Raw genomic sequence first — 72089 nt, 5'->3', positions numbered from 1 at the left:
CTAAAATCAGTGCCAGCCTTGTAAGTGTAGGAAAAATGAAGAGGTTGTTGAATTCCAGTAAGGGTTGCATGCTTATGATTGTAAGGGGAAAAGATCCAGAATTATCCGATGCTTTCCAGGGTTGTGATCATGCGCATAAAATGGAATTATGTGAATTAATTTCTAACTATGATGAGATGTTTTAGGAACCAAATGGATTACCTCTGAAGAGGGAAATACAATATGAGATCCATTTGCAGCATGATGCTCCTTTACCAAATATTGGCATGTACAGGATGTCAACCATTGAGATGGAGGAGATCAAAAAACAGGTGCAGGAACTATTGAACCAAGGGGTCATCAGACTGAGCACTTCTCCATGCAGCTCACTAATTGTCTTAGTGCCGAAGAAATATGGCACATGGAGGATGTGCGTGGATTATCGAGCACTAAATAAAATCATGGTGAAAAATCGTTACCCTCTTCCCTGCATTGATGACTTATTATATCAGTTAAAGAATGCTATCTATTTCACCAAATTGGATTTGCATAGTGGTTATTCTAGTTCCGAATTGCAGAGAAGGATGTGTGGAAAACCACCTTCAAGACCAAACAGGGGTTGTTCGAATGGATGGTGACACCATTCAAACTTTGCAATGCTCCAGCCACTTTCATGAGGGTGAATGATCTCTTTAGACCTTTAATTGATGAATTTGTTCTTGTATATCTAGATGATATCATTGTCTTTAGTAAGAGTTGGAATGAACATATATGTCATGTGAAGAAAGTGTTTGATGTATTGAAAAATGAAAAACTCTATGTAAAATTGTCTCAGTGTGAGTTTGGAAAAACCTCTTTGGTTTACCTAGGTCATATTGTTGGTCATGGTTAGCTAAAAATTGATCCTTCTAAAGTTGAAGCAATTGTAAATTGGCATAAACCTGCTAGTGTAATCGAGGTTCGTAGCTTTTTGGGTGTAGTACAATATTGGAGGATTATTGCAGCACCTTTACATACATTGACAAGTGTAAATCAAGTCTTTCATTGGGGAGGAAAGCAACAAAAGTCCTTTGAAACATTGAAAGGAAAGATCAGCACAGCACCGGTCTTAGCCTTACTAGATCTCCAACAGCCATTCGAGATCGAGACAGATGCTAGTGGATACGCCATGGGAGCTATACTGATGCAGCAAAGGAAGCTGATATGTTACCATTCTGAGAAGTTCTCTCAGGCTGTGATAAACTATCCCACTTATGACAAGGAATTATATGCCTTCGTCCAGAGTGTGAAAATGTGGAAACACTACCTGATCAGCAAGGAGACCATCATCCATATGGATCATCAGCCCTTGCAGTATCTTCAGTCACAGACAAATTTGCAGCAATCTCGTCATTTCAGGTGGATGGGTTTTCTTCTATATTTTCATCTGGTAATAAAGTATAAGAAGGGCACTAGCAATAAAGTGGCCGATATGCTATCTCGCCCTCCTATTTCTGCTTCTATTATTTTTCATAATGCTTCGTTATCTTTTGAAACTTATGCTAAACAATATGCTAACGATGATGACTTTAAGGAGATTTATGCAAAACTAACTCATGGTTCATAGGTGGATGACTATTACTTGCAGGGGAAACTGTTGTATCACCTTGGCAAATTATGCATACCCACAGGCGAAAGGGTACATCTTGATCTGAAAATGGGGCTCTTAGGCTTCTTCTCTAACTTACAAGAACCTCTCCCACTTCCAAAGCTTTAAATATTCCCAAGTCTTCATGATTAACCAATGCAGAATTAAAAATGCTTGAAAATATAGGTGTATGCTGGTATTTGATTTAAACTGATTATATGCTTTCAAATATATTTTCTGTGCTATAAGTTGATGTGCTTAAACTGATATATAAATGCATATAGCAGTAAATAGTGCAGCAATAAACAATCACATAGAAACAACAATTTAATTAGGATTTCACCCACAACTCTTAGGCTACATCTCCATGAGCTCTAGTTAATTCAACTAGGCTCTCTGGGGTTATGGTATAAGTCTTTTTTAAAAACTCTTGGCTTAACTCCTATTGTTCTACACAGAAACAATCGGTTCATACACCATTTTATCCCCTAGCTCTTGAAGCTCTAGCTCTTGGCTCTTGGTTCTGGCTCTTTGGCTCTTCGGCTCTGGCTCTGGCTCTGGCTCTTCGGCTCTGGCTTCTTTGGCTCTCTGTCTATTCCAGCCCTCTTTGCTTTTCACTTGACTTCCAAGTGACTCCCTCGGCCACCTTTTTGCTTTTGCGCTGCCTCCTTCACCTTGGCTTCACTTTCAGCAACAAAACAACCTCAGCAACCCACAACAATCAACAACAATCCAAAAAGAAAACTCCATGTTTCTATTTTTCTGTGGATTTTTAAGCCAAATCGACGTTGTTGGTTTATTTTCCCTCTTTGGCTCTTTGTCTTCCAACAACAGTCCACTCAAATCCATTCTCTAAGCATTAGCAATCATTGCTAAATGCCCTCAGGGATGGATGCCACCTATTCTGTAACGGAAGGGGCAATCGGCACTTGAAATCCTCAAACTTTGGCATTCTCGGCTTACACAGGAAAAATGCACTAACACGGGAAAAATCCGTAGAGAACATTGCTCCCTGGACTTCAAATCTTCATAAATGCACTTTATAACACTATCGGGTATGCATGCAATCGCTATCGCAAGTCGCTCCGACCTTGTTCCAAGGTTTCCCTTTGTATTTTAGAAATCCATAAAAAATATTGAAAATACACACAAGACTGCAGTTGGGAGGATCTCGAAACATATGGAATACCGTTTATAATCTTATTGAGTCTGAAAAATCACATCGCATATATATATATATATATATATATATATATATATATATATATATATATATATATATATATATATATATATATATATATATATATATATAGATATAGATAGTCGCTCCTCTGTAATGTGCCGATGCGATATTGTGATATCGCAATCGCAAGTCGCCCGGTCTTCGGTCTCTGTAAGCCTTCCCTTTGGTGTTTGGCCGATGCGATATTGTGATGCAACTTGTCGCAATCGCACATCGCACATTCCCACCCATTTAATATGTGCTCCACTGTAACCACCGATTGCGATATCACGATCACACTAAACATATACCATGTGCTAATATCCACCGACTGCCACCGTCGATTGCGATTTTCTGATCAGATCTGGACCATTGATCTGCCAAATCTAATGGATCTTGTTTATTGTTGACTTAAGCCTCCGATAGGCCTTATTTCTTCAGATTTTTGCCTCTTTGCCAATGAAAAAGGGGAACTTATTTTTATGATAACTTCTTCATCTGAAGTTCGTTTTCGCCCATTTGAGTTGCATTGGATTTAAAATGAGGAGATCTCTGCAATGAGACTATTTCCAAGAGTAGGCTACTATTTTCATTTTCTTGTGATTTATAAAGGATTTGTGCCATTTGGCACCTTTTACCTCTTATATGAATTCTTTTAGACTTAGCGGTTTATCCAGGATCCATTTTTGGATCACGCCTTCTCACTAAAAGAACTTTTCGTCTCCAAAAGACTGATATGTTGATCTGAATAGTAAATGAGAGTGACTCACCCTCTTCTTTCAGCCTCCCTACACTTTCCTTGCATAGTGCCTCTAACCAAAAGTTTCTGACCACTTCCCTTCTTCGATGGGCTGGTCTTCCTGGGAAGAGTTGTCTTCCTCCTTGCCTTCCTGCAGAACTTCTGCTGAAATGGTCATAGAAGGTAGTTTGAACTTCTCTGCCTTGATCATTGATTCAAGGTGGCTCAAACAAATATGAAGCACACCTGCTCCACAAAGCTTTCATTTGTACCTGTTTGAAAAGCTGCCAACAACAACTGTTAACAACAACACGTATACAGACAACAACTGGATGGACTAAACTCCTCCTTCAACAAAAGAAACAGATTTCACATCTTGTGAACACCTCCCTGTCTTACATCTGCATACAAATGATGGACTAGACAACAAGCCCACAAAACATGCCTTTAAAACAAATGACCCTTCAAGTCAAGCATGTAGGAAAAGACCATTAGGACTCTTTTCAAAAGATGAAACACTTCATCATTATCTCCATTTGGAGACCAAGTTAAATTGTCCCAAGTCAACATGGCATCACATGCATGTCAAAACAATCAACCCTGCAAGTTAATTACACATACATGTTCAAAAACAAGGAAATCATCAACATCCCTGTGTTCATGCATCTCCTGCTCATGCGTGCATTTCATACTTCAACTTTCACTTAAGTACATTGTATTTCCGAAGATGAAATGAAATATAATGTAGATGCATCAATAGACATGCAATCTTAATTGAATAAGAACTCTACCTGTTTCTTACCAATCCCTTTTAAAGGTACTACCTTTGTCTGCACATCAACATCATCATGTGAATCATTCTGAGATGCATCATTCATGGAATCTTCACTTCCATTTCTACCATCTTCTCTTTCCACATTCTTCAGCTTTGGTGGAAGCATTGCTGGATTCAGAGTCCAACATTTTGCGGCAATATGTCCTTGCTTATGGCAGTAAGTGCACTGCATGTGCATCCTCTTGACAACATGATTTTCCTTTTCCAATGGACCTTTGGCTTCTTGCTTCTTTTCCTTCAAAAGTTTCCCGTATGTGGCCATTCTCTTCCAACATCTAGAAACATTATGGTTATCCAAACCACAAAAGGAACATGCAACTCTTTCCCCATACTTATGTGGAAATTTATCATGCTTTGCAAAATCAAAAGGAAGGTGTTTAGAACTAGATTTATGCCTTTCTCTTTCACCTTTATTGCCTTCAAGAGAAGGTGAAGCAAATGAAGAAGTGGCTCCCTTTGGAACACCATCAATCTCTTCAAGGCTGTTAGAGTCTCCCCAACTCTCTGGTTCAAGTGTGTGCTTCTAAACACCTACATCCTGCAAATGATGTTTCAAGCCATTGCATTCCTCTTGAATACAACCTTCACACTCTGCATTGCAACCCCTCCTTGGAGCTATTTCAATGGCCTTCATGGCATCTTTGGAACTCTCTCCATAAGACTGCCCATAGCTAAGACCCAAATACTTAGGCCTTTCCTCAACCATTATTGGTTCAACAATACCTTGTGCATGCTTTCCCAAGCCTTTTCCTTCATAGCCCATCTTGGACATTAGCTTGGAACCTATGCCTCTAGTATGTTTTTCAAAAGAACCAATATAAGCATTCTCAGAGGAATTTGAAGATAAATTGGAATCGTTTACCTCTTCTTCAAGCTGATACTTGACTAAGGCTTCTTGGGCAACAAAGAGCTATGTCTCCAACTCATGCATCCTTTTCAGGTTCATATTTTCAATATAAAGTTGCCTCTCCATTTCCTGCAATCTGTTAGAAAGCAACTGCTTCTCTTCCTCCATGGAATTCAACTGCTCTCTAAGCATGTTTCTCTTCCTTCCATCCTCATACATTTCTCTCACCATATCCATCATGGTGGACAATTCTTGCTTCATGTCTTCATCAAAGAATCTTCTGTAGAAGGAAAAATTTGAGGACCCACTTGTAGAAGTTGTCATTATGTCAATGAACAACAAAAAAACTTCAACAAGATAAATAAAGAGTTTTCTCAGCAACCTTATGCAACAAACCTCTTGTGCTCTAAAGATTGCCTTGAGGTGCTTTGGGATAAGAAGAGTGCCTTCAACTCTCTTTCCTTCTTGTCCTTCCTGGACTGAGCTATCAACAGCTTTCCCTTTACGTCTGCAAACTCAGAAAATAGTCAGTCTGCAACACAAGAATATAATCAACCTCTGACTGTTTAAACACCTTTCAAACAAGTAGTCTTCGCTTTGTCAATCAAGCATTCTGATAATAACTTCTTTGAAGGTGGGGTTAATAAAACATAAGTTCTGATATCACCTGATCTGAAAATGGGGCTCTTAGGCTTCTTCTCTAACTTACAAGAACCTCTCCCACTTCCAAAGTTTTAAATATTCCCAAGCCTTCATGATTAACCAATGCGGAATTAAAATGCTTGAAAATATAGGTTTATGTTGGTATTTGATTTAAACTGATTATATGCTTTAAAATCTATTGCCTGTGTTGTAAGTTAATGTGCTTAAACTGATATATAAATGCATATAACAATAAATAGTGCAGCAATAAACAATCACACAAAAACAACAATTTAATTGGGAGTTCGCCCACAACTCTTGGGCTAAATCTCCATGATCTCTAGTCAATTCAACTAGGATCCATGGGGTTTTGGTATAAGTCTTTTTTACAAGTTCTTGGCTTAACTCTTGTTGTTCTACACAGAAACAGTGGGTTCAGACACCATTTTATCCCTTGGCTCTTAAATCTCTGGCTCTTGTCTCTGGCTCTTAGCTCTTAGTTCTAGCTCTTTAGCTCTGACTCTGGTTCTTCGGCTCTAGCTTTGTGTCTAGCTCTTTGGCTCTCTATCTGTTACAACCCTCTTGGCTTTTCGCTTGACTTCCAAGTGACTCCCTCGGCTAGCTTTTTGCTTCTGTGCTACCTCTTTCGCCTTGGCTTTCTGCCTTGGCTTTACTTTCAGCAACAAAACAACCTCAGCAACCCACAACAATTAACAACAATCCAAAACAAAAACTCCCTGTTTCTGTTGTTCTGTGGCTTTTTAAGCCAAATCGGTGTTGTTGGTTTATTTTCCCTCTCCGGCTCTCTGTCTTCTAGCCACAGTCTGCTCAAAGCCCTTCTCTAAGTGTTAGCAATCATTGCTAAATGCCCTCAGGGATGGATGCCACCTATTCTATAATGGAAGGGGAAATTGGCGCTTGAAATCCCAAAACTTTGGCATTCTCGGCTTACACAGGAAAAATGCACTAACACGGGAAAAATCCACAGAGAACACTGTTCCTCGGACTTCAAATCTTCATAAATGCACTTTATAACACTATCGGGTCCAACTGCAATCGCTATCGCAAGTCACTTCGGCCTTGTTCCAAGGTTTCCCTTTGTATTTTAGAAATACATTAAAAATATTGAAAATACACACAAGACTGCAGTTGGGCAGATCTCAAAACATATGGAATACCGTTTATAATCTTATCGAGTCCAAAAAATCGCATCGCATATATATATATATATATATATATATATATATATTGCCGCTTTCTGTAATGCACCGATGCGATATTGTGATATCGCAATGGCACTAAACATATACCATGTGCCAATATTCGCCGACTGCCACCGGCGATTGCGATTTGCTGATCGGATCTGGACCGTTGATCGGCTAGATCCAACGGCTCCTATTTATTGTTGACTTAAGCCTCTGATAGGCATTATTTCTTCATATTTTTTCCTCTTTCCCAAAGAACAAAGGGGAACTTCGTTTTATGATAATTTCTTCATCTGAAGTCCATTTTCTCCCATTCGAGTTGCGTTGGATTCAGAATGAGGAGATCTCTGCAATGAGACTATTTCCGAGAGAAGCCTGAGATTTTCATTTTCCTCTGATTTACAAAGGATTTGTGCATTTGACACCTTTTACCTCTTATATGAAGTCTTTTATACTTAGAGGTTTATCTAGGATCCATTTTTGGATCACATGTAATCGGGGAGGCCCACACCTCCCTTGTGTCTGGTCATTTTGGTGTTGAAAAAACTTTGTGTCATGTACAAAGATTTTGTTTTTGGCCTCATATGAAGAACATTGTGACTCGCTATGTAAAGGGATGTGTGATGTGTTCTGTTTCAAATCCCTCTAATGGAAAACTTGGTCTCTACACACCACTCCCTATTCTGAGTCGTCCATGGGAAAGTGTGTTGATGGATTTTGTAGGAGGTTTGCCTTTGTCCAGAAAAAGTCACGACTATTTGTATGTCGTTGTTGACCGTTTTAGTAAGATGTGTATTTTAATGCCTTGTAAAAGCAGATCACTGCAGAGCACATTGCTTATCTTTTCTTTCAACATGTTTGGGTCCATTTTGGGTTGCCCACATTGATTGTGTCAGATCGAGACTCTCGCTTTCTCAGAGAGTTTTGGACCAGCTTTGGAAGATGATGGACACCAAGTTGAAAAGAAGCACAACATTTCATCCATAGACTGACGGACAAACAGAGGTTGTCAATCGCACCATGGTACATTTGTTGCAAGGCTATTGTGGAAAACATCCTAAGTTGTGGGATGAGAATCTTCCATATGTGAAACATTCCTACAATCTAGCAGTGCACTCATCTACACATTGTTCACCATTTGAGAAATTTTTTGACTACTTGTCAAAAGACCCTTTTGATATGGTGTTTGGAAGGGAAGATGACTCTAGTGGATGTGATGACAGGGAAAAAGCACAACAGTTCATTCAATGGATCCATTTGATTCACCAAGCAGTACAGGATCAGTTGGAGAAAAGTCAAGCCTGTTACAAGGCTTGACATGACAAATGCCGAGTCGATCATCAGTTTAAAGTGGGAAACAAAGTGTGGTTTCATATAAGTAAGGACAGGATGAAGGGAGAAGGGAAGAAGTTGTGATCAATTCGATATGGTCCATTCACCATTTTGGAGAAGATTGCAAATAATGTCTTTCGTCTTAATTTTCCGATATATATGCAGACGTACTCTGTAGTGAATGTGGAGAACTTACGGCTGTATGAGCCACCATTGATTATGGACATCGAGGAGGTGGGCACAATTCCCATAGTTGATGATTTTGCACTAGAGTATCTCGATGAGTTACCTGAAGACATCATCCTTGATAAAAGAACCAGGACTTCATGACGGGGAGATGTGGAATACCTTTGAGTTAGTTTCAAGGGGATGCACCCTAGCAAGGCAAAATGGTTGGAGAAAGAAAGAGTGAGGGAACAATTCCATCACTTTCTAATTGACTTATAAAGCTTTTGGCAGTCCAAAAGCTCCTCAATGGGGAGGATTGATATAGGTGGATCTTCAGACACAGTGGCATGGAAAAAGCTCAAAATTCAAAGTGGTGGAAAAGTGATTAGATTGACATTAGATCGAATTGCTCGTCACCCTAATTCCAACGGTGTGAATGACACTCCAATCCAAGTCCGGATGAAGGAGATAGAGGTAGTCAAAGTTGGGTTAACTTTTGATGACTGGGCAGGTTTAATGAGGAACAATTTGCACTTTTCCAGTAGACAGAATCCAGCCAACTCCAGCCAGATTCTGGGTGAAATCGTGGCCTAGTTAAAAAGACTCCTTTGGTGCAAAACCGAATTTCCAAAAAAATGCAATTTGTTTTATATATAATAAAAAAAGGTGGTGGTGGGCCACGAACCCTACCACCCCAACTCTACCACATGGTATAATTAGTGGAGGGGCGGGCCATGATATAAGAAGATTTGGGATGCAAAGTGTTGACAAAATGAAAGGAGTTCAAGTATTTGGGGGTCCCAATCAACCTAAAAAAATCCTCCTCAAGGGCGTGGAATGAAATCATTGACAACATCAAAAGTAGAATGGAAAACTGGGGAATAAAATGGCTAAATTTGGCAGGACATGTGATTCTCTCAAAAGTTGTTCTCACAACTATCCCACTATTTCATTTCTTTGTTTTATTGGCTCCTAAATATATACTGCAAAAAATGGGGGATCTCCTTTGCAAATTTCTTTGGGAAGGAGGGAAATCAGATACAAGGAAATATCACCTATTCAAATGGAACACTGTCTATGCTCCAAAGATGCATGGAAGGTTGGGAATCAGAGATTTGACCCTATTAAACAAAAAATTTGTAGAAAATTTGGCTTGGATTCTTAAGACTCATCCAAATATTTGGTGGGTTTAGATTCTAAAAGCCAAGTACCCCCATTCATCAGTTGTGAATTCTGGAAAGGGTTGGTCACCCATATGGAAATTAATTCATTCATTTTCTTACCTAATAGACTCTTATATCAACTGGATTCCCGGGAATGGATATTCTATTTGAATGTGATATGATAAGATTATAAACCATCCTCCCTTGTTCCAGCTTGAAGATTTGAGGCCTCTTAAGGATGATATATTGTAGCATGGCATCATAACTCTTGTGTGGGCCTCTCAATAGAATGAAGAAGGTGCATGGATCAGATGGAGATTTGGGGAGCTCCCAAATAACTTGAAACTGTTGGGAATCCTTTTAGAGAAAAAAATTGTGGTTGAGCCTCTATATGTAAATATCTCCCAGACAAGATAGGATCGAAGAGCTCCTCTTACTCCACCAAGACTAGTTATTCAGAAATGTTGTTTAGTTTTAATATTCCCCCGAAATCCTCAATTTGGGATAAGATATGGACTCCTAATGCCTTATGTAAAGTAAATGCATTTTGTTGGTTGCTAGCTCAAATGAAAATCCTATCTTCAAAGAATCTGAAGCATAGACGAATCCAAGGGCCATCAAGATGCCCCCTTTGCAAGTCCTAGGAAGAATCTATCCAACACTTGTTTATCAAATGTTCCTTTACAAAATATGTCTGGTCTCAGGTCCTGGGCCCCCTTTTTTTCAAAACTCTCTGGCTTGTGGATCTTCATGGCTTTTTTGGAACATGGAAAAGGTATTATTTGGGCTCCCTTCAATCCAAATTAGCATTCAAATCTATCTGTATGTCCATTTCGAAGTTCATGTGTTGGAATATTTGGCCATCTAGAAATGCAGAGTTATTTGAAGGTATTTCTAGCTCCGTTTTGTTGCCTTGAAGCTCTTCCTCTCTGTTTGGTTCTCTATTATGTTCCCCTAGTTTCCCTGCTTGACCCCCTTGAGAGAGAATGGGTTGTCTCTCTATCCCAGGGCCCCTCTTTTAAGTGTCCTTTGGATTCCTCTACTTTCCCTTGTCCTTGGAAGCTTCAAATGTCACCTCTAGAATTGGAAGAATGGAAGAGGTTACAAGGTAAATGGATTTTTCATTTTGACGAGACTTTCAAAAGGAACCCGCTGGTGGTAGGAAGGGAAGGGATTATTATTAATCTTGAGGGAATAATCGAAGTTAAATTCAATTAGGGGCTAGGTTCTTGTTCAAACAACCAAGCTGAAATTTACAAGCTTCTCCAAGGCTTACTTATTGCTAGGAACAAAAAAATGGATGATGTAGTTATCCTGGGTGACTCTCAAATTACGATTCAATTTATAATTAAAGGATAATTCATGAAAGACAATCTTCTAACTAGAATTCTAACTTGTATCCATGCCATCAGGGTTGGTTTCTAGGCTAGGGACTATTTCCATATCCTCAAGAGCAATAACTTGGAGGCTGAGAAAATGGCTAACTTTTCTTGCATCTTGGAAAAATTAGAATTTGTGGTTAATGATGACAATCTTAAATGTCTTATTCCTTAAGGAGTCATATATGTCTATTTTGAATAAAGTTTGGACCTTAATGGGTGCAGTTCAATTAAATGCGTTGGGTATTGTAACTAGGGTATTAAAGGGAGAATTGGAGGTGATGGTGTTTATGGGTGGCGAGATTTTGGTCTTGAATGTGGCATTGTACAAATTCATATGCCATGCATGATTGTTGACATCGTTCTCCCATGCATTAAACATTAAATTCTGAGGCTAACTCTTTATATCTCACTCGCTCATGATGGATTTTGGTAACAAATATATAGCTTTCCAATGGGCATTAATGAGTGGGGTTTTATATGCCCACCGTTGGATAATTAGCTTTCCAAAACCCAACTGTGAGCATTTTACAATCCCACTCACTTAATGCCCATTGGGAGGCTAGTTATTTTCAACGATGAATTTCTTGGTTTGTTCCTCTAGGAAATTTAATGCAGGTTGGATCACATTCATGTGGAAAAACTTAATTCATGAAGATATTTTGAGGGAGGATCGGCATATATTTGGCTATGTGATCTTCTCCTTCTCCAGGATGAGAGAATTTGGTATTCAGAGAATTCTGGTGTGTGGTAAGAAAGAGGGGTTTGTTTCGTTTTGTGTCTATTGGGATCTCAGGCATCATCAAGCAGGCAGTCAGGGCCTTCTCCGAGATGGGATGAGTAAGAAGGGGGGTGATAATTTCGAGGGATGTGCATGGTTTGCTAAATTTGACTCAGTCAGTTACAGTGGGTTGGGTAATTATTTTGAATCCCTACTTATGCCTTGGTGGGAAACTCATTGGGCATGTTCCACGGCCTATGGGATGAATTTGTTTTGGCGGGGGATCTGGCATATAGAATGCCAATGTGGGGGTTCTTATAGTCTATGTTGAGGGTAATTCAATTTTCTCTGGGGGTTAGACGAGCAGTCTTTGAGTCGTGTTTAATCTCCCCTTAGTCGAGCTGGTTCTGAGAAGGAGAGAATGCCCATTTGGTCAGATTGGAAATTACAAATTCGTTGTCTCGTTAGTTCAGTAGGCTTTGGGGAATGGTAAGGTTCACTGTCTCTTCCCAATCGGAAATTTTCCTTTCTTAGGGTTGGTGCAAAGATGGTATATTTGTCTCTTTTGTATCTTCTGGTGGTGGGCCTATCGGTTGGTAGAATAGAGAGCTTTACAATGTGAATGACATATTTGATGGCAGTTCTGAGCATGTTCCTGAAGGTAATTTTAGTGATTCCATGGATACTGATTCGGTTTTTAGTTCTTCCTTAGCAATCAATATCTTGTTGGAAATAATAATCCCAACCACTATCTTAAACACACTAACAAACACCATGCTTTCCCAGTCAACTACTGCAGAGTTGCGATTTTGTTTGTAGATGAAAGAACTGAAGTAAGAGAAGAAGTACATTGCTAACCATTCCACAACACATCAGAGAAGTTAAGCCATTTAATGAAGTTTTGTAAATAAGTATGGGCAAGCATTCACTCAGCAATTGTTGCCCACACTCCACAACACCTGCAAGTTCAGAGAACAAATTACTATGTAAAATCGCCCATGCTGCGTATTAATTATTTTCTTTGTCATGTATTAATGTCAAATTTGTATGTTGAGATAAATATGGATGTAAAAGTCATTTGTAATGTTGGGCAAGTTAGAGAGCGATAGTTTGTGAGGTAGTGAGGAGAAAATCATGGAGGAAATATTGGTGGGCACGTGGAAACCAATTTTATGGAGTTTTACAGAAGTTTACTCCGCAACCCGAGTGATGTGTAAATCACAGTAAGTTTGTTGTGCTTTTCACTTGGAGTTGCAGCCTCCATTTATCACATGAATGTATTTCCTTATGTTTTGACATATAATATAAAGCGTGGCTTATTGTGTTATGGTATTAATCTGTCACAAGTAGATTTACCACAACCTTTTATGTTTTACTCTGTTTTGTCGTGAATGAGTTATGTGTTTTAATTAAGCCCATGTGCGGTTGCAATATCCTCGCCGCAACCTATTTTTGAGCTAGTTGACTTTTCCGCAACCGATTTATGAGTTCCTTTGCCCATGTAAATTTTCTAACATGGTATCAGAGCAGATTAGATATTGCTAGTGTAAAAACAAGAGCTTTTACTAGCAATTAAAATTTGTTTTGAGGGTAGAGTTTTTGAATTATATTTACCATCAAGTAGAAAGATTTTTTTCTTTCACTCAAAAATGGAAACATTAAGCGCATGCTTGACTAATTCTCAGATACCTCAGTTTAATGGCAAAAATTAAGATTATTGGGCTATTACAATGAAGGCCCTATTTTCTTCTCAAGACATTTGGGATTTGGTGGAGAGTGGTTTTCCAGAACCAGCAAATGCAGCAGCATACAATGCCTTGTCTCAAGCAGAAAGGGGTTTTTAAGGGACAATAGGAAGAAGGATTCAAAAGCCCTGTTCTATATTTTCCAAGCGGTTCATGAAAGATTCTCCCAAGGGTTTCAGCAACAACGAAGTCCAAGCAAGCATGGGACACCCTCTAGACAGCCTACCAAGGCATGGCAAAAATTCAAGACAACAAAGCTATAAATGATAAGGAGAGATTTTGAAACACTTTGTATGAAAGAGTCTGAGAATGTAGATTCATTTTTTACACATGTAATTCGGTTGGTTACAAAAATCAAGTCTCATGGTGAGACACTTGAAGAAAGGAGAATAGTTGAGAAAGTTCTGAGAAGTTTGCCATCAAGGTTTGATGCCATTGTTATGGCCATAGAAGAGACAAAGGATCTCTCATAGTTCTCAGTGGATGAGCTTCATGCATCACTAATTTCTCATGAACATAGACTGAATAGAGCAACAAGATCCTCATTGCAGCATGCCTTCAAAACACAAGTTTCCTTTGGTCAAGGTCGAGGCAGAGCAAGATCATATGCTAGAGGAAGTGGAAGAAGCCCACACAGAGGTGGAATAAGCAGCCCTTCAAGCTCAAGTGGAAGGGGTAGAAATCAAAATCCAAGTCAAGGCCCAAGCCAGAATCAAGTACAAGGTCATAGGTATGATAAATCTCAAGTCCAATGTCATTACTGTAAGAAGTATGGTCATTATGCAAATGAATGTAGAAAGAAGAAATATGACATTAGTAACAAACCAAGTGTAAATTTCACAAAAGAAAATCAGAACCATGATAGCATGTTTTTAGCTTGTAATGTAGCACAAGAAAAACAAAGTGATATAAGGTATCTAGATTCAGGGTGAAGCAACCACATGTGGGAAAACATAGAAATGTTTTCCAATCTAGATGAAAGTGTGAAATCTGAAGTGGCATTAGGGACTGATAGAAACATCTCCATCATGGGAAAAGGAATTGTTAATATCCTAACAAAGAAGGGGGGGAAGAAGTACATCTCAGATGTTTACTTTGTCCTCGGTCTGAAATATAACCTCATAAGAATTGGACATTTCATGCAAAAGGGCTACAATGTCTTCTTCAAAAATGATGTGTGCACGATTTTGGATAGGTCTCCAAGCAGATAGTTGATTGCAAAGGTTCAAATGACAAAAAATAGAATGTTTCCCGTAAAGATAAGATCAAATTTGAAGGAAGAAGATGCACAAGCACAACTATCAATGAACTCACAAGAGGATGGAAGAAAAGAGGTATCCGTCACACAAGCGAACTATCAAGCAAAGGTCCAAGACGAAAGTTGGTTATGGAATTTCAGATTTGGACATCTCAACTTTGGAGGTTTGAATTTGCTATATAAGAAAGACATGGTGAAGGGTTTTCCACTGATAGAAAAACCGGATAGCCTATGTGAAGGATGTATCTTGGGCAAGCAACATAAAGAGACATTTCCAGCAGGAAAGTTAGTAAGAGGGAAAAGGCACCTTTGGAGATTGTCCGCTCGGATTTATGTGGACCAATGCAGACACCATCAATTGGTGGTAGCCACTATTTATTGACCTTCATAGATGAGTGGACAAGGAAGACAAGGGTCTATCTCCTAAAATAGAAAAGTGAAGTGTTTAAGCGCTTTCGCCAGTATAAGTCTCTTGTTGAGAAGCAAAGTGGAGACTACATCAATGTCCTCAGGACTAACAAAGGTGGAGAATACATCTCAAATGATTTCGTTCATTTTTGTAGGGAGCATGGAATTCACAAGAAATTTACAACAAGGTATACACCTCAGAAAAATGGTGTAGTGGAAAGGAAGAATAGGACCATTATGGAAATGACAAGGAGCATGTTGAAGGAAAATCATTTTCCAAATGACTATTGGGCTGAAGTTGTCGCATGTGCAGCATATATCTTGAATAGATGTCCAACCAAAAGCATCCAGAACGTAGTTCCTAAAGAGGCATGGAGTGGAAGAAAGCATAGTGTCACTCACATGAGAATCTTTGGTTCTGTAGCATATGCACATGTCCTGGATGAGTTGAGGAAGAAGTTGGACAGCAAGGGGGAGAAATGCATATTTGTTGGATATAGTGGAATCCAAGGCATACAAACTCTACAATCCATTAACCAAGAAGGTCATAATCAGCAGAGATGTGCAGTTCATAGAAGAAGAAGCATGGGATGGAAGTTTAGAGAAGACAATCAATTTCAAAGCATATATACCACATGAGGACAAAGAGGAATTGACAGCAACAAACAATTCCTCAACAGTGACTCTCTCTACTCATATTCAAGTGCAACAAAGCAAGCAACAAGTAACACCATCAACAAATAATAGGACAACATCGCGTAGTCAAGCAAGTGTTTCTCTAAGCATGCCGCAATGTGCAACACCAAGTGACATGTCAAGCCCATCTTCAGCGAGCACAAGAAGACCAAAATTCATAAATTTAAATGTGATTTATGAGCAAGATGAGGTTGATAGCAGCACTGGTCTAAAATCATTATTTGCATTATTTTGTCATGTAGATAACCTAATCCATTTTGAAGATGCAATAAAAGAAGAAAAATGAGTTTCGAAAATGGAGGAAGAAATAGAAGCAATAGAAAAGAATGACATATGGGAGTTTGTGAACCTTCCGCAAGGAAAAGAAGTCATTGGAGTGAAGTGGGTCTATAAGACCAAGAACAATGTCAACAGTAAGATTGAAAGGCACAAAGAAAGGCTAGTTGTCAAAGGATACAAGTAGCCAACATGGAAGAGATTATTCAGAGATGTTTGTGCCAATTGCGAGGATAGAGACAGTGTGTATAGTTGTGGTGATGTCATGCAACATAAATGGAAAGTGTATCAAATGAACGTAAAATTAGCATTCTTGAATGGAGTGCTAAAAGACGAAGTGTATGTTGCACAACTGCCTGGTTATGAGGTAGAAGGCCAAGAAGACAAAGTGTATCGGTTGAGGAAAGCTCTTTATGGGTTGAAGCAAGCACTACATGCACGGTACAACATGATAGATGCCTACTTGTTGGACAATGGTTTCAACAAATGTGATGAAGAGACTACCCTTTACATCAAAGAGAGCGATGGTAAGATTCTTATTATCGTCTTATATGTAGATGATCTTATTTTTATAGGTAGTGATGATTTCTTACACGCCGATTTCAAGCAAGTCATGAAGAATGAATTTGAAATGACTAACTTGGGGTTGTTAAGATATTTTTTGGGCATAGAAGTGAAGCAAATAGAAAATGGCATTTTTATCTCAAGCAAAGTATGTAGAAGACATTTTAGAGAGGTTTAAGATGCATAACATCGAGAACGCACCAACTCCAACTATCATACCTTGAATTTGAGCAAGAATATTGAAGCATCAATGTCAATTCGACATTACACAAAAGTATGATAGGCAACTTGATTTATTTTACCGCCACTAGGCTAGATATAATGTATGCAGTGAGTCTGGTGTTGACGTTCACGGAGACACCCAAGGAGACACACTGGCAAGCATTGAAAAGGATTCTAAGGTATGTCAATGGGACAAAAAAATATGGCATTTTGTACACCGAAACAAGTGATTACAGGCTGGTTGGTTACACTGAAAGTGATTGGGCAGGAAGTGTCAATGACAGAAAGAGCACGTCAGGATATGTTTTTCATTTGGGTTTTGGATCCATTTCAAGGGCCTCCAAGAAACAACCAATAGTATCACTGTCAACAAAAGAAGCTAAATATGTCGTTGCAACAACAACAATGTGTCAGGCAGTTTGGATGAGAAGGATGTTGAGGGATCTTCGCCACGACCAAGAGGGAACGACAACTATTTTATGTGAAAACACATCAGCAATTGCATTATCAAAGAATTATGTCTTTCATAAGAGGACCAAGCATATTTATGCTAAATATCATTTTATCAGGGAGTTGATTAACAATGATGAAATTGTGTTGCAGCACTGCAGGTCAAAGGAACAATTTGTTGATATTTTCACAAAGCCATTAGCACGTGAAAATTTTGTTTATCTCCGAGATTGTTTGGGAATTGTCAATGGCGTCAATTACTATTAAAGGGGGGTGTTGGAAATAATAATCCCAACCACCGCCTTAAACACACTAATAAACACCATGCTTGCCCAGTCAACTACTGCATGATTGCAATTTTGTTTGCAGGCGAAAGAACTGAAGTCAGAGTAGAAGTACATCGTTGACCATTCCATAACACATCAGAGAAGTTAAGGCATTTAATGAAGTTTAGTAAATAAGAATGGGCAATAATTTGCTCTGTAACTGTTGCCCACTCTCCACAACACCTGCTAGTTCAGAAAACCAATTACTATGTAAAATTGCCCATGCTGCGTATTAATTATTTTCTTTGTCATGCATTAATGTCAAATTTGAATGTTGAGATAAATATGGATGTAAAAGTCATTAGTAATGTTGGACAAGTTAGAGAGCGAGAATCTGTGAGGTAGTGAGAAGAAAATCGTGGAGGAATATTGGTGGGCGCGTGAAAACCAGTTTTACAGAAGTCTATTCCGCAACCCCAGTGATGCATAGATCACAATAAGTTTTTTGTGCTTTTCACTTGAAGCTGCAGCCTCCATTTATCACGTGAATGTATTTCCTTATGTTTTGACATATAATATAAAGTGTGGCTTGTTGTGTTATGGTATTAATCGTTTACAAGTAGATTTACTGCAACCTTTTAAGTTTTACTCTGTTTTTCCATGAATGAGTTCTGTGTTTTATTAAGCCTCTGTGTAGTTGTGATTTCCTTGTCACAACCGAAGTTGACTTCGCCGCAACCGAATTTTGAGCTAGACTCGTTGACTTCCCGGCAACTGAATTTTGAGCTAGACTCCTCTCCTCTGCCCCGTAATTTTTTTTTTTTAACATATCTATATTTACTGCAAGGAGTCCTATGAAGCTCTGTAGAAAACAGACTACCATTTGCAGGTGCAAGTTCTTCATATGTCTCACACCCAAATTGATCTATTAGGTCTATCCGATCTTGTTAATATTTGCTTCATGGTAATTAGAATGGAGTCTGTGCTTCATATGTTTTTGTAATTTTGGTCTGCAGATGGGTACATCATTTTAATTTGTAGTCCATTTGAAGGCAAAGTTGTATGCTTTTTATTTTATCAGTCCTAGATGCTATATAGTTTCTTAGAAGTTTATACATCGTATAATGTATTTCAGAAGCTGGGTCAGTTAGTTTGGTATGATTTTGGATCAAGTAATCTGGCTCATTGAGCACTTGTAGCTCTAAACTTAGAAGATGTACTTTTCGTGTATTGGATAGAAATTACTCGTTTTTGTTTAAAAAATAAATACCCATATTAGGTTAGAAATGTGTAAGGTAATATAATATAAAGTATAACATAACTTAATGCGATGAACCTATGGAGTTTGGAAAAGTACTTTTATTTTTATTTTTATTTTTTTTATTTTTTATTTTTTTTTATGGATATATTCATGCTGGGCATTTGAGTAGATATGATAGGAGGTGGGGGAATATTAAGAAAAATATATTTATTACATTTTATCTAATATTTCTGCCTACCTCCATCCACTTTTTACTATGTTATATTGGTAAAATATAATACTATAATATTACATTTTACCCAATATTTGCCCTCAATAGGTCCACTTCTTATTGTAATTTTTCTTTATATTTGAAGTTTAAAAATAAACAAACTCAATTATAAAATTAGTAGGGGTGAAGGGGAATATTGAGTAAAATGTAATGTTTAGGGTGTGGACAGAAATATGAAGTAAAATATAATAATATTACATTTTCATTATCATTTCCCCCCACCCCTTGCTGCTTTTTATTGGGTGGGGATGACAATAAATATTGGGTAACATATAATATTGTAATATTATATTTTATCTAAGATTTCTCCTCACCCTATTCACTTTTTCTAAAAAAAATTCTTTATATTTGAGGTTCATAAGTAAACTTAACTGGTATTTAAACATTTGATAGAGTTGTAATCTTTAACATTTTGATTAGATAAAAATAAAATAAAAATAGAAATTATAAAATAAAATAAAATGACATGAAATTAATAATTATAATTATAAATAATAATTAAATCAGTCTAGATCCATAACTCCCAATCTACCAAGCCCTTAGAGGGATCAAATTTCTTGAGATGCAAAGCTTTTTTTAAGTGATATATATATATATATATATATATTTTAAAGAAAATCCAAAATAATTAAAAATGTAAAAGATAAATAATCAAATAAATCAAACCACTTTTTCAACAAATATCTAACTGCTCAGTTTTGAGGGGATCAAATTTCTTGAGATGAAAAGCTCTTTTAAAGTGAAAAAAATATATTTTAAAGAAAATCCAAAATAATTAAAAATGTAATAGATAAATAATCAAATAATCAAACTACCCTTTCAACAAATATCTAACTTTTCAACAAATATCTAACTTCTGAGTTTTGGCTACGTGTTTTTATTGCTTAGCATTTGTTGCACACAATTTGATTTGAATTATGTTGAATTGAGCCGAGGAGGAGGGGGATAATAAGGTGAGTATATCATTTTTCGCTTTAAATTCATAATTTCAGTGAATTGGTGCTTTATTTGTATAATATTTTAAAGAATAATAATTTAATTTTAAGGTGATAATCAAGATAAACATTAAATTAGTGTATGAGATCTATTTGTTTGTAGGAATAGAGACCTACTTCCACACAATAATTTTATTACCAAAGTTTATGAAGGTGTACATACTATACCCTAATTTAGATTTAAATTTATGACCTCATAGAAAAAAACTCATGCTCTTAACCATAATTTACTAGCTCACAACCACGTACACAAACCATTAGGGAAAGACTCCATAAAGAGAAACCTATAATAGGTACTAGAAAGATATCATTGTAGACTATAATTATATTACCACTAGTAATCCTTCATAGTTCAAGTCATATAACTTCTATTCCACATGCAAGGAATCTACCATATGCAATTATTAAGCAAGCACAGAAATCAAACATCAAACTTTGGGTTTTTACAGATGTTTTCCCCCTTATTCAAAACTAGGATGAGAGTCTTATTAATGAAAGTATCAATAGAGGGATACTAGGGAAACTTGTGATGAGGGATTCTAATAATGAAATCAACTAAAGTGGTTAGAAAGCACAAATTCGTAAGGTAGTATGCTAAGGAATTTTACTTGGTGAAAATGGATGGACCAATTTGAATAGCAGCTTACTAGCTAGCCAAAGAAACATGTTTTCCTACTCCCCTACCATAACAACCTTATAGCCCTATAGATATTATAGTTGACAAGCTTGTACTCATTTTGCCAAGACTTGCTCTGTAGCTCAACTCAAAATAGGGGATATGTAGCCATGGATAACATTAAATAATATATGTATATATAGATAGATAGATAGATATAACTAAAAAAAATACAAGTTAACTTTAGAGCAAAAAAATAAAAAGTCATCTTCAAATAATTTAAATTTATGTTTTTGAATTAGTACTAAAAATATAATATATTGTTACTTTTAGCATATGATGACGACAACAACAACCATAATAATAACAAAGATTCACTTTTAATTATGAGTTGGTCATGGAAATTAAAAAAAATGTTGACTTAGTTTGTAATAAGAAAAGTAATGAATATTTGTTTGTGTTCATGAATTATTAATGAAATTAGAAAATGGTTATATTTTATTAGTTGATAAAGAAAAAAAAATGATTAAATTAATGATTACATCTTGTGGTGCTCTATGGCTCAGTATGGGGGAGATGTTGTTAGATAACATTGTGTGACCAAAAACCATGTATTTACATATCTACATGATAAGAAATATTAAACAAAAAGTAAATAATTATCTATGTACATATGTATAAGACAACATCTCAAAAAACAAACCAGCATATATTCATCTTAAACCTATTTCTACCAAGAAATTACATGGATCAAAATTTTTTAAAGTGTAATTCTTGTATCATTTAATACAAAGGAATTAACACATAACATGGAATCAAATGATATAAAAATTTACACCTCAAGAAATTTGATCCATCACGGTGCTTGATAGATCTAGGTTTAAGATGGATCTACATTGGTTATGATTCAATGCGCAATTGAATATGCATTTTGAGGTGTTATATTCTTTGCAGAGTAAACTCAATTGTCTAGACTGTAGTCAATCCACTGTCTAGTCGAGATGGATTTATTGGGAAGAATCGCAATGGTTTAGTTGACAAAATAGACTAGGTGAAGGATTGATAAGATGGTTAAGCTGAGTCGACGGGTGATGGTAAATTTATAATCAAGTTGATGATCAAGTCAAAGACATGAATCAAATTTAAAGTTAATGGAGTAGTTGAAAGAAAACATATTCAGGGGTGCATGTGGTCTACTATGAGTGGTGGAATCAATCTATCTTTAGACCTTAGAATGAAACACTAATGGCAATACCCACAAGACTACCACCACACTTCAACCATTTGATGAAGCCCCTTCATGACAATAATCGGGTCTATATAAAGTAAGATGCTCCTTCCTTTATTGTGGAGCTTTTCTTTGAGGAAAAATTTCATTACCTCCTTTAGTTTCAAACAAGTGAAATAGTCTCTCCTTTTAATGCACCTAGGAAGTAGAGTTATTTGGCATGGTCTGACGCACAAAAAAAATACGAAATCTTGCTCGAGGGAGTGAGGAGCACAACAAAAAGAGGAAATCTCGCTACAAAATGTTGTAGGGAATCATGTATAAGTATGTAAAGGCCTCCTTTTTAGTAGCGACTGATAATTGTCTTTTGAAGCAGACTAGGACTCTTTTCTACTATTACCTTACTCCCTTTCCCTTTTTTGGGTTCATATATGTATCTTAATTCATCATTGGTGCTTGTGGCATCTTTTGATAGATAGAGGATAAACTTTGCAAGAAAATATAAGTAAAAACATATGAAAAGAATCTAGTATACTACCAATTTTATTTTTCAAATTTAGATCTATGAGAAATAAGAAGATCATTAGAGAAATTTTGAGGTCTAAAATGGGGCTCCTAAGGAATACTATAAAATAATAGTGGAAATAATAAAATTATATTAGATTACACCATCAAATTTTAGAGGTAAAAAAGAAAAAAAACTATTTTTTCAACTTATCTCTCCATGATTTTACTCAAATTTGTAGTAGGAGCACTCGTTGGATGTAGAATTAATTCCTCATCCAATGAATACCCATGTTGCATAATTTTGTTGGACATTGCGACATGAAAAATGAGAAATACATGAAAAACATGATTACAATCACACTTTTCATGTATTTCTCATTTTTGATGTGGCAGAGTCCATCGAAATTATGTAACATGGGTACTCATTGGATGAGGAATTAAATTAGGCATCTAAGGAGTGCTCTCACTCAAAATTTGATTAAAATCGTAAGGAGATAAGTTGAAAAAGTAGCTTTTATTCTTTAATATTTGTACTTTTTTACTCCAAAAATAGTGAATCATCCCCCATGTTTGATGTCATCATCTTGAATCCTATTTTTTTACCTCAAAATCTATCTAATAAAGGTTACAACAGATTAAGAAAGTTCGACTTTTTTCCAGACAGAGACTACAGCGGCAAGTCCTATTGGAAACTAAACAACTACTAAGAGGATGGGGTGGGTCAATTAGTAGTGAAGGCACTTATAAAATCTTTCTCCAATTAATTATTCTTTAACCATGCATAAACTAAAACACATAATCAAATATTAGAGAATCAATCATAAACCAGAAACCATGAAAGCCATCAACACAATGGACAAAAATATTTCTGGTAGAAAATCCTCTCCAAGGAAAAAAACCACCTGTTGTTGCTGCATTGGTAAAATTTTATTATTTCAAGAAAATTATTTACATAGAGATTTAGCTAGCTACTATCAAATGGAGATTGTTTCTCAAGCAGATCTATGAACTACCATCTGCTAAAAGCCACACAATCAACGATCCTCACCCAATTACTGATGAACTATCAATTGAATCTACAAACTCCTATCTGATGGAAGCCACTATGACCAACTAGTCTCACTTTGCTTCTATTGAATTATCCAACCACCATTTGATTGAGAAAGATCCTCACTTATATTGATTTTTTCAGAGTCCTCCAACTCCTCTCCTCTCTATGGTTCTCGTTTCAAAATATTTCATACAGGAACCAAGAATTGTTCAACATGAGCACTACAGTAATATGTCATCAAAGCACAATCAAAAATCAAATATGCAACACAAACTGCAATAAAATTCTCTAAATACTCCTCCAATCAAACTCTAATCATCTTCCCACAAGTTATACAAAATACTTGTTGAAACATAGTCTACAATCTGTTACAACACTTGTAAACTCCTTTACAAATTCTGCAAAACAACTCACACAGCTTGTACACTCTTCTCCAAGCTCACACTCACTCTATACACTAACAGAATCAACCATACTATCATTGAGCTTCCTCCAATATATAAATGGATTGAGGTGGTCAACTCAATAATTACCAAGAACTACTGAGCTCCACAGTCTATGTTCATATGCTTGATTTGATCTAGATTCAATACATTAAATTGATCAAGCCCCTAACTCCACTTGCATTTTGATATTTTCAGTATTTTCAGTGTTAATCACTTTCTAGAATCACGCTAACCTTTTCTGACCTTTACATAAAAAGTATTGAATAAGACAAGCTGAAAAAACCATTAATTAACCTAAGCAACATGAGGAATGCGGGGAAAAATCACTTCCAGATGCATACATACTCTTGTGAAAGAAACCTACATATGTATGATGTTCCTATGAAGGAAACTAGCGTATACCCACTAAAATCCCAATTTCCAAGTTGTTTAAGCCACCACTTGGAGTTGATCTCTAGGAGTAAGCTAGGGACATTATGTGATACCTCCAAGCCTCTGTATCAAGTATACAATTGATGATGTGGGCCAAGAACATCTGCAACATGTCAATGACATGCAATTCCTAGTCTACCAAACTCCTCATTAAGACCAACACCTCCAACTCCTCAAGCAGTAACAACAACCTGTCCAAACACCTCTAACACATGTAGCAACATCTCCAACACCTACAACAGTAGCATCAAGTCATACAACTACCTCCAACACTTGTAGGGGCACCTCCAACACATGTAGTAACAACTCCAATGGTTCCATCACATGTATAAAGATATGAAACACGTGGAGCGACACTCCAACCACTTGTAGCAACAACAACTACAACATATGTCGCAAGTCAATCATCAACTTATGACAACTCATTATATCATACATTGCAACCATCTCTACTCAACCTCCCATTCCTACACTAGGTCATGTCATAAGCATGTTGACATCAATGCTAACTAACAAGACCATCAAGATGAAGATTGAAACAACCAAAAGCTCATCACACATCATGAGGTAGACATAGGAATATGATGTAAAACACCAAGACCCTGTTGACATCAACACCAACACTACAATGTCAGCAAACTCGCGCTTTGGCATTGATGTCAACCTTAATCTAACATCTGAGCCTGATCTCCATACACACTCCAACTTTGAGGCTGTAACTCTGAAATTCATCTCTATCCATCCAAATTCTCTCCCCCTTTGACATCAATGGAAAAGGGTCATACCAACACTGGAGGCAATGCCAATAATGTGTCAGATGAGAGAAGTACTCCCCCTGTCATACTCAACACCATATCAATGCACACCAAAGAAACCATCTGCCCAACAAGTCTCAAGCCAATGGCATGCAATCTGTGAAATTGAACATGCTCCCCCTAAGCATGTGATGAAGTTGCAAACACACTTTTTTTTGCTGAAGGAACACATATTCCTGTTGCAATAAGCCTCCTTTCCAAGTGCAAGAGTCTATTACTCATGAACCATGACTCCAACTGACTTTGAACAAGACATACAATGAAGTACAACACATAAAATGCTTCATGGAGAAAATAAATGACTATGAAAAGCACATAGGACTAACATAATACTCCTCTATAAACACACCTATCACCAACCATGACTCTATGGACCCAAGTTTCCAATGTCCACCCAATGTAAAGGGGATACATCAATGATATACAAAATAAGACATGACACCTATTAGCTCGTACATAACTAAATGACATAATGGGGCTCTCCATGACTAGTACACCTAACAAGATAGAACACTGAAGATACATGCCTTTTACATTTTCACATAAATTTTCTCTCATCTATGCGTCCCAATATAATAATATAGCATGAGTACATGGCATCAATGCAAAGATGTATGCTCCATATAGCAGCACCAATAAAAATGCAATATATGGCATATGCAACAAATACAAGTTCTCCATGAGTGATGATATAATCTCTCAATGTGTAGCAGCAACAATAGAAGAACTAAAAACATCATATGCCAGTGCATGGGCACTCAACATCTTGGCCATCACTATCCCAACAATGAATATCCTGCAACAAAATCATGATAACCATTAGCAACCACCACCATGCTCCACATGTGCATCAATTGCAAAATCAACTGATAGTAGCAACATAGAAATATTTCATAGAGTAACAACAAATATATCCATATCATCATGAGGTTCATCAACTGGAAATATACTAATCATTAACTCAAGCCATGAGCAATACATCAATAGGTAGCAACAACAATAGCATAAGATTTTGGCACTATAGCACTATTTGCAACACTAAACTCATTATCTCTTCATCATAGGTGAGAAACATATTATTAATAAGGCACAAGAAACAAATCATTGAGCAACAAAACATCAATATACATCAACAAAAACATAATATCCAACAATAAAGTATTGTGAGCAGGACATAATTTCATCCTCTCCATAAATGCACAATATCTCATCCATTAGCATGCATCAAAATATCATGAGAAACAACAATCCTCCTCCTCATGTCCCATCCATCCAAAAACACATGAGAAACAACATAATACATCTAGAATAGAAAACATGAGCACTACCATTGTACCAACTATGTCATGCAAGCACACCATCCTGCAATATGTGGTAGCAGCAACAAAAGTCTTCCCTGCATCAAATCAATGTCAAATAAATGCACAAAAATTTCCTCCATAATGAACCAAATGTCAACACTCTGCAAGTCCATTTGGAAGCAAAAATGTTGCCCCTAAATGTGTGATCCTCCATCACACCTAGAGAATGCTCATAAGAATAACTATATAGCTTCCACATGATCAAAAATATCAATAGGAAAATGATACACAACTACTCCAACACTAACTACAACATATATGTGGCTGATCTAAATGATGACAAGTTGAAAGTAAGAGTAGATGAGAAATGAAAATCAATACTTCAAACCTCTTGAACTCCCCCCTAAACAAATTCATCTCTAAAAATGCATATTTGTCTTCATTAACTCATAAATAAATGGTTGCATAAACAAGAATATACATGAAACTCATGATGAAACCATATGCTCCCCCTGAGACAAAGTGGGCCTCAGTTTTTTGTGGAAGTTCCTTGTTGCTCTTTTTTTCCTCCAAAAATTCATATGTTGATCCTTCTTCTTCTTGTGCAGTTGGTATTGCATATTCTTCTCTCTCTCTATTGTTCGATCTCTTGTAACACATGGGTAGTTTTCAATCCTTGGCCTTATGGCCAATATTGCCACACAAAAAACATCTAATGTGACCAAGGAACTGAGGAATAGTTTGATATCTTTTGTTGATCTGATTTTTATTCCTTTTATGTGCCTTCCAGTCAATAGCCCTATGGCCAGATTCATTACATGAGAAAGAATAACGATAAAGTGGACTATTATACCTGACAAATGGAGATATTCTTTGCATGTTGGCTTGATGTAGCTTCTCTTTTGGCTACTCCTTTTGATGAGAGAGTTTGATCTATCCATTACTACAAATTGTTATTATATGTCCATGAACTCCACAATTATAACATCTTCCAATTCTATTCTTCTTCTTTGGCCTTCTTTGCTTGTTCTTCTGCTTCTTGCATGGCTCTTGATTATTATTTTTCTCACTGCTGCTAACTGCTCCAATAATTTCTGATTTGCTTGTAGATGCTTGTGAATTAGTTTTGAACCTCTCTAATTCCACTCTTGCATATTTTGCTTCAACTTTCAATTTTTTATACTCATCCTCCAACTCATTGTATTACTTCCTCATTTTGTTATCAATATTCTTTCCTTCTTCCACTTGAATTTTCAAATCTGAAATTTCTTCTTTGTAAGCACACTCCTTTTCATTAAACATTTGCAGTAACATTTGTTGATCTTTATTTTCAACCATGAGCCCTTGAATCTCTACTTCTAGTGCCATTATCTTAGATTGTTTATCATCCTTGCTACTGATCTCTTCTTGTTGCTCCTTAATATTGATGCTTAATCTATCACTGCTATCACTAGTGCCTTCATCTTCTTCTCATGAGGAGGTTTGATTTATTACTGCAATAAGAGTAGAATCCTTTGCATTTTTCTCCATCTTTGAAATATGCAATTTTCCTCCAAGATACAAACTTTCAAACATGTCGAACATCTCTTTTGTAGTCTTACAGTGTTTCACATACATGCTATCATATTTTGAAATACTATGCAAAATAATTTTTTTAGAAAAATCATTAAATTCATCTCTAACTCCATATTCTACTGACAACAAAATATTTTCATCAAAAGATAAAACAATATGACTCTGATTTCATCTTCCAAGTTGCAAATTTACCTACATGAAGCATTGGAATTATTTTTTGATCCATTTCAGAAAATTTGCAAAAAAATGCTGCCAAAAACTCCAAGATCTACTCTCAAGTGATCAAGCTGCAACTGAGAGCCCCACTATGATACCCATTGTTGGAAAGTGGGGGGGGGGGGGGGGGGGGTGTGGTGAATCAATAATAAAAGCACTTATAAATTTTTTATCCAATTAATTATTCTTTAACCAGGCGTGTACTGAAACACTAATCATAGATTAGACCATCAAACATAAAATAGAAACCATGAAAGCAATCAACACAATGGACACATATACTTTTGGTGGAAAACCCTCTCTAGGGAAAAAATCCTAGCCTTTGCTGCTGCACTGCTCAAATTCTATTATGTCAAGCAAATTATTTACATAGAGATTTAGCTGGCTACTATGAAATGGAGACTGTGTTCTCATGATGATCTACAGACTACCATCCGCTGAAGGTCACCATGATCAACGATCCTCGCCCAGTTACTCGTGAACTATCAATTGACTCTATAGACTCCGATCTGTTGGAAGTCACCATGAACAACGAGCCTCACCTAGTTTCTACCGAAATATCCAAACACCATTGGATTGAGAAAGATGCTCACTTATATTGATTTCGCCGGAGTCCTCCAACTCCTCTCCTCTATGTGGTTCTCATTTCAAAATGTTTCAAACTGGAACCAAGAACTACTCAACATGAGCACTACAACAACATATCATCAAATCACAATCACAATTCAAATTTTCACCACAAACTACAATCAAACTCTCCAAATACTCCTCTAATCAAACTCTAATAATCTCCTCACAAGCTATACAAAATACTCGCTTAAACATACTTTACAATCTGTTGCAACACTTGCAAATTGCTTTAGTAATTCTGCAATACAACTCACACAACTTGCACACTCTTTTCCAAGCTTGCACTCACTCCCCACATTAAGAGAATCAATCATACTATCATTGAGCTTCCTCCAATATATAGATGAACTGAGGTGCTCAACTCAATAATTACCAAGAACTATTGAGCTCCACAATCTCTATTCATATGCTTGATTTGATCTAGATTCAGCTCATTGACTTGATCAAGCCACTAACTCCACTTTCCTTTTGATATTTTTAATGTTAATCACTTTCTAGAAGCTCCTTAGCCTTTTTCGACCTTTACATAAAAAGTTTCGAACAAGGAAAGCCAGAAAAACCATTAATTAACTTGAGCAACACGAGGAATGCGGGAAAAAATCACTTCCAGAATGCACACGCTACTCATGTGAAGGAAACCTGCATATGTACACTATCCCTATGAAGAAAACTAGTGTATACCCTCTAAAATCCTAATTTCCAATTTATTTAAGCCACCATTTGGAGCTGATCTCTAGGAGTAAGCTAGGGACATCATGGCACACCTCCAAGCCTTTGTAACAAGTCTAGAATTGATGATATAGGCCAAGAACATCTGCAACAAGTCAATGACATGCAGTCCCTAGTCTGCCAAACTCCTCATCAAGACCAACACCTCCAACTCCTCAAGCAACAACAACAACCTGTCCAAACACCTCCAACACCTGTAGAAACATCTCTAACACTTGTAACAACAACATCAAGTCATACAACTACCTCCAACACCTGTAGAGGAACCTCCAACACATGTAGCAACATCTCAACACATGTAGTAGCAACTCCAATGCTTCCATCACATGTAGAAGCATATGCAACACCTGTAGCAACACTCTAAACACCTACCACAACAACATCTCCAACATATGTGGCAAGTCAATCATCAACTTATGACAAGTCAACATCTCATACATTACAACCATCTCTACTCAACCTTCCATTCCTGCACTAGGTCATGTCATAAACATGTTGACATTAATGTTGACTAAAAAGACCATCAAGCTGAACACTACAACAACCAAACACTCATCACACATCATGAGGTAGACATAAGCATATGACGAACAACACCAAGACCCTGTTGACATCAATGCCAACAAGTTATTTGATTTTTTACCATATTTTATTCACACACCCTATCAAACTAGTTTTTCTCTTTTACGATGATATAATAATTTTTAACTAGAAGTATGACATGAAGTATTGGCTATTTATTTTTCATATTTACATGCAGTAAATTGATAACAAATCACAAACTTGATATGAAGGAGATTGTCTAGAAATCAATGTTTTGCAAAAGAATTGGTTAGGGAGTCGCCATAAAAAAAATTACCCCAAGTAATTTTTTCCCTACATTCTTTGTTCAAAATATAGACAATAAATTCAACAAAATTCACCACCAAAGAAAGCTAATTTGAACTTGCCTGTGAAAAATGTCTTTAGTAGTTCTTCTCTGGTTACACTCTTAAGTTTAGATACTTCATGTTGACTGTATGCTTAACACCCATCAAGTTGTAATTCCAAGGACCATTTTCTAGTACCTGCACAAACACTATAGAAAAAAGAATGACTAATTCAACAAAGATGTTATAGGCTATGATTCAAACCTAGTCATTTAAACTCAAAATGGCTTCCACTGTCTTTGTTGAGCTGCCTTCACTCATAACCTAATGGAGTAAGCTAATATGAAGTTAAGGAGCAGGAGCTAGGAGTGAAACTGCATGTAAGAATGATGCACACATCACAAGCATATTTTGGATCAAAACATAAAGAGAAATATCCTTGCTCTCTAAGAATAAAGCCTGATATTTGAGTGCTTGCTCTCTCAGTAACAAACCCTGATACCTGAGCTCGTGCACACTCTTGCGAGAGGATTGAAAGAAATGCAGGATTGAAAGAAACATCCAGACACTCGAAGAAAATATAATACAAGTGAATACCTCTTTTTGCATGGCAGTGTAGGAGACACCAACATGTGCATGGCGGCGTATATGGCAGTTGTAAGAAAATGTGTTGTGGTATATGGTTAATTTTACAATGCTAACCAATTAATGCTAAATTAATCTAGCATTATTTCATTATCAACAAAATTGTTCAACAAATATTTTTTTAAAGAGGCCAAACAAGACCTCAAAATTATTCATTGGGTAAGAAAAACCATTGTCAATATTCAATAAGCTAGGAAAAAGTACACTTAAAACATCTCTCTTAAAATTTTAATTTAATGTTTTTTTTTTTTTTTCAAAGGCTAATAAAACAGAGGCGACAAAGTACACTAAAAAAGAGAGAAAACCTTGGCATTGTATTTTTTACTAAATTTCTAATAAATTTCCAACTATTATATATTCCTCTTCCGAACCTCCTACATTAAGTGTCATAGATTGTAAATCTTTCTCTCAATTTCTTTCCCCTCTTGAAAAGAAAAATCTTTCTAATATCAATTCATCAACCTTATTTATTTATTTTTCCCACAAAAAAATAATTAAACTTTCCATTAAAACAATAAAAAATTACATTAATTCATAACCTTATTGTGATGTCTTCCATTCTAATTTACCTTAAAGATGTTAAGAGTTGCTTTCTCTTCCATTCCAGTATACCTTTAAAGCAAAGGATGTTGAGAGTTGCATTTCTTTACCTAATGTATTGTCTAAAATACAATACATCGAAAATATCAACCTCACAGGCCTTTACATCATTATTGCATCAACATATATCTACGCATCAAAATTCCATGCATTGACATTGACCTTCACGTTATCTTCAGCATAAGCAAGCACCATGTAAATGAAAATGGTTTCAAGCACTTGGTGTATAAATGAAAATAATTTTTTTATAAATAAGAATAATTTAATTATGTTTTTTTTGAAATATTAATCAATAATAAATTAACGAAATACATATTTAAAATATTATTTTATTGTTTATGAAGTTTTGGATAAACAATGATAGTGTATTTTGTTAAGACACTCTTTCATGTCATTGTTGTTATATGGAGTATTTTATTAAAACACTCTTTCATATCAATATTGTTATATCAAGTATTTTGTTAAAACACTCCATCATACCATTATTGTTATATACAATTTTATATAACCTAGTTCAATATCATCTTTTGTTATACATCACCTAGTTCAACATTATCTTCCATCAAGAAATCAATTACATGTGATAAGCATTCTCATATCCGCAACGTCCATGGTCACTCTGTAGCCGCTACGTCTAGGGTTCAACACTAAGATGGATCTCATCCAAAAGGGATCACACCCCTCCACCTATTTATTTACCTGAACCCCAAGAACTTTCTGGAATTGACCATGTGACCCCCTCATTGGTGAGCACTGATTTGACCTATTGAAGTAACTCTTGAAGCTAGTAACAAATGCTATATTGTTACGAAATGTAATCAATTATTGATATTAGTTATTAAATAATAATAATCAAAGTTCAATTTTATTATACGAATCGGTTCCTACGAACCGAGGCAAAGTGTGGGAAGAGATGTGAATCTTTCTATATACATATAGACACATAGCCACTGAGGTCCTCAGCGATATCTTGATGAGGCAAAGTGTGGGAAGAGATGTGAATCTTCCTATATACATATAGACACATAGCCACTGAGGTCCTCAGCGATATTTCATCAATAAATCCACATAGCTACGGAGATCCTCAGTGACATTTGATCTAGAAATCCAGTTTGACATCGACGATGGATTTCAGTGATGTCATGTACCTAGCCAGTACGAGCTCTCCCTCTGATCCAAGGCTCACAGTATGCAGAGATTGGCTGGAGGGCAACTGCCCGGACAGTGACCTTACATGCAACAAGGGCATTCATCAATATGACCTTTCCCGAATGCCCATGTGCCCTTCCTTTCAGAAGAACGAAATGTGCCCCACAGGGGCTCGCTATTGCATATACAGACACCATTGCCCAATAGAGTGCCCCATGTAAGTAAATAATACTTTTGTTTCATGGCATCTGGTTCAATTATGGTTGAGTTTAATTTGATTGTGGAATGGGGAAATATTTTGAATTCCATCTGAATCCAAATATGCAGTTAAAAAACCATTTTAACTGCAATAAATGATTTAACCTCAATTTCTTCCACCGGATTCTGTCACAGGAATCTCCAAAAAATCGCATTATAGACAACTCCGAAAATAAACTTGTTTACCTATTTTAAAATATTCCAGAAATCCACACTCCACTAGCATATACTTTTTTATCCTTACAAAATAGATAATCAAAATAAAAGATATTGATGACTTAACTGTAAATCAAATTTTTAACCATGAAAGATCTGATCACAATTCAATTGAAATCCCAACGTCGTGTGCAGGTACAAGATGGGCTTTTGTCCCAACGGACCCAATTGTTTATTCACCCACGTCAGGCGAACTGGTTCTCCACCTTCAATAGGGGAAATGATCGATTACCGCAACAAAGCTCCCCACCGAGTAATAGCACCAAACTCTGAGCCTGCACCACAAGTAGAAGCACCTGTAACATTCTCCTACCCCCGCCCACGTTCTCAACCTGCACAACAAGTACAAGAACCTGCAACATTCCCGCCCGTCCGCCCACATCTCCCAGACGCACCATTCCCGCCTTTGCGGCCACATTTTCAGAATGCCCCACCAGGACAACATAATGCACAATTCCCGCCGTTCGGGCCACACTTTCAGAATGAACCAGTCCACCCATTTTATGAACATCCATGGCCTGTTGATTATTTTGACAGCTTAAATCATCTGCAGTCACCTGAATTGCTTCAAAGGCTTCTAAAATTGTTTTTCTCACGGGCTGGTCGATTTAGGTATGTTATACTTCTTCATTTTTAAATTTATATTTGGAAATTGAGTGTAGAGTTGCAGGTAGGTTAAATTTTTTTCGGAAAATGAGTATAGATTTCAGGAATATTTTTAAACTAAATTAAACTATCACTCTTGAAAAAACTATAATAAATTTATGATAAACTATAGGAATATTTCTAATTTTATAATAAATTATAAGAATATTTCTAAATCTGAAAAACAAAAATAATATTAAATAAACTCTAACTCTTCTGGAGACCTAATGGATTAGAGGTTCTTATTTTTAGTCACACAGATAAAATTTTATATAGATGGGGTTCTTATTTTTATTCACAAAGATAAAATTTTATACTAAACCTTGAAGAAGATATAATAAATAAAAATTTATATTAAACCTTCACGAGGGTAAATAGATAAAATTTTATAAATAATAATAATAATATCTAATTTTTAACCTCACAGCCCAGCCAAACACTAAATTGGTGTATGAGATCCTCTTGTTTGTGGGATATGGGACCCATTTCAGCGTAGCAATTTGACTGTTAGATCTACCAAAGCATACATATTCTATCCCTCTGGTTTTGAACCTATGAGCTCTTAATAGAAAACACATGCTCTTATACTAAACCCTCAAAAAAATATAATAGATTTGAGATTAATTTTTACTAACTGTGATATTAGATTTGAGATTAATCTAGGCTAACTGTGATGTTATTCATTGTGAACTCATGTCGTTGCAATATTCAGATATTTTGTGATAAAGAACTACTGCCCGGATACTTTACGATATGCTGCAAAATCAGGGTTGTGGAGTCCTCACCATGACATGAAAGACAAACTGAACGATGCTTTCAGAACCTGTGATCATGTCTTTCTCTTTTTCAGCAATGACAAAACTCAGAGATTTGAGGTATTGAGACCAGGCCATGACATTTTAGGGTTTTGATAATGATCCCTGATAGTTCATCAGCAAACATTTTTATTGAAACATTTTGTTCATGTTGTTGTTGATTACAGGGTTGTGCAAAAATGATGTCCAAAGTAGGAGATCCTGTTCCAGGATTATGGGATGACAAAACATGGGAAGCAAAGTATATTGGGGAGGTTTTTCAACTCAGATGGTTCAAGGTAATTATAAGTGATTTCAGTTTTCAAATGAGTATGTAATTTGTGGTAATTTTTATGGGAATATATATATAAAGTGGTTTAAATCACAAAATTTAAATTATTTTAAAATATATTTATGTAAATTGCAGAAGGAGGAAAATCCGTTGGCTTTATAGACCGTGAGGGTTCAGATCCCTCTATCCCCACCAAACTTAATAATTTAAAAATTAAAAAATTAATGAGGAAGATCACATTTTTTTTACTGATAAGCAATTAAACACAATTCACATATTGATACCATTCTTTCTTGTAACATTTCTGCTATTAAAAAAATCTGAACTAAAACTTTTGCAGGTTTTGACCTAGAGAAACATAGAATTTGCAAATTAATTCATAAGACATAATTTTTTATCCACTAAATACATATTAAGAAATTTTGGAATACTTCGCTGTTTTTGTAGCTGTGTGAAATTCCTACGAACATGATAGCAGAACTGAGGAGTAGATTGAGTGAAAATGAGCCTGTAGAGGTATGATTTAACAGTTAGCCTTTCTATATATATATAAAAATTTGGTATATATATATATATAAATTTTTGGTATATATATATATATATATATATATATATATATATATATGGGGTTGATACTCTAAATTTTTGGTATATATATATATATATGGTTGATATTGTATGTATAATTAATATGTGTTTATTTAAGTTTTGGTCAGATAATATTTGATATTGTGAAACTAATATGTGAGATTAGATATATAGACAAAATAGTTATCAGTATGTTAATTGGAGATTTTAAGAATATTTTGAAATTTTATAAATAGCAACAAAATTAATTGCTTGATTTTGTTGTTATCTGAATTTTGATATATTTTCAAAATTTACCATCAAAATAAGTTCAGCAAAACTGAACTGCCTCCTAAACCTTTATAAATACATGTCAAACTTGGTATATGTCATAAAACGGAATTTATATCTCTGGCAGTAAAGAGATGCAATTGAATGTCAATTGCTGACATTGTTTTACAGATTAGTAGAGATGGACAGGAATTAGACAAACATGTTGGATATCAAATATTTACTATGTTCAGCATGCTACAAGGAAGTGAGCTCATGGTATATACTAATTTGATAAATATTTTTATTGTTATTGAATTTAAGCTTTTGTAATCCATATCAAATTTATTAAAATAATTTTAAGTAATCACATTAAAAAACTCATATTAATTGCCATTTCCATCTTTATTTGATTGATCACTCAGAATATTGCAGCCTCTTATGGTACAAATGTTCACCTACAAAGAGACGGCCGGTTTGTATTACCCAAGAATGCGCCCAGAAACATACAAAATATGTTTCTGTAATTTACACACATGGGATTCATAATCTGCAGCCTACAATATAAGAATTGATTAAAATCTTTGGTAAAAAAATATTTTGAAGATGACTTATTCTCCACGAGACCTATGCATGACTAATACTTTTATTGGAAAAAAATGGTGTGATATAAGTTTTTTTTTTACAAGGAAATTTGTTTGGTTATATATGTAATGTTATTTTAATAATTATTAAATTTATTAAAATAATTATTAATTAAAATGGAAGGTAATTTTAATGATTATAAAATTTTAAATTAATTGGATATAAAATATAAGTACTAATTTTTTAATTAAATTATTATTCAATATTTAGATTGAGGTTAGTTAAAATTTATGACGTTTGGGATTATTTATCTCTGTTTGAATTATGGGAATTATTCTTTAATATTGTTTTTATGTTTTAATTTTATTTGAATTAAGAAAAACTATGGATAAGAGAGATTTTTTTCATAAGTAAAAACAAAGTTGCTTTGAAAAACATAAGAGATTTATGGAATAAATTATGAGGTTTTTAGTGAATAAATCATGAGAGTTTTAGGGAATAAATCAGGGACTGATTTATGGATTTAATAAAATCTAATTTTCTTGTAACTTTATATTTAATCATTATAAGCCTCACGGAAAAGCTAATGGCTAAATGAATGAGAAATCATGCCATAAAGAGAACGAATGCATTTAAGCATATGTATGTACAAAATTAATTTCACGAATAGGAGTTCATGCATAAATGTGAAGCTAAGAATTCTATGTGAAGTGTGATTTGATTATTTGATTTAAAAGAAAAACAAGGAAACTTGTTTTATGATTGACATATCAATAAAATACAATAAACTTTGGATCACTGAATTAACACAAAATTGTGGATTATTAGTTTGTGGCTGCTAGAAAAGATATCATTGTTTGTTATTCTTAAGATTGCAAGTTTGTGGAAGTGAACATAGCAGGAAAACTCAATTTTCTTGCATTAAGTGGTATGAGAGCTAGTTAGCTCTTCCGAGAAGAGCGTCAGAGAAGAGAGTTTCATAGCAGAAGGAGATTGGAGACTTGCAACATTGCAATAGATAGAGTGGTATTTATATTTTTGAATTGATTTGTGTAGAGGAATTGATGTTTGCAGGTAGTAGTTGAAAGAGAGTGATGATGAATCATAGCTTGGAAGTTATGATAGAGAGAACAAGTAAAGAAATAATTTTGGCATAAGAACCTTGTAGTAGAGGAAGAAGGAGAAAGTAGAATTTTTCAAAAGAAGTAAACCCAATAAGTGCAACAACTAAAGGAGAATAGGAGTGCTCAAGAAGGTTCTAAGGAGAGAACCAGAGAAAATACGAAAAGGTCAAGCTAGTGAAGAAAGCTTGATGAGGTATTGAGTAGCAAGAAGAGGAGACTTGCTACAGAGAGACTTGGTTTTTGTTCATTGTTGGGCATGGAGAAGCTCACAAAGATAGAGAGAAGGATGACTACATAGGGTCATAACAAAGGTTCAAGTGGAAGCCACAACATAAGGAAAGAAAATTTCAAGGAAAAAGACATCAAGAATAAAACGAGTGATGAAGAGTTTAATAGGGAAGTCCCTGAAATGAAAGCATAATTGAATATGCTTATGGTGTTGCTACAACAAGATGTTGAAGACCAAAGATGTAGATGGGTGATACGGAAAAATGTGAAGTGGCACAAGTTATAGGTAAATCTTAAACATAGGTTGAGTATTCAATAGAGGAGTGAAGAACTCAAGGAAGCCAAGATGAATGTGTGCTTTTATGAACCAAAGTAGGGGCCATTACTTGGTGAGGATAGTGATGAGGATGATGAGAAGAGATCTACAGTAGGTCTTTTGAACTATAAATCAGTGAGTGGAATTTATCACTGGGTCATCGAATGAGACCATAAATTCTTATGAATTTAAAACTAATGATTTGTGTATGGTTGTAGGTGTTGATGAAGTTGGACAGTCACTCATAATTGGCGTACAAGATAAATAAAGTGGAGGTATGTTTTTTGAAAGCACAAGAGAAGAAAAAATCATATTATTGTTATGGAGGAAGATGAAACATCATTGCTTCATAAGGAAGATCATAATGGAAATCATATATAGTGGGTGAATATAGTTGATGGTGCACAATTGCAAGAACCTATTTGTGAAGAAAACATGGGAAAATTAATTCATGGGGATAGTCAAAGCAAGGACAAATTACCTATTACTTCTAAGTAAACAAAGGTGAATTTTAGTTTGCAAACTAATTATATGCTTGCAGGTAAAAAAAATGATGAAGATCAATCTATAATAAAGGAGATAGAATCTATGCTATTTCCTAGAGATGAAGACAAAGGACATCAATGGAAATTATAAGATGATGAAATGAGAGAAGATGAGGCAAGTTTGTCTCATGAAAATAAAATTTATTTTATTTTCAAAAGGAAGATACAAACTAGGAAATTGTTTGAGATAAAGGTGGAGCTAAAGAGATACTTTAGGAGGGAGTGAGAGATTGTTGGATTTGAAATAAATTGGTTTATGAATCCATTCTTGTATAAATTGTAATATTTTGAATAATTCGAGGGGTTAGACAGGTTAGTTAGAGGTTAATATGAGGTTATCCAAAGGCTAGTTCGAGCGAGAGAATGAGAAGATATTAAGAGTAGGAGTGAGGAGTTAGGAGGAGTGGTAGATGGATTTTATGGAGAAGAACTGAATCAGTCGAATGTGACTCGTTTCCTTGTAAATATTTTAATATCAAATGAGTGTGGATTTGTGGATACCATGTGTGGAAATTTGTATTTGTATGTGCTTTAAAAGCCCTATAATTCATTGATTGTGAACCTGTGAAATACTGTGGAATTCTGCGTGAATAACATGAATGACTGATGGAAATTCTTTCATGGGATTAGTATTTAAATTGCTTGGTTAAGCCTGTGTGTAAGCATGTAGAATCAAGATTCCTTTTTGAATGGACAGAGGGAACAAAGGAAGCAAGAATAGTTGGGTTTCACAATAGACAGTGGAGGATTGTGAATTATTTATTATAATGGAGATTGCAGACTTTTCCCAAAATGCCTGAAGGATTGTAAGGAAACGAGTGAAGGCAAATGGATGGTGAGGATTAGATCGCATTCATTGAAACTAGAGGATGGACAGCTCAAAATTAAGCGCAGATCAAGCCATGAGCGGTATTCCAATTTTGGACCTAATGGGGATATGAACCGAGATTTAGTTGAGTTGAAATTTAGGGATGATCAGATCGTTCGTTGGTTCATACGATGTTGCGAAAACCGTCAGATCAAGAACCGGATCGACAACGGAGATTTAATCGTAAATCGCATTCGATAAAAGAGTTTGGGTCTGCGATAAACCCATATTTGCAACATTGCGATGAGCCGAGATTTGCGATGTTGCGATGGACTATGGACCGTCAGATCAAAGGGTTGATCAAACGGTGGAGGTTAACTCTCGCATTTCGTAGGCATCAAGTGCTGGTGGATTGTGAAAATTGCGATGTGCAATGAGCCGAGACTACGATGAAGCGTCAACCGTTGGATCGTGAAGTTGATCAACAACAGAGATTGAAGAAAAACGGAAAGGCTTGGGAAAGAGTAGACCCGAGAAGTTTATGAATGTGGGTTTCTTCTATTTGAGACCCGGCCTTAGGTGTTCATGGTCGGGTTTCCATGTATTTCTGTGTATTTGCGCTGACTGTTGTTATCCCGGTTTTTGAGGCAGCAGCACCAATTAACGCTTCCCATATAAGTGTGGGCCTAACTCACTGGCCGCATGAGGAAATTGGAAAAGTTGCAGTTTTCTGCATCATTTTTGGTATCAGAGCTAGACTAATGCTCTGTGGAGATTGGTTGAGGGATTGAATTTTATTCCGAGCATATATATAATTAGCATTGAAATGTTACAGGCAATGAAGACTTAAGTCAGTTTATTCAATATAGATTGTGGAAAAGGGATTTGAGGAAGATAGGATCAGAAAGGATCTTGTAAGTTTTAAAGCTTTAATGGTATGTGTAGGTGAATGCAAGTAGTAGGTAATGAAATTCCAGCAAGTAGTTGTGAACAAGGAGTTAGTGAAGAAATTGCAGTAGAGATATTGTAAATAAAGGAAGTGAATATGGATGTACTCAGCAAGAACAGAAATTCGGTTGAAAGAAGAATTGAAGTGCAGACAGTGAAAAGTAAAGCAGCATGTGTATTGCCCAACTAGTGAAAGATGAAAGAGATAGATCATCAGGTATGATTTGTATTTTAATGATTTGTTCATTTGAATTGTTTTGGGAAGAGAGTGATAGCAGCAACACACAGTAGCAGACTGTGTAAAGAAAGAGATGAGTTGTGTTAGTGGCAGTAAGCCTAAATATTCCAACTGAAATCTAGATAGGGAGGATAGTTAAAGTGTTCTCAAGAGAGGGTGAGTTGAGGATACAAGCCTAGAGAGAGCAGAAGGGAATTCTCAAAGAGGTTCCAGAGATAGAGAACCAGTGCTTGCCAAAAATGTCTAGAGAAGGGATTGGTGAGGTAAGTGACAGCAGGGAGGACTTGTTGATACAGAGGCTTAGTGTAGCTCATAGTGAGTGATAAGCTCATAGAGATAACGAGGAAATGACTACTGATAGACATAGTAGGGATTCAGAGAGAAACCACAACATAAGAAGGGAAGATGCCAAGGAAAAAGGAAATGGAGAGAAGATGAGTGAAGAGATATTTGACAGAGAAATTACAGAACTGAAGGCAAGTATGGATGCCATAATAGTGCTTCTAGAAAAATGTGAAGAGGACCAAAGGTATGGTTGGACTATGAAAAGAAAGAAGATAAAGTGGAAGCTGTTGTAGAAACTGATAAAGAGGAGAAATTATATCAAATTAAGAGAAGAACTCATAGTAGTTGAGTTAGAGATGTAAGATAACTATTGTAGACATAAGCAAGAGGTTTACCTTGCTGAGGAAGGAATCATTGATGATTTCCTGAACTGTTGGACAAGTTGGAATCAACAAAGAGATGTGATGATTGAAACATCAAAGAAAAAGGAGCCTAGTATTTTTGAAACTAATGATTTTTACATGTATGCAAGTGATGAACAACCTTTAGAAGATATGTCTATGTAGGTTGTTGAAGAAATGAAACTATTAGAAGAGATGGTTGTAATAGAACAATTATTTATTAAACATGTGTTCAAGGACACTGGATATGGATAAATGTTGAAGACTACTAAGGAGGATGAAGATGATGAATCCAGTAAGACTTGGCAAAAAGATGGCAGACAATCTGAAGACAGAAGGGGAAGTAGAAAAGAGGTACGAAGACGAACTTATGAAAGGAGCAAACAAGAGTGTAGATGCAGTACAAACACTTGAGGTAATGGGAAGATGCCAAGGAAAAAGGAAATGGAGAGAAGATGAGTGAAGAGATATTTGACAGAGAAATTACAGAACTGAAGGCAAGTATGGATGCCATAATAGTGCTTCTAGAAAAATGTGAAGAGGACCAAAGGTATGGTTGGACTATGAAAAGAAAGAAGATAAAGTGGAAGCTGTTGTAGAAACTAATAAAGAGGAGAAATTATATCAAATTAAGAGAAGAACTCATAGTAGTTGAGTTAGAGATGTAAGATAACTATTGTAGACATAAGCAAGAGGTTTACCTTGCTGAGGAAGGAATCATTGATGATTTCCTGAACTGTTGGACAAGTTGGAATCAACAAAGAGATGTGATGATTGAAACATCAAAGAAAAAGGAGCCTAGTATTTTTGAAACTAATGATTTTTACATGTATGCAAGTGATGAACAACCTTTAGAAGATATGTCTATGCAAGTTGCTGAAGAAATGAAACTATTAGAAGAGATGGTTGTAATAGAACAATTATTTATTAAACATGTGTTCAAGGACACTGGATATGGATAAATTTTGAAGACTACTAAGGAGGATGAAGATGATGAATCCAGTAAGACTTGGCAAAAAGATGGCAGACAATCTGAAGACAGAAGGGGAAGTAGAAAAGAGGTACGAAGACGAACTTATGAAAGGAGCAAACAAGAGTGTAGATGCAGTACAAACACTTGAGGTAATGGAATTATCTCTTCAATTTTTATTAAAAAATTATGAACTTGTATTGATAGTTAATGGACAAGAAACTATCTTGGAAGGACATAATGGATCATTAATGGAAAGGACTCTTACTAAAGAGTGTACTATGGAAGATGGTAGAACCTAGGTTTATAAACAGAATTCTACCCAAGGAGGTATAGTTAATCCATTCAAGGTTATGAAGAAGAAAGGAAAAGAGGACAAATAGGAACTTGAAGAGAGGTTGGTAGAGACTGATGCACTGCTGGAAATTGAAGACAATGTTATTTGTGCAAATTGCAAAAAGAGTAAAGGTGAATATAAAAAACAAACTAAAAATAGACAGGCAATCTCAGAGGATGAAGGTAAGGATGCTTTTGTGAACTATGCATATGCAGTGAGCAACCAAGGGGAGCAATGGAAGGTGATATTCATGGTGTTGACAGTAATTTTCACTGTTGTAAAAGGGACTCTACAGTGGAATGGAAAATCTATGGTATATGGTGATTTTGTTTCTTGTATAGAAACAAATAGAACTTTAGGTTCTAAACTTAGAGATTGGCAGATTTTGATTGAAACAAAGGAGGAATGGAAAAGACAACTTAGTGGCTTACAGATTTGTAAGGAAGGAACAAGAAGAATGAAAAGGAGTGTGAAAGGAAGGAAGGCCAAGGAGAAGAGCAAAGAACAAAATTCAGAACTTAGACAACATTCAGAACAAAGTGAAGACAAAGAAGACTTTTTTAAGACAAGACAACATGACCAGTTTGATATGTCATATATACATCAAGAGGATGAAAAATCAGAAAAATTATGGAGCAAAGTTAATGGAGATGGAAAATGTAATATATTTTCTGATTTTGAGTTATTGATTGTTGAATGTGGTTTTCAGGATGAAGGACAAACTACTCTTGGAGATATGTTTGCACAAGTAAACATGAAGGAATGTGTACATTTTGGAATTGTAGAAAGTTAGTTTTCCTTATGGAAACAAGAAGATGAGAGTAAGCAATTAGTTGACTCAGAAGCTTGGAATAGAGGAAGGAGAGTTGACATAGCTCTTAAACAAGACATTGCAGAAGAGGAAGAAGATTGCACGGATGTGGAAGTACCGTCCATATGAAGATTTTTTTCTTAATACAAAGGAGGCTTAAATGTCAAGAGACTATCGTAAGGTTGCAATTGGAAAACTGGGTGAACAATTTAGTTAAATTTGATAGGAAAATGGATGAAATTGAACAATGTTCAATAACTAAAATATTTGTAGTCGGGGAACAATGCATAGTTGGAAGGTTATATGTTCTTGTATTAAACAAGAACCAATCTTATTTTAAGATTGGGAGGACTCTACTTAAGCTATTGGATAGGTGGATGATGAAAACTAAAAGGTGATCGGCATGAGGAATTGTCAAATTCAACGACTCAAGGAAAGATGGAAGGATATACAGGACATCATAAAGAAAATGGTTTATAGACAGAAGGAGATGCTGGTGATCGAGTCAGAAATAAGAAGAAACAGTCAGGATATCAACACCAAAACATTATGTAAAGGAGATGTTTACGAAAATAGAGAAAAAGGACATCCACAACATAGAGTTTGACACCCAAGAGAAATAGAGGAGACATTAAATGCACCTGCAGTTGAAAGAGGTCAGACAACTAGTTAGAAGATAAAATCTGATGAAGTTTGCACTAGAGGAAGTGGAACGACTCATGAATAGGATTCCATGAATTATTTCAACCTGGGAGTCTTATGCAGGAGCATTCTTCAAAGCTTATAAGACCCATGAGTGTTATTTCACATTTACAAAAGGGAGTGGGTTCCCTTAATCATTTCATTTATTTTCCTAAGTTTAGTTGAGTTGAGGGGATTTTTAATTGTAAACTTGATTAATGAAGAATATATTGTGAATGTAGAGATTTGAGAGGTAGTTGAGTAATCTTAGGAAGAGTGAGGCTTTGAGGGATTCAAAAGCTTCATTTAGAATTTGTTTGAGATAAAGGTGGAGCTGAAGAGATACTTTATGAGGAAGTGAGAGATTGTTGGATTTGAACTAAATTGGTGCATGAATCAGTCGAATGTGATTGGTTTCCTTGTAAATATTTTAAGATCAAAACAATATGGATTTGTGGATACCATGTGTGGGAATTTTATTTTTATGTTCTTTAATAGCCCTATAATGGATTAATTGTGAACCTGTGAAATACTATGGAATTTTGCGTGAATAACACGAATGACTAATGGAAATTCTTTCACGGGATTAGTATTTAAATTGCTTGATTATGCCTGTGTGTAAGCATGTATAATCAGGATTCCTTTTTGAATGGATAGAGGGAAAAACGAAAGCGAGAATAGTTGGGTTTCACAATAGACAGTGGAGGATTGTGAATTATTTATTATAATGGAGATCGCAGACTTTTCCCAAAATGGCTGAAGGATTGTAAGGAAATGGGTGAAGGCAAATGGATGGTGAGGATTAGATCGCATTGATTGAAACCAGAGGATGGATGGCTTAGACTTAAGCGCAGATCAAGCCATGAGTGGTATTCCAATTCCGGACCCGATGGAGATATGAACCGAGATTTAATTGATTTGATATCCCGGTATGATCAGACCTTCGTTGGTTCGTGCGATATTGTGACAATCGTTGGATCAAGAACCAGATCGGCGGCGGAGATTTAATCATAAATTGCATTCAGTAAAGGAGTTTGGGTCTGCGATAAACCCATATTTGCGACATTGTGATGAGACGAGATTTGTGATGTTGCGATGGACTATGGATCGTCAGATCAAAGGGTTGATCAAACAGCGGAGGTTAACTCTCGCATTTCGCAGGAATCAAGTGTTGGCGGATTGCGAAAACTGTGATGTGTGATGAGCTGAGATTGCGATGAAGTGTCGACCGTTGGATCGTGAAGCTAATCAATGACGAAGATTGAAGAACAATGGAAAGGATTTTGAAAGAGCGGACCCGAGAAGTTTATGGATGGGGGTTTATTCTATTTGAGATCCGGCCTTAGGCGTTCATGGTTGGGTTTCCATGTATTTCTTTGTATTTGCGTTGACTGTTTTTCTCCTGGTTTTTAAGGCAACAACACCAATTAACGCTTCCCATATAAGTGTGGGCCCACTGGCCGCATGAGGAAATTGGAAAAGTTGCAGTTTTCTGCATCACCAAGAGGTCATGAATTCTTTCTACCTTGGGAGTTTGATGCAGGAGAATTAGATTTTCCAATCCATCAAGCTTTTTGAATAAAATCTCCAAAAGAGATTTAAATATTGTAAAGGAATGCTAATTCCTTAACTATAAATATTCTTAAATTATTTTAATTATTGAATAGTTTTAGAAAATCTATGGATAAGAGGTATTTTGTTCATAAGTTAAAAGAAAAGTTACTTTGAAAATCATGAAAAATTTATGGAATAAATCGTGAAAGCTTTAGTGAAAAAATCATGAGAGCTTTAGGGAATAAATCACGAAGTTATTTATGGATTTAGTGAAATATACTTTTCTTGTAACTTTGAATTTAATCATTGTAAGCCTGAGGAGGAAAGTAATGGCTAAATGAATGGAAAATCAGGCCATAGAAAGAATGAATGCCTTTGAGCATATGTATTTGCAAAGCTAGTTTAATGAATGACGGTTCATGCATAATTGTGAATCTAAGAATTCTATGGGAAGTGTGATTTGATTATTTTATTTCAAAGAAAGAACCAGAAACCTGTTTTGTGATTGACATATCAATCCAATACAATAAATTTTGGATCATTGAATTAACACAAAATTGTGGATTATTAGTTTGTGACTACTAGAAAAGATATCATTGTTTGTTATTCTTAAGATTGCAGGTTCATGGAAGTGAACATAGCAGGAAAAGTCAATTTTCCGGCATCAAATCCCTAAGTTGGAACTTAATTTTCTTAGGCTTTACACCCTAATTTCATGCTTGAAACAATGTGCATGCGGTTGGAAGGCTCCAACCGCACTCATGAGCTTCCTTGCATGTGGTTATAACCGAAATCTAATGCAGGAGCATCTAGCTAAGGCACCATGACTGGGTGTTGGTCTCTGCCAAGTTGGAGAGTTGAGTTAACATCTTATTTGTCTTATATGTTTAGTTTGTCAGAGTAGGACGTAGGATTTCGTTTTTGTCTTAATTTCTGTATTAGTCAAAGGTAGTTGGTCGGTTAGGGTTATTACTTGTCTGAATTTAATAAACAACAGATTAATAATTGTCCTATCATCTTAAAAGGAAAAGACAAATGTGTCTAAATGTAAATCTTGTCATGTAAACAGAACCGAATACTTAGTAGTTATGTAACTATACTGCCTACAACCAAAAGTAACTACAGTTTCATTAACTGTAAACAAAAACGTATAAATGTAACAATGAAAAACATGTAAAAGGTTCAGCATTTCCAGATACAAGTAATAAAAGAGACATAACGAAAATTTTTCTATCATCCATCTGTATCATTGCCTATGTGCTATGCAATTGTGTTTTATCTATTGACTAATTGAACTCAAAAACAACAAGCAGAGTGCAGGCCTACAACTGTAGGTTGTTTTTCTTTTCCTCTCTTAACAGGAAGCCGAATACTGTAAAACGCATGTAATTTCCACAACCAGAATGGACGGGTACGTGAAAAAAACTCATGACCAAGAGAAAGTCATACATTGAACAATCGTATGGAGAATACAAAATCAAGGCACCGGTGAAACAAACTGCAACAGAGGTAATTCTGAATGAACCGTCACACATTTTCTTTAACAAACAGAGATAGATAATATATATATATATATATATATATATATATATATATATATATATATATATATATAGATATATTGTTATCTTTCAATACAAATTAAGTATTACATTGTCCAAAACAAATAGAGTATACAACGTCCGCTAGAACGAACAAACCCTAGTCCAGGGTTTGATGTCAAGAAAACCCTCGAGCCCCAACTAGAAAGGCAGACCAGAACAGTAAATAAACTGGAATTGGAAACCAGACACAGGCCTAGGTCGTGAGAATGACCCAAATCATACACAAAAACTGAACGGCAAGGAGTAATCACCATAGAACCACAAAACCCTAACTACAAGTTGACAAACTGTGGAAGACAGAGCCTACCAGCAAAGAGTTGTAGGGTTTGGAGACCGAATCGTGATAATCCTTCGTGCCCAAGGTCGAACCCTCGACCTATCCAGACAGAATGAGCCAAGGTTAGCATACATTACACAGTGATTCCTGAACATAGATACAACATAAGAAAGGGGAGAGCATAATTTACCTAGGAGCACGGCAAGACCAAGAATCTCACGAAATAGAGTTGCAGAAAACCAAAAGAAGCTTGAGGCAAGAGGAGTAGGCGTTGGTTAGCTTCTAAACCAGAAGGGAGTGGAGATAAAACATGGAGGGATAAATTACCTGAAGCTATAGCCGAGCGAGTCATTGTGACGAAACCTATGCACACATGAACCAGAATTTAAAACGACTTTAGCACTATAACAGTAGCTAAGAACATTGTCGACAACGGGAAAGAATAATCAGTGTCCCAAGAGACTAGGCATCGAGTCCAAGCAACAACAAAACAAAACAATAACTTAGTATGTAAAAGTATATGAGTGGACCAACCTCCAGAGCTGAGACAATTTCATGCAAAAAGGAAAAATTCGTTTCCAATAGCACAAGAAAGTCAGGGAAGACCAATATTTGATCGCAGTCACACCCGAAAACATAGTTTGCCATAGGAACCGGGACAAGGTAGAACACTTTGACAAAAACCCTCGCAGAGCTCCCATAGCAGAGAAAACAACCAAACAATGGCTCGAAAACAAAAAGGTTTTGTGTAAAAGACCAAGCAAGAAAACAAAGACCGAGGTTGGGTACAGGGTAGGTTCGCATTTACGAGCCACAATTAATGATTGCCAATTCCAATAAAAACATCCAACACTCATATCTGTAATCAACCACCAAATCAACAACCGAATCCGCCAACATAATTAACACCGGACAGCTTGACATCAAAGGTTACGTTGGAGCATGGGCTAGGTCCCATCATAGTGGTATCAGAGTAGTTTTTTTTAAGGTCAGTTAGAGAAATGGAGGTAGGAAGGTAAGGTCGTGGCAGAGGTGCACAAAGGATAGCAGAGGAAGGACTAAGAAAGGAGATCAGAATTCTTACTGCCCGTTTGGAGGTAGTAGAGGCAGGGAGAAGAAGAGACCTGGAGGTAGGTGATGACAGCGAAGAGGACGCTGAAGTAGCAACAGATGGATCGGATGGTGAGACCCCAGAAGTGAGACTGTTGAGGTCTGTTCTAGTGGCAAGCAGTAAACCCAAACCAGAACTCCCAACCTATGATGGCAGCCTGTCCATAGAGGTTCTATTGGATTGGATCAGTGAGCTGGATAAGTATTTTGAGTGTGAGGAAGTCAGTGAGGATCGCAGAGTGAGGTTCGTTATGACTAAGTTGAAGGGACACAACCCTGTGGTGGGATAGTGTCCAAACGGAGAGAAGGAGATTGAACAAGTTGCCGATCAAAACTTGGTCAAGGATGGTGGCCAAGTTGAAGGGCAGATTTCTGTCGAAAGACTATCAGATTGCACTACACAGGCAAGTGCAGAATCTGAAACAGAAAGGAATGATGGTGAGGGAGTACACTGAGGAGTTTTATCGAGTGAACCTAAGGGCCAGTTATACAGAGGATACCACAGAAAAGATAGCCAGGTACGTAAATGGTTTAAGACTAGAAATTTTAGATGAAATTAGTATTTTGTCTCCAAAGAACATTGAAGAAGCATATCAGAGTGCAATGAAAGCTGAAGAGAAAATTACTAGAAGGCAGAATGCCCGGAGAGGACGCGAAACAAGCAGGGAAAAAGGATAGTCATATGGCAGAGGGCGGACTGCTACTAGTAATGAGGAAGGCAGCAGTTCTAGAGCTTCTGGATCAGCGGACAAAGGTGATAATGTGAGATGTGGTAGGTAATACCAGCGACGCAGGGGAAATGGCCGAGGTAGAGGGGCTGGTTATTAATGTTACAGGTGTCATAAATGGGGACACAGATCATTTGAGTGTCCTGAGGCAGACCAAGCTGGTCAGAGGGGTGCATATGTTGCATAACTAGAGGAAGCAGATGCACCTCCCCAAGAAGCAAAAAATGCTCCAGAAATAGGGGAAGCCCTGGTGCTGAACAAGGTGTTATTAAAACCAGCCAAGGAGGCCACCGAACAAACGCAGCGGAAGGCTTTGTTCAGAACAATTTGTGAGTCACATGGTAAGTGTTGTAAGTTAATTATTGATAGCGATAGTACAGATAACTTGGTGTCCACAGAGATGGTGGAAAAAATGGAATTGAAGCGATTGAAACATCCCACCCCTTACAAAGTTTCATGGCTGAAATAAGGCCATTAGTTGCTGGTGGATGAACAGTGTGAGGTGGAGTTTTAAATAGGCAGATATAAGGATAAAGTCATTTGTGACATCATGTCAATGGATGTATGTCACATACTGCTGGGCAGGCCTTGGTAGTACGACAGAAAGGTGGTACATGATGGATTGACGAATTGTTATAAGTTTGTCAAGGATGGAATCAAGCATATGCTTGTGCCCATCAAAGAGGAAGAGACAGAAGGAGCAAGTGAGCCAAGAGCGTTCTTGGTTAGCGGAAAACAATTTTTGAAACAAGTTGAGGATAGCGAGATGGGTTATGTAGTTGTAAAAAGAGCAAAGACAGTGTTACTACATACAAAGGCATCAAATTTACCCCCAGAAATTCAGCAGATGTTGCAAGAATATACAGACATAGTGGTGGATGATTTGTCGGACAAATTTTCGCCTAGAAGAAGTATAAGTCACCATATTGACTTCATACCTGGAGCCAGTTTGCTGAACAAGGCAACATACCGAATGAGCCCCAAGGACAATGAAGAGATTAGGAAGCAGGTGCAGGAACTGCTAGACAAAGGATTGATAAGGGAGAGTTTGAGCCCTTGCGCAGTTCCAACGGTTCTCACTCCCAAGAAAGGAGGAGAGTGGCGGATGTGCACAGACTCGAGAGCCATCAACAAAATCACCATCCGGTACAGGTTTCCACTGCCACGGATGGATGACATGATGGATTATTTAAGCGGGGCATCATATTTTTCTAAGATAGAATTAAAGAGCGAGTATCATTAGATTCAGATACGAGAGGGGGATGAGTGGAAGACAACCTTTAAGATGAATGAGGGGTTGTATGAATGGCTGGTCATGCCATTTGGACTGAGCAATGTGCCCAGTACATTTATGCAGTTAATGAATGAAATGCTGAAGGAGTACATCAGAAAATTTGTGATAGTATACCTGGACGACATATTAATTTTCAGCAGGACAAGGGAAGAGCACCTTCAACATGTTCAGAAAGTGCTGGAAAAATTACAGCAGAACAAATTGCTGATAAATCTAAAAAAATGTACTTTTCTACAGAAGGAATTGATTTATTTGGGCTTTGTAATAGCAGAAAATGAACTGAAGATGGATCCGGAGAAGATTGCGGCGATAGTTAATTGGCCATCTCCGAAAAGTTTATTTGAGGTACGTAGCTTTCATGGACTAGCGAGTTTTTACCGGAAATTCATAAGAAATTTTAGTGAAATTTGTGCACCTATGTTGGACACCATTAAAAAGGCCAGCCAGCCTTTTCGATGGACTGATGCAGTGGAGAGAAGTTTTCAGCTATTAAAGAAAAATATCACAGAGAGGCCGATCCTGAGATTGCCAGACTTCAAGAAGCTTTTTCAGGTTCGTTGTGATGCTAGTGGTACGGCTATTGGGGTTGTACTTAGCCAGGAGGATAAGCCTGTTGCATTTTTCAGCGAGAAGCTAAATGAAAGCAGACAAAAATATTCGTCTTATGACAAGGAGTTCTATGTTGTTATACAGGCATTAAAACACTGGAGGCATTATTTGCTGGGAAACGAATTTGTGTTGTTTTCAGATAATTCTGCACTACAATATGTAATGCAACAGCACAAGTTGAACCACAAACATGCCAAATGGGTGGAGTATTTGCAGAGTTTCAACTTCGTGTTGAAACACATCAGCGGGCAGGCCAACAAGGTGGCAGATGCACTGAGTAGGAGAGCTTTACTTCTGCAGGAGAGTACTGTGCAAGTGCTGGGTTTTGAGCACTTAAAGGATTTATACCAGACTGATACAGATTTTAAAGAAGCCTATGAGGCATGTCAGAATCCCTTGGTGAGAGATAACAGTCCATGGTTGGACTACAACTTGCAAGAGAAACTGTTATTTAAGGGAGGATAGCTATGCATACCTGACTGCTTGATGAGGGAGAACATATTTCGGCATGGAAAAGACACTCGAGTAGCTCAGTCATTTCTATTTTTGGCCAAAGATGTGAAGGGATGTACAACGGTTTGTGACCAGGTGTAAAGTGTGCCAGTTGGCGAAGGGTCACAGTCAGAACACGGGACTGTACACACCATTACCTATTCCAGGCAGGCCGTGGGACTCAATCAGCTTGGACTTTGTCTTGGGTCTACCTAAGACATAGTGAGGTTACAACTTGTTGATGGTAGTAGTGGACAGATTCTCGAAGATGGCGCATTTTATCCCTTGCAGAAAAACCAGTGATGCCACTCATGTGGCCCACTTGTTTTTCACAGAGATTGTCAGGTTACATGGGTTGCCTAAGTCTATCCTTTCGGACAGGGATGTGAAGTTTACAGGGCATTTTTGGCATACCCTGTGGAAGAAGATGGATGCACAGTTGAGTTACAGCTTTGCTTATCACCCGCAAACCAACGGACAAACAGAGGTGGTAAACAGGAGTCTGGGAAACCTGCTACGAAGCTTGGTTGGTGAGAATTCACGGATGTGGGATCGAGTGCTCGCTCAGGCAGAGTTCGCTTATAACGACTCGCCTAATCGTAGCACCAGTTATAGTCCATTTCAGATCCTCTACGGCATGCATCCCTGCGGAGTGCATGAGTTGCGAGATCTTGGACTACAGGAAAGGCGAAGTGCAGATGGAGAAGATTTCGCTAATGTGATGAGGGATTTGCATGAGCAGGTAAAAATTAAATTGCAGGATACAGCCAAAAGTATAAACAACAAGCAGATTTGAAGAGAAGGGAAGTACAGTTCAATGTAGGAGATGAAGTCCTCGCGCATTTGCGCAAGGAACGCTTTCCTAAAGGCGCGTACAATAAGCTGAAATATAAGAAGATAGGTCCCTGTAAAGTCCTCCAGAAATTTTCAGCGAATGCCTATGAGATACAGTTGCCACTCGAAATAGGCATTTCGCCTATCTTTAATGTGGCAGACCTGTTCCCTTACACCGCTGACCCAGAAGAAGAAGAAGAAGACAGAACCACACGGCCTACACGGAATACCCAGGATGGAGGAGAAGCTTGGATGAGACAGATGCCTTATGTTTAGCCTCCCGAGATCGAGAGCATTCTCGACACTCAAGTGGCCAAACGAACTTGACAGAAGGAGTATCTGCAATACCTGGTCAAGTGGAAGAACCATCCTATTGAGGACAGTTCGTGGCTTGATGCCAGGCAGATTGAGCAGACAGATTCATCAGTTGAGAAGCTCATGGACCAGAGCCATGATTTATTTTTGTCCCGGGAGCCTGATGCAGGAGCATCTAGCTAAGGCACCATGACTGGGTGTTGGTCTCTACTAGGTTGGAGAGTTGAGTTAACATTTTGTTTGTCTTATATGTTTAGTTTTTCAGAGTAGGAGGTAGGATTTCGTTTTTGTCTTAATTTCTGTATTAGTCAAAGGTAGTTGGTCGGTTAGGGTTATTACTTGTCTGACTTTAATAAACAACAGATTAATAATTGTCCTGTCATCTTAAAAGGAAAAGACAAATGTGTCTAAATGTAAATCTTGTCATGTAAACAAAACCAAATATTTAGTAGTTATGTAACTATACTGCCTACAACCGAAAGTAACTACAGTTTCCTTAACTATAAACAAAAACATATAAATGTAACAATGAAAAACATGTAAAAGGTTCAACATTTCCAGATACAAGTAATAAAAGAGATAAAACGCAATTTTTTCTATCATCCATCCATATCATTGCCTACGTGTTGTGCAATTGTGTTTTATCTATTGACTAATTGAACTTAGAAACAACAAGCAGAGTGCAGGCCTACAACTGTAGGTTGTTTTTCTTTTCCTCTCTTAACAAGAAGCCGAATACTGTAAAACGCATGTAATTTCCACAACCAGAATGGACGTGTACGCGAACAAAACTCATGACCAGGAGAAAGTCATACATTGAACAATCGTATGGAGAATACAGAATCAAGGCACTAGTGAAACAAACTACAACAGAGGTAATTTTGGACGAACCATCACACATTTCTTTAACAAACAGAGACAGATATATATATATATATATATATATATATTGCTATTGTTCAATACAAATTAAGTATTACATTGTCCAAAACAAATAGAGTATACAACATCTGCTAGAACGAACAAACCCTAGTCCAGGGTTTGATGTCAAGAAAACCCTCGAGCCCCAACTCTACAGGCAGAACAGAACAATAAATAAACTGGAATTTGAAACCAAACACAGGCCTAGGTCACGAGAATGACCCAAATCATACATAGCAACCGAATGGCGAGGAGCAATCACCATAGAATCACAAAACCATAACTACAAGTTGACAAACTGTGGAAGATAGAGCCTACTAGCAAAGATTTGTAGGGTTTGGAGATTGAATCATGATAATCCTTCGTGCCCAAGGTTGAACCCTCGACCTGTGTAGACAGAACGAGCCAAGGTTAGCATACATTACATAGTGATGCCTGAACAAAGATACAACATAAGCAAGGGGAGAGCATAATTTACCTGGGAGCACGACAGGACCAAGAATCTCACGAAATAGAGTTGCAGAAAACCAAAAGAAGCCTGAGACAAGAGGAGCAGGCATTGGTTAGCTTCTAAACTAGAAGGGAGTGGAGATAAAACACGGAGGGACAAATTACCTGAAGCTGTAGCCGAGCGAGTCATTGTGACGAAACCTGTGCACACAGGAACCAAAATTTAAAATGACTTTAGCACTATAACAGTAGCTAAGAACATTGTCGACAATAGGAAAGAACAACCGGTGGCCCGAGAGACCAGGCATCGAGTCCAAGCAACAACAGAACAAAAAAATAACTCACTGTGTAGAAGAATACGAGCGGACCAACCTCCAGAGCCAAGACAATTTCATGCAACAAGGAAAAATTCGTTGCCAATAGCACAAGCAAGTCTGGGAGACCAATATTCAATCGCAACCACACCCAAAAATAGAGTTTGCCATAGGAACCGGGACGAGGCAAAGCACTTTGATAGGAACCCTCGCAGAGCTCCCACAGCAGAGAAAACAACCAAACAATGGCCGGAAAGCATAAAGGTTTTGTGTAAAAGACCAAGCGGGAAAACAAAGACCAAGGCCAGGTACAGGGCAGGTTCGCATTTACGAGCCACAATTAATGATTGCTAATTCCAATAAAAATATCCAACACTCATATCTGCAATCAACTGCCAAATCAACAACCAAATCTGCCAACATAATTAACACCGGATAGCTTGACATCCAAGGTTACGTTGGAGCATGGGCTGGATCCCATCAAAATCTTCCATTTTTTTGGTTGTTGTTGCAAAATTAGTGACAATTTTTTTAGGATTGGCCTATAGGCCACTGCCAAGAAGTGCCCAAAAACTTCTAGAATTAGTTATAAAACAATAACAAGTCTAAAAAATCAATACTAGGGCTAGATCTTGCTCAAAGCATGCCAATTACATGATAAACATTTCATTAAACAATGATAAACATAAAAACTACAAGTCATGAAAGCGTATATTATCATGGACTTCTTAAATTCATCATAGAATCATCAAGAAGGATCAATGTCCTCTCAAGCTAGATACAACAACACTTGTTAGCTTATACATTCGTATAACCATTCAATGACATATCAAATCATGAACAAGATCCATAGCAAGAGCACATCATTTAACCATGCCTATAACCAGTATATAACAAAAATAGAATCCAAGACAAACCAACCGTAAGATCAACATAATAACTAGTTAATGTGCTCATTAATCACAATAGGAAAATGACTCATATTAACACATGAAAAAGCCAACCAAGTCAAGGAATTCCATGTAGCACCCGACCATAGATTGCACTGAACCAAATCTCTCTTTTAGCCAATTGCCCTTGTGCCATATTCCAAGCATGAATGTGGAATCATATGGGTTAAAACAAGATAAAATCAACTAGAGCTTCTAGAGACCAAACCACCTTAACCTTCAACCATAGTGCTTTCACCTAAATCGGTCCAAAAATCACTAATGCCAAGATGAATTTTCCTGTCTCCACCCATATGTCAAGAGTTCTAGGAAAATCCACATCTCCACCCTTTACTCTTAGGAATTTTCTTGAGACCACCTCAACTAGGATTTGAAACCTATCGTCCATCTAAATATTAAACCAAACAAGGAACCCACAACACCATGGCTATCCAAGGAATGGCAAGGCAAGGCCGAAAACCACTATCAATCCAAGAAAATCCCATGCCAATGACAAAAAAAAAAAACAAATAACCAAATGCAAGTAACATTGAATCGAGGCATGCTAAATCACACATGTACATTGTTACCTGTAAATCTACAATTATTTTTTTCCCTTGTTGCTCTCCAAACTTCCTCTTGCACACCTTTACATTCCATGCTTGCTTGTTCCCTTAGTTTTTATCATTGATTCGTAGTCTCTTCCTTTCCTTTTTCCTTTTTTCTTCATTTTCTCTTTAATTCCCTTGCATGCATATTTGTGTCTCTTCACCTTCCTTTTTTCATATTTTCCTTTATTTCCTTAATTAAATTCCATTTATTACCTGTTTTCCTCTGCCAGTTTCCATAGCCATTAATAAACTACAAGTGATCCCCACTATAATGTTTCCCCGGATTCAACTTGGAATATGTTTCCCATTACCTTGGTTTTATTTTATTTACATGGAAAATCAATTAGGGGTTGTTACAAACCCCTCTTCCTTTAGGTAACACCATCCTAGTTCTATGATTCTTATGAACATGAAAACATACTGCCTATGGAGCTTTATAAAACAACTTGTTGTAGTATTTACAATGACAAATTGCTGAAACAATGACCACCCTACTGCTTATGGAGCTTTATAAACACAACTTGATGCAATAATTAGAATAACAAACACATATATACATATGCACATTTTCTTTAACTAAAAAATGAAATAGATATGATGCCCACATCAATGACAAGGGGTTCTAGAGGCTCACACCTCCACCCTCAAATTTAGTACCAAGGATTCACCTCCTCAGGAAGTCTAAAATCCACTGCTAAGATCAAAGTTTTCCTCCTATGTCCATCACTATAATCCTTACGCTCCTTTTTTTCCTAGTGAATAGTTATCGACTCATTGTTTCTGGGCACACCCAATGTGCTTCTAATTCCAATCAACAATGCTATTGACCAAAACAAATTTATTCCCAGACCTTTACTTCTCTGCTTCCCAGTCCCTTCGGAAAACCGATCACCCTCTTTCATGCATGATGAGCCTCATCATTGGGTAATTGTATGGGCCTTAATTCACCTCCTAGCTTAGTCAAACCAACTATTCTCACAACTTATTGCATACTTTTGATTATGTTTTGTTTATGAGATGAGTTAGAGTTGGATATTTTGCTTTATGGTCTAATGTGCATTTAATGCAGGATTAAAGGATAAAAGCAAAGAATTTTGGCAAAGACCTTGGTCAAAACTCAAATGGGACAAGGGAGAGGAATTATAGGAGGTAAATCCTCCTCATTTACTACCCCTCCATTCGAATATTCCTCCATTAGCTCGGAGTGAAAATAGCTAAATCATGAGGACTAGAAGGTAGTTGAGCAAGTGAAAGACAAAGCACCAGCTTATCTCGAGTTTGGGAGCCGAGCCTCCCTAAATTTAAGTAAGTCGTTGGAGACTTCAGATGTATAAGTAGAGAGGCCTAGGACCTCCGTAGGATTCAAATTTTTTATTGTAAAACTCTACTCTATTTTCGAGCTGCAAGACTTGTGATATTTTATGATGTAATCCATGGTTTTGATAATAAAAATGAGTTTTGTTTTGAGCCAACATTGAGCTAACTCAGAGGTTTGAAGCCCTTGGGTTAGGGCCCAACACTAGCAGCCAAGGCTCCTCTTTATTGTATATGTATGCTAGCATAGATTCATGGTTTAATTGTTCATTTTCTTAAGTAGCTGCATTTCCATTACAACAGTGTAGAATAGATTGGTTTTATTTTAGTTTACTTCCATTTGTGCCTTCTTCAATTATCAGGTTAGCAAGGAGAAAAAGATCACTGTAAGGTTGTCAGCAGGTGTCTCGACCTTACCTCCTCCCTCTGGGACCATGACTTGAGGAAGAGACCCTTCAACAACCCCAAAAACACAGATTTCTAGTTCTTGCATGAGCTTTGGAGTTTGATATCTTGATTCAGTACTTGGTTCATTGCATTGTCATCTTTTTCCATCACTCTCTTTCTGCAATAAGGTCTCACTCTTGTTCTCATTTCCTTTAGCACTTTTTTCATGCATAATATGGGCAATTGATTCATGCTTTTCTAGTTTATGAGAATGCATCTTGTTGCATAGTTCTTGGAATACACACATGTTTTAAGCATTGCAGGTACTTCAAGAGGAGGTCTAGACTTCATCACCAGCATCCATCTTCCACCTCATCCACCTCAAACATCTCTTGTTCCACCATCACCCTCACTATTTTTTTGTCCTTTTTTATTGAAATTCCCCTAGACACATTAAGTGAATCTAGCCATCTCTTCTTTAGGATATTGCCTCCTGAGTGTTCCTGGACCTTCTAACACCCTATCCCACTCATCAAACACCTTTTCCAATCTTCCCATCACCTACAACACCTCACAATTAGGTCTCGGCTACGTCTTGTAAGTTTCCTGTAATTCCTATAGGATCATCCTGTAGGTTTCTAGTACATCCTGGAGGTTTTCTTGAAACGGCCTGTTTTGAGTTCAAATTGATGGGAAACCTTTAGGAAGTCACAAAAATCCTCCTAGGACCCTCCCACACCATCCAAAAACTCCATATACCTTCTATACATCCTCAACCACCTTCCATCCATCTATCACATCCACAAGAACAATTAAATTACATGCTTGATTTTACTAAAGAAAACCAAAAAAGTGAAAATAGATTTAGTTTAGTTTTCTTGCTCACACATTAGTATGGTTTGATGCTCTTTACTTCTATAACTTAGATAGAAAGATTAGGTTAGAGTTGATTTAGCAATTCTTGTTAGCATAGTTGTTTAAATGGTGAACTAGGATATGGTGTGATTTAGCAATACATGTTGTTTTCTTCATTACTGCAGTAGAGTAGCTCTCTTAGGATAAATTTTCTCATCTTCCATCAAAGAATAAAGCTTCTTCTAACTCTATAGAAGTCTGTCTTGGAACCCCTGGGGTCTCCCACCAGATGAACAGTGACAATAGGCAGGACCTTCAATGTTAATTGTGCATATAGCACTGTCACCTCCAAGTTTGTACGAACCTTGGGTTGATAAGTAAAACTGGTAGCCTAAGAGCTACAACATCCTTGCTGGCAATATTGATGCTCATCACTTTTTGGCACTGCAGCCGGGGAGGTGTCTAAGTAGAATGTGATTACTGCTTTCTTTTCTTTTATTTCTAGTCTCCAATTTTCTTCCATTAGTTTATTTCTGAAAATTAATCTTGTAGCTTCCTTTCTTTCATTTGTCATTATTTGCTTTCCTTTCCATTCTGCAAGTAGAATTTCAATTCAACAAGTTGTTTTTCTGTTAGTAGTTTTCTTTCAATCAGCAATTTCATTTCTACAAAGTACTTTCTAGCTTTAAAAAATCTTATAAAAGCCAACCCAAAAACATTTCCTTTAATGCCTCATAGGAATAGGAACAATTTAGGGAAATTCTTGCCAAATACCCCCACTGCATCCAACAACCAACCTTCTCTCTTCTTCGATGGTTTTGAACTGGAGGAACCTTTAGGTGAGCAACCTAACATGTTTGAAGAACCTACAAGGGAAGAAGAAGAAGAGGAACCCATTCCTACAGAACCAATGGCTGGAAACCGAAATGACAGAAGGAATAGAGAGAGTTGAGGGTGCCTTCCCCATCAGGGAAACCAATGGGGACACCAAGATGAAGAATATAAGCCCCTCTTCCCTACCTCATTTCCATGGCCTGACCATAGAGGGCCCCAACACATTCCTATTTGAGTTTGTTGTTATATGTCGAACCTACAACTATACAGATGATGAGCAAAAGTTAAAATTGTTTCCATCTACCCTCAAGGATGCAACATTGCGTTGGTTCATGGGTTTACTTGGAGATAGCATCATAACTTGGCCTCAGATGCAGTATGCTTTTAACAATAAATATCGGGACTACTGTAGGTCAAATGATACTAAAGAAGAAATTTTCAGGATGACCATGGGCTAGGATGAATCCTTAGAAGACTACATAGAAATATTTTAGCTTAGTTACAAAAGGGCCAGGTGTACACTTGACCTCGCGTCACTAAAGTTGGTCCTGCTCAGAGGAGTAAGGGAAGATCTTTTAGATACCTTACATCTATTAGCAGGAGGAGATATTTACCAATTACCCTACGAGGATATCAACACTGTCTTTAGAAACCATTCTAGGGCAACCAGGAAAAAGGGTAGGAGTAGTCAACCTATGGCCAGTACATCATCTTCCAACTCAACCGTCAAGGGTGAAATTGGAAATATGTTGGAAGATTTCAAAATTGAGATGTTGCAAACCCTTGCCTTGCAATTAGACACTGTTAGAGCCTAGATCGACGTCAGGCTGAAGGGAGGCAATCCTAGGATAACCAAAAACCACGCTTAACCTGGTATCTAGCCCTACTAGGTTGGGAAAGGGCTCTCTCCTTGTCACTCTCAGTTGATGATCTGAAATCACCCCTAGGTGATATTGGGAAATTAATGAAGGTATTACAAACTCATGTGCTGGTGTGTGTGTGTGTCTATGTTATTTTAGGCAACAGATCGATAAGATTTCAAAATACACAGACACTTGAAACAGTAAGAGATCACAGTAAGAAAAATATAAACACAACAAAATTTAATAAGGAGTTCACCCAATCCTCCTGGGCTATGTCTCCTGGTCCAGCCTTCAGTGGTGGCCTTTTTATTATGTCTTTAAAGCATATTTTTACAATAAGGAGCTCAGTCCGAGTCTCACTTAACAGAGAATGATTAGTAGGATGGCACTTGGAATTACCAAGTCCTTAGAGTTCACAGACTCCCCTTTCTGAGTTTAGACCTCAATTGGACTCTGTCTGCTCGATGTTTCCTTTACTCTGGTGGTCAGCTCGACCCTTCTGTTCTCTGCAACATTGCCTCTCTTTCTATGTCTCTCGGCCTTTGGCTTCTTTTCTGCCTCCTGCCTCACTGTTCCCACTGCTTCCTGTTAGCTCGTGGCTTTAAAGCCAGTTCATTCCTCCGACTATTCATTTATGCTTCTTGGCTCTCTGGATCGCCTGCCTCTGTCCACTGGAACTCCTATGCCCTGCGTCACCATCGCTATGTAATGCTTTGTAGAGAGGTGGCCACCTGGCTCTTTGCGAACTGAGTGTCAATTTGTTATGAAACCAACACCAATCTCCCGCAGTGACCTGATTATAGACTAGTTCAGTAGAGAGAACTTGTATGAAGTGCCACGTGTCACGGTTTCAACCTTTGACTCTGAAAAATATATAAAATAAAACTACAGTCCGTCCTCTTTTTGTAACTTCTTACGAAATTTCAATCCGATGCTCAGAAAGAAAGTTATGACGATTTTCCCCAGGTCACCTATTTTGAGTGTAATTCAGGAGTCTGCAAAAAGACCAACTTCCTCAGATCATATCTCCGAAAATATCGCGCGAAAAGCTCTGAAATTTGGACCCAAGGTTTAGCGCGATTTCTTCTCAAATGGGTTTTTTTTGCGACTTCTGAAACATCATAGAAAGAAAGTTATAGCGAAAATTACACGATGACCTGTTTGGAGTAGTGAACCCTAGAATCCAAAGCTCTGATACCAAATGTTATGAAACCAGCTCACAAAAAGATAGAAAAGAGAGATCCACGCCTTAGAATTCAGCCTCTTCGAGGGGGCAACCTCCTTTACATTACATAAATGAACAATTCTTCGATGATACAAATGACAAAACCTCCTTTCTATATATAGGAGTCTAAGGAGTCACAATATAATCCAGCCGACCTAACAATAATAATATAAAGCCACAAAAATAACAATAGAGGGATTCTATGGGGCACAGAAATAACAATATGGGGGTAATAGGGGCACAACAATATAAATAAGGGGTATAACTACAATAGTAATGGGGTAATTACTATTATTATAGGGACCCAACACAATTATTCCTGAACAATCGTTATTTCCGTTATTTCCCAGATGCCTGCAAAACGGATCCTTCTATCGACTCATCGGTCAAATCGTACTTCAAATATTATGAGTCACAATTTATTTCTCCCTCGAGTCCGGTCATCCATTGGGTTGAACCTCCGCCGTTGATCTGGAGGCCCCAGATCCTATGGTCTTCGCTCCTATCGCACGGTTGAGTTGCTCGACGGTTACTCCATGATGTAAGTGATTTTTCTCTCTCCCCGCCGGACATGGGTCACTTGGTGTATGGAATCGCTGGGTCCTCGGCCAAACCCACTTACAGCTCTAAATTCCTCTGATATTCTGTCGGTTTTGAGCGTGGAACCTGCCTTGTTGGTTTTAGCACTTTCCCATGGTTTTCTGGTTTTCCTTGTGACTGAGCGCTCAGGACTTTTCCTTCTCGAGGGGTTTTTCCCAGCGATAAGCAATTAGCACTTCCATTTCTGGATCTGAGCTTCCTAATTGCCATTTTCACGCCATGCGCGGTCTCCATTGGCCAACGGTCAGCGCGCTTTGAGCGAAGGTCCTTGTTGTGCCGTGCTGGCTGCAAATTGCCATTATTCATAGGTTATTTCTGATAGCTATAAGATTTCTTGAAGTTTGTCATTCATCCTGATCAATCATGGATTGTTTGAGGATCCAATTCGAATCACGACCTTCCCATTGAAAAATCTTTTGGACCACCAAAAGTTGGTTTTCAAGCATCGACTAAGTGAGGATACAACTTTCTCACCTGTCCAATCTCTATCCATTTTGCACTGCTTGGCTTTGAACCCTTGAGTCCAATTCTGAGGTACTCAACATCTCCTCTGCACGTCATTCTCACCTTCCTGTCCAGAATTGTGTCTTCCTGCAATTCATTAAGATATTCAGGTAATAGGTCATCAATAGAAGGAAATTGACTTTACTCTTCAGGATCTTCAATTAATGAAGGTTCAAATAGTCTCAAGTTGCCTGCATTAACGACTGAGTAGATGTGCATGTAAGCTGGTAAATTAAGGCGAAATTCATTCTCACCAATTTTCTCAAGGATCCTGAAAGGTCCATACCTTATTGGTTTTAGCTTTTTACCTTCATCGTGCATCCTGTCTTTGCTGATATATAGCTAGACTTGATCATCAACTTGGAAACTATACTCCATCCGATGCTTGCCATGCCTTGCCTTGTATTTGGCTTGGCTCTTTTCCAGCTATTCCTATATTGCCTGATGGATCTCTTGGATTTGTTGAATGAACCTAGTTGCCTTGTCCACATCACTGTGTCCATCAACTGCTGTGTCATTACCAAAGACAAAATCTAAGGGAGACCTTGGTGTGAAACCAAAATAGGTCTCAAAAGGAGATCTATGTGTGGAAGAATGTTTGGCTAGGTTGTAAGCATGCTGCACACAGCACAAATGTTCATCCCAAAGCTTGGGATGCTTGCTGCAATATCCCTTGAGCAACTGGATCATTGTCCTGTTGACTACTTCTGTCTGGCCATCTGTTTGTAGATGGTAAGCTATGCTTTTCTTTAGTTTGGTGTCCATTAGTTCCCACAGACCTGACCAAAACTTCACCACAACTCGGTTGTCTCGATCAGATATAATGGAAGTGGGTAATCCAAAATGAACCCATACATGTTGAAAGAATAAGTTTGCAGTTTGTTCAGTTGTAATCTGTTTATTACAAGATATCAAAATACACATTTTGCTGAACCTATCCACAACAACATACAGATAATCATGACCTTTCCTAGACTTAGGCAGTCCTCCAACAAAGTCCATAGAAACACTTTTCCAAGAATGAGAAGGAACTGGCAATGGAGTGTACAAGCCTAGTTTCCTATTGTTGGGTTTTCTTTTAGCACACATAGTACACCCTCTTACATATCTAGAAACTGTCTCGTTCATTTTTTACCAATAACAAAATCTTTGCAGTTGTGCAACTATTTTAGAGAAGTGTGTGCCTCTCATATTACCTTTACTCTTTCAATTTGTGGAAGACATAGCTTCCCACATTGATACAAGATTTGGTCCTTAATGTGATAATCCAATTCTTCTACTTGTTTGCCTTGACTTAAAGTTGCATATACATCTTTAAAGTCTATATCTTGAGCTTATTTTTCAATGTAGCTCTCATGCAATACAGAATTATGCCTAAGTATAGTAGATGCATTTATAATGGGTCTAGATAACATATCTACAACTTTATTATGTGTGCCCTTTTTATATCCGATGACTAAATGAAACTGATGTAGGAACCCCATCCATCTGTAGTGTCTTGATTGCTGCAATTCAGTTTGGGAGTGTAGATATTGAAGTGGTTGATGATCAGTATGCATCACTATTTCTTTGCCCATTAAGTAATGTTTCCACTTGTTCACACTCTGTACTAATGCATACAATTCCTTATCATATGTGGGATAGTTAACTACTGCAGAGTTAAATGTCTCAGAATGATAACATATGGGTTTATCGTGTTGTATCAACACTACTCCCATGGCATAGTCACTGGCATCTGTTTGGATCTCAAATGGTCTTTGAAGATCGGGTAGTGTTAATACAGGTGCTGTACTAATATTTTCTTTCAAGGTGTCGAAGGCTTTCTGCTATTTTCCTCCCCACTGAAACACCTTGTTCAATCCTGTTAAAGCATGTAAGGGAGCTGAAATTAAGGAAAATTTAGAAATAAACTTTCTCCAATATTGTGCTGCTCCTAAGAAGCTTCTAACTTCTATGGCAGACCTGGGTTTAGGCCAGTTTACAATGATTGCAACCTTAGAGGGATCTATCTTCGATTCACCACCCCCTACTATGTGACCCAAATAATTCAAGGATGTTTTGCCAAATTCACATTTTGAGAGTTTAACATAAAGTTTTTCTCTTTTCAAAACATCTAATGTCTGCTTAACATGCTTTAAGTGTTATTCCCACATTTTGCTAAATATAAGAAAGTCATCTAGATATAAAATAACAAAATCATCAAGAAAAGGTCTGAGTACATTATTCATCATTCTCATGAAAGTAGCAGGAGCATTAGTTAAGCCGAAAGGCATAACTAGCCACTCATACAATCCCTACTTTGTTTTGAAAGCAGTCTTCCATGCATCTTTTTCTGCAACTCTGACCTGAAGATATCCACTATGCAAGTCTAACTTGGAAAAATACATAGCTTCCTTCAATTGATATAACAAATCATCTATGCGAGGAAGGGGATAATGATTTTTTATTGTTATCTTTGTTCAGTGCCCAATAATCAATGCACATTCTCCACGAGCCATCTTTCTTTTTCACCAAAACGATTGGAGATCCACATGGTGATGTGCTAGGCCTGATAAACCCTTTCTCAAGCAATTTCCACTCCTGCTTCTTGATCTGTACATTCTCTAAAGTGGACAACTTGTACATTCCGATGTTAGGCAATGGAGTATCTTGTTGCAAATCAATATCATGTACTATTCCCTTTTTGGGCGGCAGACCCTTAGGTTCTGGAAACAAGACATCATATTTTGAAACAACCTTTTCTAAATCAACTTTCTGTTTAGAAACACAGCTCTCAAATACATTGGTTTTATCAGGTTTCTTTTCCTTTACAACCATCAGTAAAAATTACTTGCATGAATTTACAATTCGTTTCATCTGCCCTGAGTTTATGAGAGTATAATTATCCCTAAGCTTATGAGCTATTACAATATATTTGATTCCATCTTTAACAAGGAGATACTTGTTCTCAGTTCTATAAAAAATATCTTTTATGTCATACAAGTAGGGACTTCCTAAAACAATTCCGCATATATCCAAAGGAATTACATCTAACTCAACCTCATCTACAAATGTTGACCCAAAAGAAAACTTAAGTCTACATTGTCTAGTCACTTGTAGTTGTGCTTTATCGATCAACCAACCTAATGGGTATGGTTTCTTGTGAGGTGTAGTTAGTAATCCCAATTTATTTTAAATTACTTCAGAAATCAAATTTACTTGTGAGCCACTATCAAACAAAGTATCTATCTTTTGATGCTTGGAAATAACTCGAATATGGAAAAGCTCATGTCTTTTTCTCTCATTCTCTTCATTAACAGATTGTGCAGAATTACTAGTAGATGCTTCAGAATTTTTACCTCTTATACCTGTGGCTGCAATGGTTGCTTCATCTCCTAATTCTAATCCCAAATCATTCTTAATAGATGCATCAATCTTCTTCTTCTTTCCCTCGAACTTCTTAGGTCTCAGCTCTGGATGCAGGATCCAACAGTGCTCATCATCATGCCCCTCCTTCTTACAGTGAGTACATGAGGACTTTCCCTTTTGCGTAGTGTTGGCCTTCCTCTCTTTCCATTTTTGTTTTCTTTTCTCCTTATTCTTGTTTGCAGTGGGTTGGAATGATCCCCCAACTTCTGGGTTCCCATTCTTTCCTCTATCTAGATGTATAGCCTGAAGAGATACCTCATCTAGACTAGTGGGATTAAACATGAGGATAGTGTGCCTCATGTAGCTGTGTAGACCACCTATGTACTTCAATAGAGTATTAGGTGAGTCTAATGAAATTCCTAGAATTAAAGCTCTCTTCCTAAATTCTTGAGTGTAAATTTGTACACTTTTCCCTTCCAATTGGCGAAGAGTTTGCTAGCTCATCATAGCTTGTTGCATATAAGCCAGTGGATAGAACTACTTTTTGATTGCAGAAACAAATTCACTCCAGACAGAAAGAGTCTTTCCATGTTTCTTCATGTCAACTTGGGTCTTGCCTTCCCACCATACCAAGGCAGTGCCCCTAAGGCGTAGGCTGGCCAACTGAATCTTGCTCTTGTCTCAGTCGACATTCTACACTCTGTAGAAATTTTGAGTAATATGACACATATTCAACAGAGATTATCCTGATCATACAATTTAAGCGGAACATGTATAATACATAATCTCCTCTACGTTGATCATCAATTTACAGAAGCAGAAACATTCACAGGCGCACATAGAAGCATCAATCAAACTCATAAACACAGTATGTATCCCGGGGAAAGCATCTCGCTAAAAACCCCACACTATCTGTATATTATATTGATTGAATCATGTAACAATACAAAGCATAATACTTCTCACAAGTATCTCCACCTGTTACACACAATACAGCTCAGATTTGATCTCCAAATCTCTCCCACTGCTTGCCTGCCTCCACTGCTCAATACCTGCTCAAGAACTGATGAGAATAGCTTCCCAAACTCGTTTTTCACCTGCAAAATAGTCACTCACTCTTTGTGGACGTGAGCAAAGGCTAAAATGTGGGCCAAATACGTGAGCAAACTCATTGGCATACTCAATCCCTTGATTGTGCAAGATCTGATGCACAACTATAGTCACAACTGATAGCAATCTGATTCTCTACCACTTGTCCCTGTTGAACTGAACATGCACTGACATGCAACTGAGTTAACTGATGTATTCTTTAGTTGTATTATGAGTTAATAATTAGTTTAACAACTCATCATTAGTCTCTGCAGTTAGACTAACTACAACTAGTTTAACTAAGTCAAACTGAACACAACTCCATCAATTGTACCTCCAGTCCACTAAACTCAACTCACTTGAGTTCTAACTGAAGTCATGCATGCAACAACTCAACTGACTCATAAGAAAAGCGTATTTCCTTCTGACAGCTGCATGTGCCACCTCTGTAGCTCAAACTGAAGTGCTCCAAGAGAATAAGATCAAGTTTATAGTCCAAATATTATTGTGAGATAATAATATTTGACTTTTCTATTTTTGACAGCCAGTCTAAAAATAGACTTTGATCACTCACACTTTCATCAAAAATAGAAGTCCATCTATTTTTCCCAACTTGATCAATCATCCATAAACATAGACATGATCCATATGTCTAAAAATAGACTTGCGCCAAAATAGCCTACGGGCCCACTTAGTGAAGGCGACTCTTTTCACTAAGCTCCATCATCTTGTTGTATTCTCAACAAGCATTTCTTGTTGCACACTTTTCAACACACTCTACAATAAACATCAATTTGTCTGATCCAATTGTCCAGCTTTTCTGCATTCAACTCTCCATCATATATTGGCAAATCAAATTTAACATCTAGTTTAATCAAAGATGCTTTCTTTTTATGTTCAGGGCTATTAGGAGGTAAGAGAAAGCTTTCTTCTTTCCCTTTGCCTTTGGAGTGGTCATGGAGGAGAGATTCTTCTTCCCCCTTATCTTGTTTGGAGCCTGATGATTCCTCATCTTTTTGTTTTCTAAAGTCCCTATACATTTCCTCTACCATGGACCTCATGGCCAGGAAACTCTCTATAAATTGTGGGTCTGGGCCCAAGGAACCTTCCTCCGACATTTTCTTCTGAGGATAGACTCTTCCAATTTCAGGATTAGTTTCGACCAACTCTCCTTCTCCTAATTTGAGCTTTGATCTAGTTAGCATTCAACAGCTAAATCCAGCACAAGCTTGTCTAACCTTAACAACCTAATGCTCTGATACCACTTGATCTGAAATCACCCCTAGGTGACCTCAAGAAATTAATGAAGGTATTACAGACTCATGTGCTAGTGTGTGTGTCTATGTTATTTTAGGCAACGGATCGATAAGATTGCAAAATACACAGACACTTGAAACACTAAGAGATCACAGTAAGCAAAATATAAACACAACAAATTTAATAAGGGGTTCACCTAATCCTCCTAGGCTACGTCTCCTAGTCCAACCTTCAGTGGTGGCCTTTTTATTATGTCTTTAAAGCAGAGTTTTACAATAAGGAGCTCAATTTGAGTCTCACTTAACAGAGAATGATTAGTAGGATGGCACTTGGAATTCCCAAGTCCTTAGAGTTCACAGATTCCCCTTATTGAGTTTCGACCTCATTGGTCTATGTCTGCTCGATGTTGCCTTTGCTCTGATGGTCAGCTCGGCCCTTCTGTTCTCTACAACTTTGACTCTCTTTCTGTGTCTCTCGGCCTTTGGCTTCTTTTCTACCTCCTGCCTCATTGTTCCCACTGCTTCCTGTCAGCTCGTGGCTTTAAAGCCAGTTCATTCCTCTGACTGTTTGTTTCTGCTTCCCGACTCTCTGGATGGCCTGCCTCTGTCCGTTGGAACTCCTCTACCCTGCATCACCATCCTTGTGTAACGCTTCACAGAGAGGTGGCCACCTATCTCTTTGCGAACTGAGTGTCAGTTCTTCCTGAATGGTCGTTATTTCCATTATTTCCCAGATGCTTGCGAAACGGATCCTTCTGTCGACTCATCGGTCAAATCGGACTTCAAATATTATGTGTCGCAGTTTATTTCTCCCTTGAGTCTGGTCATCCATCGGGTTGAACCTCTGCCCTTGATCTGGAGCCCCCATATCCTATGATCTTCGCTCCTATCGCACGATTGAGTTGCTCAACCGTTACTCCGTGATGTAAGAGGTTTTTCTCTCTCCCTGTCGAACATGCGTCACTCGGTGAATGGAATCGTTGGGTCCTCGTCCAAACACACTTACCACTCAAAATGCCTCCAATATTCTGCTGATTTCGAGCGCAGGACCCGCCTTGTTGGTTTTAGTGCTTTCCCATGGTTTTCCGGTTTTCCTTGTGACCGAGCGCTCGAGGATTTTCCTTCTCGAGGGGTTTTGCCCAACAATATGCGATTACGCTAATCGCATATCAGAAATAGCCTCCATTTCTGGATCTAAGCTTCCTAATTGCCATTTTCGTGCCATGCGCAGTCTCCATGGGCTAACAGTCAGCGCTCTTTGACCGAAGGTCCTTGTTGTTCTGTGCTGGCTACAAATTGCCATTATTCAGAGGTTATTTATGATAGCTATAAGATTTCTTGAAGTTTGTCATTCATCCTGATCAATCATGGAATTGTTTGAGGATCCAATTCAGATCAGTTGAGATGAATGAATCAAATATGGATTTTAGGCTAGGTATAGTAGCTCTAGGGTTTTTTGGTTGATTTTTGATGGTTTTGTTGCTGGAACAAATGGAGCAGGCAGCTTTGGGTCCGGGAAATGAATCTAGGATGCAGGGTGTTCTATGGGGCGAGGTAGGTAAGTGCTTGGCACTTGTAATTGAGTGAGATGGTAGTTCTAAGACTGGTGAGGAGCTGAGGAGGGCATGCAAAGATCATGAGTCCTATTCAAACAACTGAAAATATCAAAAACTAAATGTATTCCCAAGGTAGAGCACTGTTACCAATGTATTCTACCTGTCTATCTTGATTTCATTTAGTTTAGAAGAATGATATAGATTTTGGCACACATAACACATTAGAAAAACTAATGACAAAAGGATAAACAATGCAAAAACACGTTACCACAAGAATCCCACAAAAATAGCTACAAATCCTGGTTTATTTCCTTGCCAAACTGTTGTAGAGATATAAAATGTAGCTCAAAGCATCCAAGAGAGTCCAGCCTTTGCTAATGACTGAAAAATACATAATATAGACATCAAAACCACCTATTCTAGCTATCAAGGGTTGAATCCAAGAGATAAGGGATTGTTACAACCATTTCAAAATAAGGAACAAGAATATAGGCAATGGAACAACTTGCCTCTAAAACCATGGAAACTGAATCATTTATCCCCAAACCACCTCAAAATAATGAATCTACCCTCTAAGGTCATTTTTCAATTACATTTACATATAATAGCATCATTTACAATCATAAATTAATCCAAGATGAGAGAAAAAGTCAACTTGTAGAAAAACTAGGCGAAATTTGGATTTTTGAGCAAACTCGCTCTATGTGTAGTGCCACTGGCCAGGTGCGTAGTGCCACATCTCAACTGATTTTGGAGGCCTTCCCCTTAACCAAATTGAGCCCAAGATATCTCACTAGAAAGGTCTTCCTATATAGTTTCTAGAACATCTTGAATTTATGCATTTGGAGGTCGTTTGCCCCCTCAAACTTGAAATCTCCCAAGGTTCCTTCTGTGTGTCCAAAAAGAGGCAGAGAGGTCACTTTTTGATGGTGTTTTGACCTTTAGGTGACCAAGTTTTGCTCCAAAATTGCTAAAACTTTTAGGGATTTATGCTTTCATCATGCTGAATCCAAATATGCAAACCATTTCTCCAACAAGTCTCCCAGTGAAAAAGCGTAGCACCGGTGGCGCTACGCACCTAGGGCAATTTTCTGTGTTGGCAAATTTCAAAATGACAAAAACTTACCAAAACTTGCCCAAATTTGGCACAAGGCACCACCATTATTTTCTTTGATGGGCTAGTGAGGCTTCAGCCAAGAGTTTTATCTTGTCTTGCTCCTTTTTGCTCCTTAAGGCCTTCCTCAACCTAGCCTTAAGCTTCCTCATCCTTATGTTGCATATTTTGTTCCGGGTGATGTAGTGGTAAGCCATGTGGCGAAGCATCTTCTTGTCTCTATTGGCATACTCAAGCAACCCCTAAAGGTGTATATTGACCCTCTCAAGCCATGTTTCCCTATCATTCTCAATTTCTTGCTCAATAGGGGTTAATGGAACATTGGCCTCCTTGATCTTTTGCCTACCTTCTTTTATCATTTGTAGCTCCATGAGGACTTGCTTGTCAGTCAATCGTTTGTTTTCTTGCACTAAATAATTGATGATCCACTTTTCCCTCTCTAAATTGTCTGACAAGGCTTATATCTCAGCCTCTTGCTCTTTAATGATCATGTCTTTGGTAATCTTTGTACCTTGAGTTTCCAAATCAATGACATCAAATCCTTGTGTCTCCTCATGATCAACAAGGTCAAAATCTCTCTCTTTCCCATCACTAAGATCCTTATCATGTATATTTTTCTTGCCTATACCTTTGCCCTTGTTGTGTTGCCAAACCTGTACCTATTTAGCTGAAGAAGAAGGCAAATCCACTTCCACTCCTT

The 72089-nt window shown here is 37.3% G+C and overlaps 1 protein-coding gene across 1 annotated transcript; it reads left to right on the top strand.

Annotated features, from left to right (window-relative positions):
• Positions 1-33058: 33058 nt before the first annotated feature.
• Positions 33059-49237, top strand: LOC149246838 (30-kDa cleavage and polyadenylation specificity factor 30-like). The gene is made up of 7 exons (XM_089442614.1): positions 33059-33300; positions 33693-34169; positions 34915-35077; positions 35185-35295; positions 35736-35804; positions 36318-36404; positions 48935-49237. The coding sequence occupies exons 1-7, from the start codon at positions 33059-33061 to the stop codon at positions 49235-49237; spliced, it is 1452 nt and encodes a 483-aa protein (XP_089298740.1).
• The last annotated feature ends 22852 nt before the right edge of the window (positions 49238-72089 follow it).

Source organism: Pinus tabuliformis, chromosome 7 (assembly GCF_031772625.1).
Source record: "Pinus tabuliformis cultivar Carrire ecotype Pingquan chromosome 7, CPIR1, whole genome shotgun sequence".
Classification (NCBI taxonomy): Eukaryota; Viridiplantae; Streptophyta; class Pinopsida; order Pinales; family Pinaceae; genus Pinus; species Pinus tabuliformis.
Note: the sequence above shows the minus strand (reverse complement) of the source record. Positions and strands in the feature narration are given on the sequence as shown.

Excerpts from the sequence above, each read along its gene's own strand:
- LOC149246838 (XM_089442614.1), top strand. The coding sequence starts at position 33,059 with ATGGATTTCAGTGATGTCATGTACCTAGCCAGTACGAGCTCTCCCTCT. Across the intron at positions 34,170-34,914 it reads TCACGGGCTGGTCGATTTAG|ATATTTTGTGATAAAGAACT; the intron begins GTATGTTATACT and ends TGCAATATTCAG. Across the intron at positions 36,405-48,934 it reads TACAAGGAAGTGAGCTCATG|GTAGTAGAGGCAGGGAGAAG; the intron begins GTATATACTAAT and ends GCCCGTTTGGAG.